We start from the raw sequence: 72089 nt of genomic DNA, 5'->3' as shown, positions 1-72089 counted from the left end.
AGTTAATACAACAAGACTGGTCTAAGTACCAGTTATGAATAGTAAAACGTCTATGCAAGCTAGGAGCTATGTGGGAAATAAGCTTAATTATGGAGAAATGAAACAAGAGTTTACTTTACATTAAGCTCAAGAAAAAGAACTGTTAAATTTATTGATTACAAAAATAAATTTAACGTTACATTTCAAATCAAATCAATGAGACCGCACTCACTCACTCACACACGAGCTAAATACTTACGCCTAGGAAAAACACCTTAATTAAACTCTTAAAACTAGGATTACAAAAAGGAAATACCGGTCGATGAATGCTGTGTATCACCCGGGGGGTGGGAGGACTGGATTAACTGTCTCAGTGGAGCTTGGGTGCCAGCTGACCTCTCACACTTCTGGAGCACAGGACCTTCCTCTGTCACAACAAACACGCGACTGAGTAAGTCGTGGGAACAAAAGGGAGCAGTAGGCCGCATTTTCTAACGGTCAGAGGCAAGCAGGGGCGAACAATAAAGAACAATAGTATCGCTCAGTATAGCACTTAGTGAAGTGCATTAAATCGGTCACTTTTGAAAACAGTGATGAATGTTTTGAAAAGTATACCCCGAAATGGAGAGAGAAACGGTTAACTGAGCGATACACAGTGAGTTTTCCACTAATAGTTCGTGGCTTCTCACAAAAGGGGAATGTCGCGAATTTGATTCGTGACATTACGCCCCTACAAAATTTAATTTTTTCCTTATGGGAAAAAATTTGTGGATATATATACATATATATATATATATATATATATATATATATAGGTACACATCCTAAGTCAGTCACACAAGATTCACACTGTGGTGTGTGTGCTATCCTGCTACAGGAGAAAGTCGCAGTCGCCAGTGAGCGAAAAAAAACCTCGTATTTACGTTAATAGAAGCAAGCTTGAGGGAAAAACTCCGTGACGACGGTGAAAATCCTGTACTCAGGTCAAACTGAGCGAAAAGTCGCTACATTTACACTGACAACTAATTGCTGTGTAGTGTGATGTATGTAATACACGGTGTAGGTGTGACAGTTGTAGTGTAACTGTACCTACATGTAAAATGACATAGTAAATAATAACATGGCGACGACAAGGCAGAGGAGAAGAGGCGGCAGCGTGCGGCAGACGATCAGCTGGCCCGCACAGCAAAACTGCTACACCCATTGCTGAACCTGCAAAACCAATTAAGGTGGAGCATCAAAAGTGTCAATGAGACAAAATTCTTATTATGTTACAATTACTCTCTCTGCCTAGCAATCAGTACATGCTACGAAAAGTACGCTCTAGCTGAAAAATACAAGTGACAGCCTAAGCTTCGTACATTCGAGGTCACCATTAATTATAGCACACGATTATGTCAGCAAGTTGAGAATCCCTGTGCAAACTCGGGTCTTCCATAGCCTCGAACCGCACACGGGTCCTCAACCTGTGCCTTAACCTACAGTACTTATATTAATATCGGGAAGCTGAGAATCCTTGTGCAAACTCGGGTCTTCCATAGCCTCAAGTCGCCTCTGCGTAATTCTCACTTCCCCCTTAACCTACAGTACTTATATTAGTATCGGGGAGCTGAGAATCCTTGTGCAAACTCGGGTCTTGCATAGCCTCGAGTCGCCTCTCAACTTCCCCCTTAACCTATGGTACATATATTAGTACCGGGAAGCTGAGAATCCTTGTGCAAACTTGGGTCTTCCATAGCCTCAAGTCGCCTCCGCGGAGTTCTCTCTCGAACTTCCCCCTTAACCTACAGTACTTATATTAGTATCGGGGAGCTGAGAATCCTTGTGCAAACTCGGGTCTTCCATAGCCTCAAGTCGCCTCTGCGGAATTCTCACTTCCCCCTTAACCTACAGCACTTATATTAGTATCGGGGAGCTGAGAATCCTTGTGCAAACTTGGGTCTTCCATAGCCTCAAGTCGCCTCTGCGGAGTTCTCTCTCGAACTTCCCCCTTAACCTACAGTACTTCTATTAGTACCGGGAAGCTGAGAATCCTTATGCAAACTTGGGTCTTCCATAGCCTCAAGTCGCCTCTCAACTTCCCCCTTAACTTATGGTACATAATATGTATGTACAGGCCCTGGACATAATGTGTCCTGTGGGGCCAATGGGCGAGACGTCAGGTCTGCACCCACTTCACCACTACCCTGTCTCTCAACTGTCTCAGAGATTACGGGTGTGGTTACAAATGGCACAGGAAGGGCATGTCCCTGATTAGTGGTGATACTTTGGCACACACTGCAGGAACGGACAAAACTATCTATGTCTCGTCCCATCCCTGGCCAGAAAAAGTCAGCTCAGATACGGCCCTGGGTCTTCCTTTTGCCCATGTGACCTCCTGAGGCTGAACAATGACCCCATTGTAACACTGCTAGGCGGTACTTGGCGGGAACGACAAACTGCAGTCGAACCTCGCCCTCGGGTGTTCGTGACTCATGGTAGAGCAGTCCTTGTTTGCGAAGGAACTTGGCTCGACCTCCCCGTGAATACTTAATCACTCGACCCTTTTGTTTGTTCCGCACGGCAGCAAGTGTCGGGTCAGAATGTTGTTTTTGTACAACAAGTTGACTACACATCAGATCTTGCGGCGATTCAATGATCACTGGGGTGACACAGTCTGGAGCCTCAGCCATGGCTCGTGTTACCGCAGCAGCCGAAGTCTGAGTAGCATCATCATCGGAGCAACTATCCTTGACTCCTTGAATGTTGCCGATGATGAGTTCAAATAAAGGTTCTGGCATGACAACTGCAAGTGTCGTACCAGTATAAAATGGAGATGCCACCTGGATACATGCCTCAGGGAACAATCTCACTGATCCATCAATAAGGTTTGCATGGATCTGTCGACCTGTATACTGCTCAGGCCGAACTAGACTCTGCTTGACAGAGCAACCTGAGGAACCATTGTCTCTCAGGACCTTCACAGGAATGCCTCCCACAAACCCTGGCTGAACAAGGAAGGTACTGTCACTTGTGGGAGGGCCTGTGGAGGAAGCAGCTAGCCACACATGAGGCTGCTGAATTGATGCGGCAAACATTGTGCCTTGTGAATTATAAGGAGATGGAACATTGGCCATCTGTGGAGGGGGGTTCACTGTCACTGTGGGACTAGTGAACTGTGGGGAAGTACCCATACTGGTAGGGACGTGACCACCGTGCTGCTGCTGAGGAATGAAGGCTGCATTCGCTTCCTGTCTCTTTTGAGCTGGTGGTGAAAAAGTTTGTCCCGACGGTCGGTTGCGTGGCTGATACTGCTGCTGGTTAGGGTACTTGTTGTACCTCTTCCACTCAGGTTTCTGAGTGTTTTGCCCATGGTCCTTCCACTGCGGTTTTGGACCTTGGCCATTATTCTGAGAATGGCCTTGTTGCTGGGGTTCAGTCTGAGACGACTTCCCAGACTTGGCAGTATCTTTTCTGCTCCAGGTGTTTTGCTTACGAGTTTGATACCTGTATGCAGTAAAGAATGCGTCAGCCTTCTCTGCCATTTGGCTGGCATCTTTCACCTGGCAGATCTTAAGCTGTGCTATGAGCTCAGCAGGCCACGACCTCTCTAGCTGTGTACGAAGAATAAGGTCAATTATCCCCTCACGCGTGGAAGGAGTTTCATCTTTCTCCATCCACTCATTTAAGTAAGCTGTGAGACGATCAAGGAACTGAACAGCTGTCTCCTTGTCTTGGAGACGAGCTCGCATGAACTGAACTTTGGCGTCGTCTACTGTGAGACCATACGCCTTAATGAGTGCAGCTTTCATCATCTCATATGTGAGATTGTCTCCACGAATTCTGTGGAGAATATCGAGGGCAGGGCCCTCAAATAAACTAAGAAATTGGATCCACTTAGCTGCCTCATCCAGTTGATACATGTCTGCCATGTCCTCAAAACGAGCTATGTACGGTTCGATTCGCTCGCTTTCCTTGTATGAAGGAAGCTTGATGCGTGGGGTCGCCAGGACATGTGCAGGGAGAACGCTCGTGGAGCTTGGACCAACTGCACCAGACGTGTCTGAAGCCAAGGAATCTCGCTTGAGCTTCAGCACTTCAAGTTCATGTTTTTCGCGTGCTTCTCGCTCGGCACGTTCGTGTTCTCGTTCTCTCTCTCGTTCCTCACGCTGTTCTCGCTCGTGTTCCAAGTCGAGTTCGCGCTGTTTTTGCTCGTGTTCACGCTGTTCTCGCTCGTGTTCGCGCTGTATTCTACGCTCTTCACGAGCATCTTTCTCACGTTCTTGCTCGTAATTGAACCGTGAGAGAACGTAACTCTGTATTTTCTCTGGGTCTGTGAGACCCATATCTTTGGCTTCCTGTACATAAGCACTGGCTGCCATGATGCTAGCTCAATTTACTAAGTAACTGAAACTGTGTACTGACTGCTTAGCGACGAATACTAATAAACACAAGTAAAGAATACAGACACAAGCTAGTGGTGACCAGTCTTATCTAGTTAACTGGCGAAAATTAAAGCAAAAATGCAAATGACTGGGAAGATTCAATAATAAACACAATGGGTACGCTGACTTCCCAGAAGCGAATAAAATCGTCTGGCGTTACCAAGAATAAACTAGAGTTAAGTACTCTATTGATTAATAAAGCAAAAATTCACTTGCTAAATCAACGGTAACCACCAGTAAACTTGTGCCTATAAACTTTAATGATAAATTCCTAAATATGAATGAGTGAGCACTATCTCGTGAATAGCTTTAGAGCTAGGAGTTAATATCCTGGCGAGGTCGCCAATTGTCACGGGGTTTTTAAAATATCACGGTGTTTTTATAAATAAATGCTTAGATATTATTTAATTGATAATAATATTCAATAATATTAAAGAGCAGGGACAATGATTGTCTTGCTAAATCGAGCAACGATTCTCTAAGAACGAGAATTTATAAACTTTCTCAACAGTACACAGCAGAGACTAATTACTCACAATTGCTGAATTACTGTACTGTTAGCCTCTGGAGAAAGTTACTTCACCCCTGACAATAAATAACTAATACTAACATCAATAATCAGGTCCTTGCTGATGCTTAACTCCTATGGCACAACGGATTTTAAGTTAATACAACAAGACTGGTCTAAGTACCAGTTATGAATAGTAAAACGTCTATGCAAGCTAGGAGCTATGTGGGAAATAAGCTTAATTATGGAGAAATGAAACAAGAGTTTACTTTACATTAAGCTCAAGAAAAAGAACTGTTAAATTTATTGATTACAAAAATAAATTTAACGTTACATTTCAAATCAAATCAATGAGACCGCACTCACTCACTCACACACGAGCTAAATACTTACGCCTAGGAAAAACACCTTAATTAAACTCTTAAAACTAAGATTACAAAAAGGAAATACCGGTCGATGAATGCTGTGTATCACCCGGGGGGTGGGAGGACTGGATTAACTGTCTTAGTGGAGCTTGGGTGCCAGCTGACCTCTCACACTTCTGGAGCACAGGACCTTCCTCCGTCACAACAAACACACGACTGAGTAAGTCGTGGGAACAAAAGGGAGCAGTAGGCCGCATTTTCTAACGGTCAGAGGCAAGCAGGGGCGAACAATAAAGAACAATAGTATCGCTCAGTATAGCACTTAGTGAAGTGCATTAAATCGGTCACTTTTGAAAACAGTGACGAATGTTTTGAAAAGTATACCCTGAAATGGAGAGAGAAACGGTTAACTGAGCGATACACAGTGAGTTTTCCACTAATAGTTCGTGGCTTCTCACAAAAGGGGAATGTCGCGAATTTGATTCGTGACAGGGACATACTCTTCTCTCCCCAGCACAGCTACCGTCAGTCACTGTTCCTGTAGGGGGGTATAGCAGCACCTGACAGGGAAGCGGCTACTGGCCATCTCCTGCCATGTGGCCCGGCTACAGGCCATGACCTTTTAAGGACACAGCTACTGGCTGTCGCCTGAGCCCGGCTACAGGCTGGGGCTCTTAGGGGGGGAGCGGCTACCGGCCGTCTCCTGAAGGGCAGAGCAGCTACAGACCATCTCTTGGAAGCCTTCCGAGCAGCTACCGGCTGTCTACTGAAGGGTGGCCCAGCTACAGGCCAAGGCCTTTTAAGGGTGCAGCTATCGGCCATTGCCTGAGCCTGGCTACAGGCCATGGCTCTTTGGGGGGAGCGGCAACCGGCCATCTCCTGAAGGGTAGAGCGGCTACAGGCCATCTCCTGGAAGCCTTCCGAGTGGCTACCGGCCGTCTCCTGAATGACTGAGCGGCTACTGGCCGTCTCACAAAGGGCGCGGCTGCTGGCCTTCGCTGGGATTCTGCTTGGAGCTAAGGAAGTAGCTCCACCCAGATCCTGTCGAGGGTCAGCTCACCAGCAAGGTAGTCTCCGTTTCCTGATATGGTGGCGGCTGGCGAATTCCGGGTCATAGGGGCGTGCAGCCTGGGCGGACTTACGCCCCTGTTGCCCTGAGTCGGGCCGCGCTCTGTCTGCTCCTGTGTAGGCTCCTCCTGGGGGTGTTGTGATGCCCTCTGTGACTAATCCCGGCACTTTTAACTCTAAATCTACCATGTGAACTTAAATTACGTAATTAACAAGCAATCACATAAATAAAACATTACTGGGAAAAAGAGCACAAAAATTAATGCATACCTTACGAAATAATTATGCTCACAAACAGGAGGCAAACTGGCAACTGACTCGTACCGGAACTATAGGTTATTTCACGGGAGAAATGAAATTGCCGTTCGCCAACTGTCTTCCAAACTGTCTGATTCGCGCATTCTTGTTGTGAGTAGCTAAATAATATACAGTGATGTAAAGGCAGCAGCCTTCATTGAAAAACATTGGAGTACAATATATTTAGCTTTTTTAAACACAAACATAAATGTAACATAAGTGTTAGCATTCAGCTGGTGAAATAAACAAAAGTTAAGCATAAACATTTAAATTTCATGGGGCGCCTGACAGTTTGTCATGCGCGTAATAAAGTTGTGCCGAACATCTGACTTATTAGTCTAAATAATGACAAAGACGTCTCCCAGTATCATGTTATTGCTTAATACATTAAGAGAAGGTAGACATAACCTTGTATAGTATTTTTTAATAATTACTGAGAACTAACGATGACATAGATGATAATAATTATGTTGGTGGTACGGAGTTGCTCAGATGACAGAGTGCAGCGGGAAATGCGAGTTAACCTGACTGACCCAACGATGCTCGCACATGATCATACCTTCAGTAGGCCTATGCTCCCTACAGCCTCGCAAACTGTAAGTAATGATGTTATACGCTTCACCCATGCTTACTGTAAGTTTGATATTTTACACAGCTCTTAAGTATATGCCGTGGGTAATTCTATTCAGGATCAGTGATTTCATAAGATGAGCATACTCAGGAAGCAAGCCTCTTTACTGCAGTAATACATTTATATTCTTTGATATTTCAAATAGTTCTTAGGTATAAAGAGTAAGCAGATCTAGTGATTTTATAAGGTGTGTACAGTAGGCTATACAAGAGTTAAGCTGTTTTGCAGTAATGCCTATTATTTCTGTAACGACCGTCAATTTTGTAAGATTCTGCGATTATCTCATTCGGAACTACACATAATTTTATAGGAAACATGCCGGTTACAAGCAAAAATAACGCCTTTAAATTGTAAAATAAATATACACAGATGTCAGTGGTGCTCAGCAAGAAAAGAACAGGGATAAAAGTAATAGAAGGTAAGATTTTGCTACAGTAAAAAGTATTTGCAACTAAGGAGTTATGTTAAGTTACTACATTACAGTTTTCTGTTGAAACTGTTTGTTGACAGGGATGCATAGGAGAGAGGTCTGACAGACAGCCTGGGAGCACAGCTGCGGGTGGGCCCTGGGAAGCTCTCAATGAGACTGACAGCATCCAGCTGCAGGAAGGAGCGGCCACTGGGAGTACAGTTCATACATCTATGGGTGGATTAGGACTCATGGTACCCCGAGCTCACAGTGAGGCTGACAGTGTCCACCAACCGAAAGGAGGTGGCAGTGTATGCATTGGGAGTGCAGTTATGGGTGGACCAGCACAACCAGGACACCAAGCTAACAATGAGGCTGACGGCATTAACCAGCTCAAAAGAACAGGCCCATATCGTATCTCAACAAGGAAATTTTCAAGGCGAAGCAGGAACATCATTATGAATGTCATCAGATTTTTTGGTAATGAAAGTTCCTGTAACACACTGACTGAAATGGTGCGCAAGACAGCAGCAGCAGCCGGGGTATCTCGCAGTACAGTTGAAAAGATCAAAAGTGAAGGTGTAAGATCATCTGATTGAGTGATATGTTCACCACCCCCAAGAGCACGACCATTCCCCATTACAGGACAGCTGGATGAGTTTGACCGAGGATGTATGAGGAGAGAAATTCTCTCATTTTATGAACATGGTGAACTCCCAACTATCTCAAGACTGTTGGAGAAGGTTAAGACACCCCTATTAATTTCAGTGGGTCACGGAGTTCACTTTATAGAATTGTTAAGCAGCTGGGATTTAAATACAAGGATTAAAGGCTGAGAGCGGGAGAAAGTATCTGATGGAGACGGAGGATATTGTAGCTGCAAGAAATAAATATCTCAGGGAAATAACGATTAACAGGAAGAGCTCTCATCCCCGGCCAGAGGTATATTTTGACGAGACCTGGATAAATCAAAACCTGAGTATAGAACGTTGCTGGACGGCTGAGGATGGATCTGTTGGACCCAAGCTTAAATCGGGAAGAGGAGCAAGATTCATTATAGTTCATGCTGGAGGAAGTGATGGGTTTATACCTGGGGCTCTTTTGATGCTTTAGTCAAAAAATGAGGCGAAAGGAGATTATCATGATGCAATGGACTATCCATGATTCAAGATCTGGTTTGAGGAACAGCTGTTGCCCAACATCCAAAAAGGTTCCCTTATTGTTGTGGACAATGCCTCTTACCATTCAATAATAGTAAATAAAACACCAACAACCAGCACCAGGAAAGTGGATATAATCAACTGGTTAGAAGCAAATAACATCCTGTATGATCATTTGGCCACTAAAATGGAATTACTGGTACTATGCAAGCAGAATAAGAACAAGCAGGAATACGAAATTGATAACAATGCAGCCTGCCATGGACATTAAGTGCTGAGACTTCCCCCATATCATTGTATGTTGAACCTTATTGAACTTATATGGGCACAGGTGAAGTCAGAAATGAAAAAAAATATTCTAATGCAGATCAGTCAATGAAAAGAGTAGAAGAGATTACCTTTGAGGCCATCAACCATGTAAATTCAGACCAGTGGCGTAAGTGCATCAGTTCCACAATTTAAACAGAAGAGGAATTTAGGGCCAAAGACAGCTCTAGAACATCTTTTTGAACATTTTGTTATAGATCTAATTTCAGATGAAAGTGGTGAGGAGGACTGCAGTGGCGGTGAAAATGTCAATGAGTGAGCGAGTGAGTCTGTCAGTATGAAAGACCTTCCAGTATCCTTGCCTCGTCCTGTATCAGTCTTTGTTTCTGTACTGATTATCAGAAATAATACATTTTCGTATTAATTCAAATCAATATTTCTTGCTCCTTAGTTTCACTGAACCTGTACTTATACTAGTAAGCTCTTGATCTTGTTTGTGCGAATTTTTTTTTCTTTTTTTTGTGATAGGTTTCGTTATTACTGTTCTGCATTTACCAGATGATAATGAGAGAAGGGGCGTTAAATTAAGGAGGAAAGGACAGTGGAGATTCACTTAATTAAACAGGATTCGAAAACCAATACTTGCACAATAAATAAATGGGCGACACGAAATTGTCACTCAGGCTATGGAAAAAATTAGACCTGACACGAAGTGGCTGTCAATAATGTAATGATAATAAAGATTATAAGGGATGTGGCAAGCCTCGATCAAGGCACGGTACTGTATATTCAAACATGTGTAAAAACCTCGCCAAACGCAGGATACGTATGAAAATTGGATGACACCTACAGTAAGCATCAACGCTTCATACCACCTCTCCCTCTCCTCCCTTCTCCTTCCCTCAACTTTATTTTCGTTTCTTCTCTACAATAATGTTCTTTAAACCTAATTTCTGGGTGCTCTTTGTTCACATGCGCCTTGTGCTTCAAACCAATGCACATGTGGCGCAGTAATAATGCTTTATATGGGAAATATAAGGTATATTACATAACACCCTCCCTTTCCTCCACCACCCCCACCTCTCTGCCTCGTGGTCTACGCGTTTCATTCTCGGAAATGATTTTATATATATATATATATATATATATATATATATATATATATATATATATATATATATATATATATATATATATATATATATTGTTACGGAACAGAGAAAGATAATGTACACTTTAAGTGAGAATACGAAGAGTCACTACTGTCCCGTAAAGTTCCAGGTTCAAAACAAAAGAGTTAGGTAAAATTACAAGTTAAAGTTTAATGCTTAAACTAACAACAAAACATTCAGGACTCATAAGGATAATGTAATGGCAAATAAACAGGTTAAATATATGGTTAACTGCAATAGCCTCTATTAACACGAAATTAGCAAGAGTAAATTTATCTAAGTCAGCCCTGTTAAAATAAGATACCAGATAATACTCAGTGAATGCCAGATAAATTATTACAGATACAAACTATTATCAAAAATGACTGACAAAGAACCCTACATGAATTACAAAAACTTCACTAGGCCTACAAATTAAACTTATGCTATACAGTACAAGAAAAAATGCAACAACAGTTATACTCAAATTACACACAGCTGCTAGATGGTTGGAGATTTCTTGAGCACTCACAATAATAATAATTGTACAGGGGAGGACAGAGATGTGAACAAAATGAGGAGCAGATCTAAGTGGCAATGATGCAGAGATTGAGCTCATTATATAGGGGCTAGCAGAGCTTGATACAACTTGTAATAAGGACGCGCTAATGAAGCGATGGGGACAAACGGTCGACAATCCCGCACTGAATAACAGAAAGGACGACTTACTCTACTATAACGGTAGAAGGGGGGGACTGAGGCAGAACACGCTCGTGATCAAACATGCAGCATACTGTGCGTTAAAATTACACAAAGGATGATGAAATCATAGGCTATGTAACACCTCCCCACAAAGAAAAAAGAAATTTACAAAGGAAATTTCTTATTACTCTAAAACAATCTGTACATGGCATTACAGGCCATCCAAAGGTCTTTCCTAATGTTACAAAAAATGAGATCTCCCTAGCACGTTCAGTCATAGGTACTTGCCAGTATCCCTTTAACAAATCAAACTTACTTATGTACCTAGCCTTTCCGATCTTGTCTATGCAATCTTCCACACGAGGGAGAGGGTAAGTGTCTGTTTTAGTTATCTGATTAACACGTCTGTAGTCGATGCAAAGCCTCTGTGACCCACCTGGCTTAGGGACCAGAGTGACAGGAGAACTCCACTCGCTCTGACAGGGCTCAATCATCTTGTGGTCCAACAGGTAGCCAAGCTCCTTCTGGATGAGAGGAACTTTCACTGGGTTCACACGGTAAGGAGGCAATTTAATTGGCTTTGCGTCTCCAACATCGACATCATGCATCAACACAGTGGTTCTTCCTGGAGTGGCACGGAACACTTGCGGGTACTCCTGCAGTAATGCCGAAAACTCCTGCCTTTCCTTAGGAGGTAGATGAGAAAGCTTAGTCTGGAGATCATTCATGATATCAGGATTCTTCCCCAAACTATCACTCAGGCTCATACTGCATGGGAGAGCTTCACTTGCAGACTCGGGTGGAACAGCTACAGTGCAGACTGGATTATTTTCGTCCCGCTTGTGATATAACTTTAGCATGTTGATGTGACATAGTTGCTTGCTCTTTCTACGATCTGGCGTGGCGATGACATAGTTGACATCACTGAGTTTCTTCTCCACGAAATAAGGGCCACTAAACTTGGCTTGAAGAGGTTGCCCATGAGCTGGTAGCAGAATCAAAACCTGATCTCCTGGCTGAAAGTGGCGTAACCTGGACTTCTTATCATACCAAGTCTTCATCTTCTCCTGAGCAGCTCCTAAATTCTCTCTCGCCAGCTGTAAAGCAGTGGACAGCCGTTCTTTGAACTTCATCACATACTCCAGCAGGTTGACGTCATCTTCCTCTGACAGCCAGCATTCCTTGAGTAACTTAAGGGGTCCTCTTACTTCATGGCCAAACAGTAGTTCAAAAGGTGAGAAGCCCAGAGATTCATTTGGAGATTCTCTTGCAGCAAACACAACGAATGGAAGACCTTTATCCCAGTCTTTCTGATGTTCCAAACAGTATTTCTTGAGCATCGATTTGAGTGTTTGATGATATCTCTCCAACGCTCCTTGGGTCTGGGGATGGTAAGCTGAAGACGTGATCTGGGTGATGCCCAACTCTTTCAGAGACTGCTTGAAAACGTTTGACATGAAATTACTTCCCCGGTCTGACTGTACCTCCTTAGGCAGACCAAACTTTGTGAAGAACCCCAGCATTTCCTTAACCACGTTCTTTGCTGAGATGTTTCTAAGTGGAATGGCTTCAGGATAACGAGTAGCCATATCAATTATGGTCAACACATAAGAAAATCCTGAAGAAGTCTTAGGAAGAGGGCCCACAATATCCACCAACACACGGGTGAAAGGCGCCTCAAAAGGAGGAATGGGAACTAGAGGTGCAACCTTTTCGGTCTGATTACACTTCCCCACAACTTGACAGGTGTGACAAGACTTACAATACCAGGAAACATCCCTGAAGATACCTGGCCAGTAGAAGTGTTTCAAAATGCGTGCCACAGTCTTCCTCACTCCAAGGTGTCCTGCCAAACTGGAATCATGAGCCACTCTAATGATATCCTGCCTACAAACACGAGGGATGACAACTTGATGTACAACCTCCCATTCACAGTCGGCTGATGCTGTTGGGGGTCTCCACTTCCTCATAAGTACTCCTGACTTTACATAATAACAAGTAGAAGCACCAGCTGACTCTTCCTCACTGCAAGCAGAGTTAGCTAGACCTTTCAACTCAGGGTCAGCAACCTGCAACTCAACCAACTCTTGACGAGACAAATTATCAACACTACGGGGTACTGCCTCATCTGGTGAGTGGTCCAAATTAGCAAGAAAAGTGTCAGCTAGGATAACATCATCATCATCATTATCCTCTAAATCACCAGTAACTTTAGACTTAGCCCTAGTGACAGCACATGCAGGGAACACATCAGGGACATCACAATCCTGGGACACAGCCACTGGCTCACTAGACAACTGAGGAGCTGGACACACTTGACTTCCACCAATATCATTTCCAAGTAAGAAAGTTACACCTGACATTGGGAGTGTCTCAACCAACCCAACCATAACAGACCCATTAACAAAACCAGACTCTAAATTCACTCTGCACAGAGGAACAGAGAAGTAATTATTCCCTACACCTTGTAAGATTACAGTTTCATCAGAGGAATTAACATTAGAGCCTAGAACACTGGTCAGCATAAGGGATTGGCAAGCACCTGTATCACGATATATTTTAACTGATTTCCTGTCATTACTGTCCAGAGGACTGACAAAACCATCAGACAGGAAATTAGCACATGAACTCTTGAGAGTGTCACCCACGTTACTGCTCAAAAGAGGAGCTCCATCATGAGAATTTAAGTTACCCCTCAAAGCAGGTTCAGTTAACTCAGTTAAAGAATTCTGGGAACTCTCAAGAGTGGACACTAGACCAATTGACTGAATATTTAAAGACTCCTTTTGTTCACATCACGCTGTCTCCTGAAACATCTCTCCGTAGTATGACCAAGCTTACTACAATAAGTACATTTACTTTTCTGAAATCTAGAGGTGAAGCTGGTATTTAATTCCTGAGAAACATCATCCTTATTCTCTTTCCTGTTACCTGTACTCTGAGTAGAGGCAACGTACTGACTCTCAGCTTTCCCTTTTTCTCTAGAATATCTCTTGTGAGTGAGAACATACTCATCAGCTAAAACTGCAGCATCAGACAAATTATCTATTCTTTTCTCATCAAGATATAGGCTTACATCTTTATAAATACACCTCTTGAAATCCTCCAGCAAAATCATCTGCTTAAATTTACCAAAATCAGAATCCACATTCTTAGAATTTAACCACTGCTCTAACAGATCTTCTTTGATTTTTGCATACTCAACATGGGATTGCTTATCTTGCTTGTAAGTTGTCCTAAATTTTACTCTATAGGCTTCAGGAACAAGCTCATAGGCCTTAAGAATCAAGCTCTTAACTACATCATAATTATCAGACTGATCCTGAGGCAAAGATGCATAAGTTACTTGAGCTTTACCGGTGAGAACAGTTTGAAGGAGTACTGGCCAATACTCCTTAGGCCAATTAAAACCTGTAGCTATCCTCTCAAACAACTGAAAATACTTTGTTAAATCAGATTCATTAAAAGGAGGGACAAGTTTAACATTTTTAGCCACATCAAAACCATCAGAGCTAGATGATCCAGTTCCACCTTGTTTCATGCGATACTCATGGTCTGCCTGAATCCTGGCAAGTTCAACTTGTGCCTGTATCTGTGCCTCCTGAATCCGTGCCTGAGATTCCGCCTCCTTAGCCTGAGACTCAGCCTGCTTAGCATTTGCCTGAAATTCAGCTTCCTTCACACGAGACTCCTGCAGAGCTAGCTGTAACTTAGCTAATTCAATCTGCGTTTGCTCATTTGGAGGAGTTACATTGAACAAGCTTTCATTAATCATGGCAACAATCTGATCTTTAGACTGATGAGAGCGAACAACAAATCCCAATTGTTGAGCAACAATCTTAAGTTCATTCTTTGTTCTGTTTTCTATATCACACACTGTTTGCACATTTGACAAAAAATCCCTGGCTTCATCAAGTGTAGAAATAGTAGCCATCATGAATATATCCCAGTCACAAAATATCAAACAATATCCTTATGATAATATCCTGAATATCCTGATATGAGGTCGCCAAATTTATGTTACGGAACAGAGAAAGATAATGTACACTTTAAGTGAGAATACGAAGAGTCACTACTGTCCCGTAAAGTTCCAGGTTCAAAACAAAAGAGTTAGGTAAAATTACAAGTTAAAGTTTAATGCTTAAACTAACAACAAAACATTCAGGACTCATAAGGATAATGTAATGGCAAATAAACAGGTTAAATATATGGTTAACTGCAATAGCCTCTATTAACACGAAATTAGCAAGAGTAAATTTATCTAAGTCAGCCCTGTTAAAATGAGATACCAGATAATACTCAGTGAATGCCAGATAAATTATTACAGATACAAACTATTATCAAAAATGACTGACAAAGAACCCTACATGAATTACAAAAACTTCACTAGGCCTACAAATTAAACTTATGCTATACAGTACAAGAAAAAATGCAACAACAGTTATACTCAAATTACACACAGCTGCTAGATGGTTGGAGATTTCTTGAGCACTCACAATAATAATAATTGTACAGGGGAGGACAGAGATGTGAACAAAATGAGGAGCAGATCTAAGTGGCAATGATGCAGAGATTGAGCTCATTATATAGGGGCTAGCAGAGCTTGATACAACTTGTAATAAGGACGCGCTAATGAAGCGATGGGGACAAACGGTCGACAATCCCGCACTGAATAACAGAAAGGACGACTTACTCTACTATAACGGTAGAAGGGGGGGACTGAGGCAGAACACGCTCGTGATCAAACATGCAGCATACTGTGCGTTAAAATTACACAAAGGATGATGAAATCATAGGCTATGTAACAATATATATATATATATATATATATATATATATATATATATATATATATATATATATATATATATATATATATATATATATTACACAATAACACGATACTAGGAGACGTCTGCATCATTATTTAATAAGTCAGATATTCGGCACAACTTTATTACTCGCACGACAACTGTCAGGCGCCCCATGAAATTTAAATGTGTATGTTTAGCTTTTGTTTTTTTCACCAGCTGACTGTTAACACTTATGTTATATTTATGTTTGTGTTTAAGAAAGCTAAATATATTGTATTCCATTGTTTTTTCAACGAAGGCTGCTGTCTTTAACATCGCTGTATATTATTTAGCTACTCACAACAAGAATGCACGAAATCGGACAGTTTGGATGAGAGTTGCCGAACGGCAATTTTTTTTCTCCCGTGAAACAGGCTATAGCTACCGTAAATATCAGGAAACGTCGAGAAAAATCTCGGCTACCTAACTGGCAAATCTCGCTTCTTAACAATAAGGTAGCACCTGCACTCCTCCGCTGACAATCATGAATGGACTTTGCAACATTCACTGCCGGCACAGTCGCATGATGGTGACCGGGAGGACCCTGTGCCGCCAGCCCTACCCTACCGGTGGTGGAAATCGGAGATGCCATCTCGTTTACTAGTAATAATGCGCGACCATTGCTAAAGGGAGTGGAAATAGGTGTGATATCTTACGTGCATGTAGTGTGGTGTAGACAATTGAAGGTAGAGTATTAAAAGAGTATGCTGGCCTACTCTCTCTGTAAATACCGAAGATGTTCAGAAAAGGGAGAGGGTCAGGATCAAGTCATGAGGGCTGGTGAAATTGAAGCTCCAGCTTTCCCTGTCACCAACTTGCCATCCACCTCGGGAGTACAGCCCCGTTCGACCGGTGCTACAGTCCACTCATCTGCAACGAGTGTGAAAAGGACACTGTGACTATATTAAGAACTAACTGATTCGGGGCTGAGAAATTCGGTTCTTACAGTCTGTAAAGAGTCTGCATGTTGACGTAAGAAGTATGATACTTATGTGAGTTCAGTTCTTGTGAATTATATCATCATACAAATTATACTGCTTGGCTATGTTTATTTAGGATTACTGTACTCGTGTTCATCAGAGAAGTTGTATGCGATCACTCAGTGCTGACGATTTCTGTATATATATTTTTTTCCTTTACAGTATTATTGATGACTATGATACTTTCAAAAATAGTTTCACACTGCATTTTTTCTTTAACCCTTCTGTGACCGCCGGCATCAAACGACATTTACCGCAGCGTGGCCACCAGCACTGATCCAATGCGACCTATAGAAAACTGCGAAAATTTGGGGGAAGGAAAAGGAGGTCTGAGAGATGTTGAGACACATATACTCAAATGCAGTATAATATCACTGAGGGCAACTCAACACCCCCAGAAGGAGCCCACCGAGGAGCATATACAGCGCGCCTGGACTCCGGGCGACAAGGACATAAGTCCTCCCAGACAGTGCGCCCCTATGACTCGGAGCTCGCCTGCCGCCACCATAGCAGGAATACGAGACTACCTTCCGGGCGAGCCGACCATCAACAACCACGGGGTGGAGCTGTTACTCCAGCTCCAGTCAGCATCCCTGAGATGGCCGGTAGCCGCTCAACCCTCCTACAGGAGACAGCCTGTAGCCGCTCCCACCTTCGTCAGGAGATGGCTAGAAGCCGTTCTGAAGGTGTCCCTAACAAGATGACCTGTAGCCGCTCAACCCTCCTACAGGAGACAGCCTGCAGCTGCTCCAGAGGTAACCAGGAGATGGCCGGTAGCTGCTCCTGCCTTCATCAGGAGACAGCCGGTAGCTGCTCTGAAGGTGCCCCTCGAGAGACGGCCTGTAGCCACTCGACCCTCCTACAGGAGACGGCCTGCAGCCGCTCCGGAGGTAACAGAGATGGCTGGTAGCCACTCCCGCATTTGTCAGGAGACAGCCGGTTGCTGCTTTAAAGGTGCCCTGAATGAGATGGCCTGTAGCTGCTCTAAAGGTGCCCTGAACGAGACGGCCTGTAGCCACTCGATCCTCCTACAGGAGACGGCCTGCGGCCGCCCCGGAGGTAACCAGGAGATGGCCAGTAGCTGCTCCGAAGGTGACCCTGAGGTGTCCTGTAGCTGCTCCCTCCCCCCAGGCCATGGCCAGTGGCCGGGCCTTGGCGATGGCTGGTAGCCGCGTCCCCGGAAGGCCACGGCCAGTGGCCAGGCCCTATGGTAGGAGACGGCCGGTAGCCGTTCCTCCATCAGGTGATGACTCCTGCCCACCAACTTACGACCCAGAAGGAGACCCCAGCCTGGAGGAGTACTGGAGAGGTGCTGTGACTACCACCGGGCTCTTCTTCCTGCAGCCGGATCCAGAAAGGATTCGCCTGACGGGCCTCGATGTAGGCTGACGCCGCAGCCCCCTCCTAACAGTGACCCCGAACACCAGGGACCGCAGCCCTTGGGACTTCCAGACCGCCCCTAGGACCCCCAGGCGGGACCTCCCTACACCCAGACGCCGTAGATCTTCGTCCTCCATCAGGCGCCTGAGCGAGTTCAGGCAGCTATTTGGCACCAGCCCCGAGGACCAGACTCCCGCCCCAAGTCCCCAAAGAGTGGGACCCTTCACCACAAGCAGCCCCAGACGAGAGAGGACGCCCCTAAGTGTGATCCCGTGGCCCCTGAACACAGAGGCCCCCGGCGGAACCCAGCCCCATCAGTAGTGAGGCTGAGTCACCTCCACCGCCCTTGTACCTGATCGCCACAACGCCCAGACCCAAAAGGAGTGACAGTGAAAGCACAGTGTCCGTGACATAGTGAAGTAAAGGCAGAACAGTGAATTAACAGTATAAAGGAAGTCAGTGAGAAAAGCATCAGTGACAATATACGAGAGTGGTGGAATAAGCAAGGTAACAGTGAAACAGTGAATACGGCAAGGCAGTGAAATACGGGTCTATCACAGTGAACACGGCAAGGCAGTGAAATACGGGTCTATCACAGTGAACACGGCAAGGCAGTGAAATACGGGTCTATCACAGTGAACACGGCAAGGCAGTGAAATACGGGTCTATCACAGTGAACACGGCAAGGCAGTGAAATACGGGTCTATCACAGTGAACACGGCAAGGCAGTGAAATACGGGTCTATCACAGTGAACACGGCAAGGCAGTGAAATACGGGTCTATCACAGTGAACACGGCAAGGCAGTGAAATACGGGTCTATCACAGTGAACACGGCAAGGCAGTGAAATACGGGTCTATCACAGTGAACACGGCAAGGCAGTGAAATACGGGTCTATCACAGTGAACACGCTACCAAATAGTAACGCCACACCACACGAAGATCATACGCAGGCCCCAGTGTTAAAGTAATAATTACCCACAGTGAAACAGTGCCACCAATTCCACCAATAAATAGAACTTGGACTTCCTGCAATAATAGTGCATAACCCCTCTGCCCTAAATTCTGTTCACCTTACCCAACCTTGACCTGAGTAGTATCCTGCACGATACTAACAACCCATGTCTAGGCCTAAGAATTATAATTGTCCATTATATCTGTATTTGTGACATCTACCCGTTCCACTGTAGAATTTAGTAATACACATGTATGCTTGTTGCCTTTGAGTTTTTGTGTCCTGCCTTTCTCCTATTTGTCTAAGCTCCGGTCTGGAAAGAGAACCCAGCTACACACTAAGCATTAGAGAGACGGGAAGCCGACTCTAAAACACGTAGCATTACACTGGTGGATAGCGGTGGTTCTTGACCCGGGCATACGAGAGAGGTAATCAGAAAATACCGGAAAAATGGCAACTAAACCGCATGTGCAATTACCTAAATTCGACACTGAACAGTATGATATTCACACATACCTGGCAATTATTAAACCTTTGCTAGATATTGGGTTTGAGGATGACAAGCAAAAAATTACAGTCACGCTTCCATTACTGGCCAAAGCGGCAGCGAATATAGCGCCCAAGATCATTCCGGGGCTCACCTGGCAGAATTTCACAAAACTCGTGATTCAAGCCATCACTCACATCACTAGGCAAAGTGGTGGTGCTATACCAATTGGATAGCCTAACCTTTGATGACAATCTGGATGATACCCTAATCCAGGCTAGACGCCTGGTCATTGCTGCCTACCCGGAGGCAGATAATGAAACCCGGGAGCAACACACCTTTAATACTCTCCTGAGAGTGTTCCCCAGCATGGTCAAGGAGCACTTTACAATCCATGATCCTATCAGAGACATGGATAAGGATATCCAACTGATACGCCACCTCCTGACCTCCTGCCCCGCACCCCACAAAATCAACATCGTAAAAAAGTTTCCCAAGAATATTCCGGCTCCCCCAGTCAAGCCACGTCCGCCTATGCCCCACACCAGCCCCACTCCAGCACCCAGCCTGCCTAGAGTGCACCCCACCCACCAGTGCCCCAGTCACAGAGAGAACCCCAGCCTCATTCCGGTGAAGCCCTGGGAGTTCTCTACTTGCAGCTCCAGGTGCCCACTGCATGATATCAGGGACCAATTAAAAGCTGCCAGACAGAAAACTACCACCCCAGGCCAACATAAAGTTTCTTCTCTAGAGAATGAGGAACCAGAGGACAAACCTGCACCCGCGGAGGAGACCAAACCCGGGGAACAGGAGCCGGAGGAAGAAGGAGGCCCCCGGCAGTTGGATTTTTAGGACCGCCCCTGCACCTTCCTGCAGTGGCAGGGACCACTCTCCCCAAATACTGCCCCTCAATTTAACACAAGATGAAGCTGAACGGGGTGAAAGCCAGACTTCTGGTCGACATGGGAGCAGCCAGATCCTGCCTGTATAGCCACTACTTCTCCCATCACAAGTCGACCTCTGGCCCACTATTCGCGATGGCTACCCACCTTGTGGATGTGGGTGATGGCCCCCTGCCGATCCTTGGGGAAACATGGTCCCTGCACATCGACACCCATCAGCCGGCGTCGACACAGCATAAGTTCATTGTACTCGACTCTTCCTGCTGCAGTTATGATGGCTATCTGGGGCTAGACCTGTTGCAGAAGTTAGGAGCCATCATTGATTGCTGCAACAGACAGCTTCAGTTCCGGAAATCACCCGATGCCCCCCCTCCCACTTGGGTCGCCTGCACTTGCACGCCACGGCCCATGCTGGAAGATTCCATGCCTCCCCCTTCTCCCCCCCTGACCTCCCTCTCCTCCCCCCTCCCCCTTCTTTTCCCGCCACCATTTCCTCCGCTGTCACCATTTCCCCCCACCATGAAGCCTGGGTGCCCCTCAACTGGCCCTCAGGTACCTCCGTCCTGTTCTCCCCACTCCTGCCGCCTGGAACCCTCTCAGCCTGCCTCCTACCCCCAACTTTACTTCCCCCTTATCACATGGCAGTCCGGATTGCCAACCTTGCCCCCTCGCCCCTCACTCTCCCTAAAGGCTTATAATTGGAGAGATGGAAGAGGCCGAGCCCTGTGTCCCCTCCCCTTCCAACTCCCCTGCCCCTCTGCCCCCATCCCCAACCATCTCTTCGTTCACCAATCAGACACCCTTCACCGCCTCCTCCTGGATTTCCAGGATCTGTTTGCGGCGGGACCCGCTGATGTTGGACACATTACCTACCTGGCTCACGAGATTCACACGACGGGCCCACTGATCTGACAGCCATCCCATTAGAAGAACCTTAAACAGTGGGAAGAGCAAGACCACCAGGTACAGGAGATGATCGAAGCCGGAGTTGTCTCCCCCTCCACCAGACCCTGGTCCTCCCCCATCGTCCTCGTGAAGAAAAAGGATGGCATGATGGGGTTCTGTGTTGATTACTGCCGGCTTAATTAAGTCACCACCAAGGATGCTACTCCACTCCTGCGCATAGACGATTTCCTAGATTCCCTATCCAGCGCCTCCTGGTTTTCCACCCTCTACCTCCAACCAGGGTATTGGCAGGTCCCGGTGCGACCGGAGGACAGAGGCAAAACCGCTTTCTCGACCAGCAACAGGAAACATTATGAATTTAATGTTTTACTCTTCGGCCTCTGTAATGCCTCACCACCTTCTCAAGACTAACGGAATTCGTCCTCAGCAACCTCACATGGGAGATCTGTCTCGCTTACTTGGATGATGTCATCGTCTTCAGCCAGACCTGGGTCGACCACTTGCAGCGCCTCTGCTGGGTTTTCACCAGAATCCAACAGGCAGGTCTCAAACTCCGGCCCTCCAAGTGCGTCCTGGCCGCCAGAACCGTCTCATTCCTGGGACATGTCATCTCCTAGGATGAAATATCTCCCAACCCAGACAAGCTCTGCACCGTCACGGACATACCCCCACCACAAGACGTTCACGGAATTCGAACCTTCCTCGGGCTGACGTCCTATTACCGCCGTTTTGTGAAGGGGTTTGCTCACATTGCCAAGCCACTCCACGACCTGACCCATAAGGGAGAACCGTTCATCTGGACGGATGAGAGATGAGCCACCTTCCAGCAACTTAAGGATAAGCTCGTTTCTGCCCCTGTCATGGCCTTTCCTGACTATGCCCTCCCATTCCAGCTCTGCATGGACGTTTCCCTAATTGTGATCGGTGCTGTGCTGGTGCAAGTACAAGAGGGCCGCAAGCACATCATCGCCTGTGCCAGCCGTACCCTCAATCAGGCAGAAAAGAATTATGCCGCCACCAAGAGGGAGTGCCTGGGCATGATCTGGGCACTTGAGCACTTCCGGGCATACCTATCGGTGACTTAAGTTAATATCATCACTGATCACCAGTCCCTCCAGTGGCTGCAGGAGTCTGACACCCACAATGTCCAGCTCGTCAGATGGTGCGAAACCCTGGAGGAGTTCAACTACGAAATCTCGTACCAACCTGACAAACTCCACACCAGTGCGGATGCTCTCTCCCGGCTCCCCATCAATGCCACCCAGCTGGAACCCGATCTCCCTAAGCAGTGGCATTGTAAGGAACGACTCCACTGGATTCCCCAGCACCTCCTGAAGAAACTATTGCTAGGGCGACCACCTGCTTACTCCAACCGGGCATATCATCCTAGCCCCTGACACCGCCCTCGATGCCCTCCAACACCTGCACACTCACAATGGCATTCACCTGGGCACAAAAAAACTCCTGCAGGTCTTTAATGACACCTACTGGGCGCCCAATGCCTCCACCCTCGCCAAGAAGATTATCCAATCTTGCCGAGCATGCACCCTCGATAAAGACACCACCCATGCTGCCGGCCCATCAGGTCATATTACCACCCACAAACCTTGACAGTTATTGGCAATCGACATAGCGGGGCCCTTACCCCCGAAATCAAGCTATAGGTAAGTGATAATGTGCATTGATACTCCAAATTCGTCGTAGCCTGCCCAGCGAAAGAACACCATGCTGTCGCAGTAGCTGATGCGCTGATTCGGCACATATTTCCATACTTCGGTATCCCACAAGCAATCCACTCTGATAATGCACCAGAGTTCACCAGTAAAATCTGGGAGGAGCTGGCCCACATATTTGGCTATAACATCTCACACTCATCCCCTTACTGGCCCCAAGGAAATGCCATATGTGAGTGAAGCCACGTACATTAATGAATCAACTCTGCACCCGGATAGAAACCACTAAAGACGACGACTGGGCTGCCCATGTAAAAATCATGCAATGGGGCATCAACTCCTACCCCTGAGAGGATGGAATTTCACCATATGAGTGAGTGTTTGGAGAAACACTTCTCCTCCTGCCCCTTCGGCAGCACTTACAACCCCCCACTTCTGCTCCCACATCTGACCCACTACACCATCTCAAACGACGGCTAACTCACCTTCAAAACAACCTGGACCTCCGCCCTGACACTGTCTCCAACCTGTGCAAGTCAGGCAACACTGTTATGATAGCACAGCTCCTCATCCCCCACAAGCTTGCGCTGCGCTTCACGGGGCCCCATACCGTCATCTGTGTCCCTAACCCCTACCAGGTGACAGTCGAATATCAAGGCACTTCCCACACTCTCAGAAACCGTCATGTACGCCCTTTTCACGCCCCTGCTTTCCCTGCCCCGGCCCCTTGCCCCGCCCCACCCACTACCCACATGTCACTTCCCTCTACCTCCTATGACTGCTACATCTCCCCCTCGCCATCTCTCTTTCCCCTTCCCCTGCCGCCTCCACCTCACCTCCCGCCACGCCGCCTCACACCTCACCTGACAACTCACCAATGCCACTAACTCCTTGCCTCTCCCCCACCTCCTCACCACCCACCACCCCGTCCCCCATGCCCAGCACTGCGTGCCCCACGCACGCCCCCGAGCTCCCTCAACCCACCTCACCCCCGCCCCAGCCATCGCCCACCACTGGCCCCAAATCTCCCTGCCCGCCGCCCACACACGCCCCCTCGACCCCGCCTACCCTGTCCCACACCCCTGATCCCACCTGTGCCATTCACGCTTCCACTACACCACCACCACACTAAGCCTACACTCCACTCCACGCGCCGTGCCGCCCAACTCCTACCACCCCACAGCCGCCCTCACACGCCCCGCGCACCTCACACACGCGCTGACACTGCACATCCACATCAATGCCCACACCCACCCTTAAAACAACCATCACAAGCTCTGGCCGCCTCTCCTGCCCACCCGCCTATTACACCCACTCTCCCACCTCACCCTCCTCGCCGCAAAATCACACTCCAACCCCTGCCCTAAATCATCTCACATTCATGCTACACCAGGCCCAAATCCCAGCCACCTACACTCCCCAGAGATAACGCGCCGCATTACCCCCACATAAAACCCCACACTCGCCGTCCATCTCCAGCATTCAGCACAGCCCTACACCGAAGACAACACCTACCACCATGAGGATTTGCCGAGCCATATGGGCACTGCCCCTCAGACAAAAACATCGAGTCCATGGACCCCGCCACCTCCTACAACTTCTTTGCTCCTCCACCGACCCATCCACCCTCTTCATCACCTGTGACAAGCAGCTAGATGAAAACCCTGCCACCACAGCCTGGCACGCCCTCCTCCAACACCTACAGCCAGTCTATCACACATACAACACCAAAGTTTACCACCTCCAGTCACAGGGACATGACTTTTTCCCAGCAGATGGTGGTCAAATGCAGTATAATGTCACTGAGGGCAACTCAACACCCCCAGAAGGAGCATATACAGCGTGCCTGGACTCCGGGTGACAGGGACATAAGTCTGCCTGGACCGCGTGCCCCTATGACCCAGAGCTCGCCCGCCGCCACCATAGCAGGAATACGAGACTACCTTCCGGGCGAGCCAACAACCAACAACCGCAGTGGGGAGCTGTTACTCCAGCTCCAGTCAGCACCCCTGTGATGGCCAGTAGCTACTCAACCCTCCTACAGGAGTCTGCAGCCGCTCTGGAGGCAAATAGGAGACGGCCTGTAGCCACTCCCACCTTCGTCAGGAGATGGCCAGAAGCCGCTCTAAAGGTGCCACTAATGAGACGGCCTGTAGCCGCTTGACTCTCCTACAGGAGATGGCCTGCAGCCCCTCCGGAGGAAACCAAGAGATGGCCAGCAGCCGCTCTGAAGGTGTCCCTCGAGAGACTGCCTGTAGCCGCTCGACCCTCCTATAGGAGACGGCCTGCAGCCACTCTGGATGTAACCAGGAGACAGCTGGTAACCGCTACCCAGCCGGTAGCCACTCTGAAGGTGCCCCTCAGGAGACAGGCTGTAGCCACTTGACCCTCCTATAAATGGCCTGCAGCCACTCCGGAGGTAACCAGGAGACAGCCGGTAGCTGCTCCCGCCTTCGTCAGGACATGGCCAGTAGCCACTCTGAAGGTGCCCCTGAGGCGGCCTGTAGATGCTCCCTCCCCCAGGCCACGGCCAGTAGCTGGGCCTTAGCGATGGCCGGTAGCCACACCCCTAGAAGGCCACAGCCAGTAGCCAGACCCTACGGTAGGAGACGGCTGGTAACCTCTCCTCCATCAGGTGCTGACTCCTGCCCATCAACCTATGACCCAGAGGGAGCCCTCAGCCTGGAGGAGTACTGGAGAGGCCCCACGACTACCACTGGGCTCTTCTTCCTGCAGCAGGGTCCGGAGAGGACTCGCTTGATGGGCCCCAACGTAGGTCGCCGCCGCAGCCCCCTCCTGACAGCGTCCCCAAACACTGGGGACCGCAGCCCTTGGGACCTCCAGACCCCTCCCCAGGACCCTCAGGCGGGACCTCCCTACACCCAGATGCTAGAGATCTTCGTCCTTCATCAGGCGCCTGAGTGAGAAGTTCAGGCAGCTATTTGGGCCCAGCCCTGAGGGCCAGACTCCCGCCCCAAAGCCCCAAAAGCGTGGGACCCTTCACCACCAGCAGCCCCAGACGAGAGAGGACGCCCCTATGTGTGACCACGTGGCCCCTGAAAACAGAGGCCCCCAGCGGAACCCAGCCCGGTCAGTAGTGAGGCTGAGTCACCTCCGCCCCCCTAGTACCTGACCGCCACGACGCCCAGACCAGAAAGGAGTGACACTGAAAGGATAATGTCTGTGACATAGTGAAGTAAAGGCAGAACAGTGAATTATCAGTATTCAGTGTGAAAAGCATCAGTGACAATATACAAGAGTGGTGGAATAAGCAATGTAACAGTGAAACAGTGAACATGGCAAGGCAGTGAAATACGGGTCAATCACAGTGAAACGCTACCAAATAGTAATGCCGCACCACACGAAGATCATACGCAGGCCCCGGTGTTAAAATAATAATTACCCACAGTGAAATAGTGCCACCAATTCACCAATAAATAGAACTTGGACTTTCCTGCAATAATAGTGCATAACCCCTCTGCCCCAGGTGCTATTCACCTTACCCGACCTTGACCTGAGTAGTATCCTGCACGATACTATAGATGCGGCGCATGACTCTGAGGTTCTCATTATCGTACCCTGGCAGCCTACCGTTCAAAAGTGCGTCCCATTTCGTTTATAATATGAGAAGCATGTGATTCGTGTATAACATGTTCGTGTAAAATAATATTCGTGTATAATATATTCATGCATAATAATATGATTCGTGTATAATATGATACGAAATTGGACGCACTTTTGAATGGTAGGTTGCCAGGGTACGATAATGACAACCTCAAAGTCATGCGCCACGACTATAACAACCCATATCTAGGCCTAAGAATTATAATTGTTCAGTATATCTGTATTTGTGACATCTGCTTGTTCTGCTGTAAAACTTAGTAATAAGCAGGTAAGGTTGTTGCCTTGAGTTTTTGTGTCCTGCCTCTCTCCTATTTGTCTAAGCTCCAGTCTAGAAAGAAAACCCAGCTGCACACTAGGCGTTAGAGGGACGGGAAGCCGACTCTAAAACACCTAGCATTTCACCTACTCTAGTCTCTAAACCACTCAGTCAGTATCATGTGAATCAATCATGAGTGGATATAGTCTTTTGCTCCCCTCAAGTGTTAGTGTAAGTAAGAATAAGAAAGTCAAGAAAAGAAAAGGGTTCCCACATGTCCTGGAAAGTCCTTGAAATACTGGAAAAATAGTCATCCTGGAAAACTCCTTGAAAGGTGTAATTTTTTTAACCCGAGGTGTCCCGTCGACGTATGGATACGTTGCAACATTTTGCATTTCCCAGTCCCGACGAAGTACTGGTACGTCACGCAATTGCAAGGTGTATAATTTGCACAATTTTCAAATTTTGCGCTTGATTTTCGGTATGTATGGTCGCTCGACCTTCCCCTACCTGCCACCAGGCGGGGACACTCGGCGACCTCGCGCGACCTGCGCTCACCCACAGCTCGCTCACTCATCTGTTAGCAACGGTCCTGCTCAGACATGACCCATAGAGGTCTCTCTGAGGAGGAAATCCAAGTCGCCCTGGACTCCTTTACAGGCGATAGCGATTCCCCAATGGACGACAAGGTTGTTGACAATGATTATGTCCAGCCAGAGGAGGAGGAAACCACCAGCAGTGATGAGGAGGTCCCGTCCCCCAGGAAGCGGCAGTACGTGACTTATCGTGCTGCTAGAGAGGGGCAGCAGACACAAAAACAACGTGCAACATCCTCTAGCCAGCCCCAACGTGATGTGGAGCCCGATTTTGATGACGAGGACGAGGACGGAGCCGTGGGACGTGCTGCCACGTGATACGGCCGAGAAGTTATCACTCATCATGGCCCCGAGCACATACCACGTCGTACGAGCAGGTATGGGCATAGTCTTTTGTTTGGCTAGGTAGGAAGTGCCGTGGAGGGAGTGGGGAGTGAAAGGGAAAGTCCAGGGGGGAGTACTGAAAGTGAGAGTGGCGGGAGTGAGTCATCGCTCTCCCGTGGTGGTGTGAGGCGGCGGGGTGTATCTCGTGGGCTAGTGAGGGTGAATTCTGAATCACGTGGGGTTGTGATGGAGGGGGAAGGTGGGGAGGAACCACTCCCCAGCAAGTCTTATGCTCCCCAATATTCCCTAACACGTGGGCGAATGAGGGTGTGTGATGAATCACGTGGTGTTGTGATGTATGGGGAAGGTGGGGAGGAACCACTCCCCAGTACATCGTATGCTCCCCAATATTCCCAGACTTCATCCCCACAGCCCCCTAAAGTTCCACAAGGCTGTAAGGGTAAGAGAAAGGGAAAGGGTAAAGAAGAAGAGTGCGAGTGGGGAAGCCCTCCGCACTCCTCCTCCCCAACCTCCCCCACCAGCATCTCCTCCCCACCCAGATGAAGGCGACGATGGGGACGATGGGGACGAAGGATTTGTTTCATGGAATTGGGAGGATGGGAGTGATTTTTCTCCCATCATTCAACCCTTCACTGAGTAGGAGCGCGTTGGCTGCATTGCTCCCGGAATTCACCCTAATTCCACCAGGCTGGATTTTTTTCACCTTTTTTTTCAGTGAGGGTTTTGTGGAGCAGATAGGTGACCAAACAAACCATTTTGCTAGCAGCCAGCGCCGTGAGAGTGAAAGATTGGGCACAAGGAGCAGGCATTCTATCATATATGATTACCCTGTCTCCCTTTCAGAAATGTTTTTATTTTTTGCCCTGGTCCTTTTGATGGGTATTATAAGAAAGAACAGAATTCCGGCATACTGGACAAGGGACCCTGTTATGCTGACACCAATATTTGGCCAAATCATGAGCCGTAATCGCTTTCAGCAAATTCTAAGTCACCTTCACTTTTACGATGCTGATGATCTTGCAAATGCGAATGACACAGATAAGATGAGGCGAATTAGGTTGGTCTTTGATCACCTGAGGTAAACATTTCGTTCATCATTTTATGCCTATAGAGACCTCGTCATAGACGAGAGTCTCGTGTTGTGGAGAGGCAATATTTCATTTCGGCAGTACATACCCAGCAAAAGGCACCGTTTTGGGTTCAAGATCTTTGTTATGTGTGACTGTAGGACTGGTTATGTGCAAGACATAGTCTTGTACACCGGTGCACAGACATACATATTAGAAGATCGGAGTATTGGACTGTCGGGAGCAGTGGTAAAGACAATGATAGAAGACTACGTTCATCGTGGTCACTTCCTTTACCTGGACAAGTGGTACACTAGCCATCTTCTCGCTCGTTATCTACACAGGCATGGCACGGGAATCTGTGGTACCGTCAAGGTGAACCGGCATCACATGGTCAAGGTGGGGCGGAAACTTGACAGAAATGAGGTTGTCTTCTTCCAGGCAAACAACATACTTGCAGCTGTGTGGAATCATAATAGAGAAGTCAGCCTCTTCTCCACGGTTCACCCCCCCCCCTTGATGCACCGTACTGATTCCGTGGATTACTGGAGCAAGAACAGGCGTGGAATCATAATAGAGAAGTCAGCCTCTTGTTCACGGTTCACCGCCCCTTGATGCACTGTACTGATTCCGTGGATTACCGGAACGAGAACAGGCGCCACATATGGAATCCTGAGTGTGTCCTAGATTATAACATCAATATGCGCCTGGTGGACCAGTCAGACTCCATGATATCCACGGTCGAGTGTGCCAGGACCACGATGAAGTGGTATAAGAAGCTATTCTTTCACTTGCTAGATATAACTGCTCTGAATTGCCACTACCTGCACGCCATGACAAGAGGAGTTCAGGAAACCTTTGAAGGGTTTGTGAGGGGGCTATCAAGAGAGATTTTTTCCCGTTATGCGGTTGAAAGGCCCCAACACAGCACCCGCACTGCCCCTGTCGCCCAAACGCCTCTGAGAATATCTGCCCGCCATTTCCCAACTCCTATCCCCCCCCAGCCAAATAGACCTAGGCCCCAACGCAGGTGTCACGTGTGTAGCAATTCCCAGGTGAGACCCGCCACTCAGAGGAAAGACACCCGCTATGAGTGCGTGGAGTGTGACGTGGGTCTCTGTATTCACCCATGTTTCAGTGAGTATCACACCTTGATGCACTTTTGATATAGTGTGAATGCGATAGGACGCTGATACTCAGAAATAAATGCGACTAACGGACGCTCAGTGTAATTATAAGGCCCGTAGATCTGTAAATAGTTGTATAAAGTGGAAATGGGTGTAATATAAGTGGAAAATTAGTACTGTATGTAAGTTTATAAATATGATCTAAGTGGAAACATAGGCTACCTAGCGAGGGTATTTTGATGCGATATTCTAACGCTCAGTGGAATAAATAAGGCCCGTAAATATGTAAATATTTGTATGGAAAATGCAAACGGGTGTAATATAAGTTGAAAGTTTTGTAAGTGCTGCAATTTATTATGTCAAAATATTCCTAGCAGTGTATATAGATGCGATTTCCTGACGCTCAGTGGAATAAATAAGGCCCGTAAATATGTAAATAGGAGTCTACAAGTGGAAACGGGTGTAACATATGTGAAAAATTAGTATATAAGTGTGTGAGTATTATCTTAGTCGAAACATTCATCGCGAGGGTATTTTGGAGCGATATTCTGACGCTCAGTTGAATAAATAATGCCAGTAAATATGTACAGTGCAGTATAGGGTGTAAACGGGTGTAATGTAAGTGGGAAAGTATATTGAGTGTGAAAAAATAAAGTAGAAGTTGAAACGCGAGTCGTAGAGATTGTGCTTACTACGTGAATATGGGCTAGCATTTCGCTAAATGCCCTCGTAATGAATGTAAATAGTTGAAAAGATTTATAGTGATGGAGGAAAGGTTCTATGTAAAGAAAACAATACTATGAAAGTGATAAAACAATATGGTATGTTGAGATACGAGTCATAGCGAGTATGCTGAGTAAGCAGATGTGCGCTATAGTTATGTTACATGTCATCGTAATGAATGAAAACAGCATTGAAAACCAATATATTGTTATTGTTATTGTTTATTAGTTCAAATTCAATAAATGTAGAGGTGTTCTTCGTGGTTTCTCCCAAAATTACCTACCATAGAAAACGTGAGCCCTCATACGTCAGTGACAGAATACGATACCTGGCGAGGAGGACTTCACCTGTTCTGACCGCTTATGGACCACTGTAAGCCCTTTCTTACTGATTTTCCTTTTTTTTTTCTCAGCAAAAGCGGAAGTTTTAGCCAAAAAAAAAAAAAAAAATCCAAAATAGCTCGGGATTAGGGGGTGTCGGAGGTGCGAAATAGCTCGAGACGTGACGGGTTAAAATGTCCTGGAAATGTGAAATTCAAGGCTAAAGATGCGTAGAAAAAAAAGCCCATGAACAAATATAATCAGTTTCAAAATCCCATCAGAAAAACCTAAGTTTCGTGGGAAAAAGCAGTATGGGCAGAAAACCGATATTTACCTAGTTTACATTGTAGTATTTTGACTCAGTCTATCATTCAAATTCAACTCTTATCATTTTCTGTAGAGTATGGCAGCTTGGCTGCTTCCACGCTTACCACACTCTGGGACTTCCTCCACCAGCTCGCCACCCTGTCCGATCAGTATCTCCTGTGCCCCCGTGGAGGGACCTGTCCTCACCTGTGTCCGTAGACCTCCCAGAGCCCTTTTGTAAATCACAGGATGGCCACCTGGCCCCTCGCATTTTCCTGCAGATGGCTGGCTCCACCTATCTAGGGTTCATGGCTATCTTTACCGACGGCTCCCGCTCCTCCACCCCTGCAGCAACTGCAGCTGCCATCTTCGTAGAGGACTACTCCATCTGCCAGACATGGCGCTTAGGGGATGCCCATGATGTAGTCACTGCTGAACTCTTCGCAGTCTTGAGGGCCCTGCGTTTTTTGATGTCTCATTCCTCTCCTCGGCCGGTGGTCATCTACACTGACTGCAGAGCGGCCCTTCATCTCATCGCTTCTCCTAAACCCTGCTCCATACGTCATCTGGTTTATGAAATCCAGGATGACCTTGCTCAACTGCTGCAGGGAGGCTGGAAGGTACGTCTGCAATGGATTCCCTCCCATGTGGGCATCAGGGGCAATGATGTGGTGGATGCAGCAGCTCGGATGGCCTTGACTTTTCCTGATGTGGAGCCCTACCCCTTGCCAGCCATTACTCACCGTCGCCTCTTAGCCACGAGGTGTAGTCAGGCATGGAATGCTGATCTCTACGCCTCCTCCCCACAACAGCACTGGGCTTATATCGCTCCGACTCATCGGACCAACCTTGGGTACGCTCTGTCTCCCGGATCCTGGACGTCGCTATCACCCGCCTGCGTATTGGACATGTTGGACTGGCATCACATCTGCATCGGCTGCGACTGCACCCAGATCCCTACTGCCAGTGGTGTGTGAATCAAGAGGAAACTGTAGCCCACTTTCTGCTGCATTGCCCACGCTTCTACTCCATCCGCACCGCCCTGAGGGAGCGCCTTGCAACCCTCGGTATCCTGGACTTCACCCTCCCCATCCTTCTTGGTGGGGTGGGCCTAGATCGGCACCTACGCCACTCAGTTATACGCCATGTCTGTGTCTTCCTTCGCAGATCGGGGCAACTTCGCCGCCTATGATTAAAGAGTTCTGCTACACCTGAACCACCGTTAGGGCTACATCTGACTACACGTCGGGTCCAGCCCTTCAATCAACACCAAGACCAAGACCAAGCTTGGCTGCTCATCAGTCATCAGCTGATCAGACTCACAGAGTGTTTACAAAGTGCAGCTAATGAGAAACTCCACATTCATATTCCTTAGTACTGTTACCCTTAGCCTAGGTAAGTTATATCATTACAGATATGCAGTAATGCAATGGGTATTTATCATGAACAAAATATTGTGGTAGCTTACAAAAATACGGTGAAATATGGTTACACGCTATTTATTCTCTTGACCTAGGTTACACGGACGCCTTTATGTAGACACAACGAAGCACGAGTTTATGAGGGGGGTTCTTGGCACTAACTTAGGAGTACGTTGCCTACAGGCACATACGTAAGCACGCCTGCATAGTGCATACACGCACTCTTGTCAGCTGGGGACCTCATAGGCCTACATACAGACGCACAAACTCGACTTCCACGGATGATTTCAGACATTCACAGAAAAGTCGGGAAGTTTTATTACCTTCAGATATCACAACCCCGTTAAAATTCGTCATACTAATGTATACATCTAAATGATACTGTACATTTTGCAGGGCCTTTCAAACAGGTTTGGTCTGTAAGTAGGGCGTAGTTCAGTCTGCAAGCATCTGCATGTGTGGAAACTTTGTCACATAGCAAGGGGTAGGTAACCAATAGGTACTCAAAAATTCATGGTTATTTTCCTTCTCAAGATTGTACCCGTCCCACAAATAATATGGACAGTGTCATATATGGTCAATATATGAAGAAATAGGGTAAATTTTTAGAAGTAACCAACGTTTTCTTTTATTATTATTTTTGTTTTCCAATGCAAAATACTGTTTTAATTAGTTTTGACCTTCATTTTGGGGGGAAAATCCCCCTTTTGGAATTTTGAGTAAGATTTCCAAAAGTGGGTTTATCCCCCAAAATCAAGATCAAAATTAATTAAAAACGCACTATTTTGCATTAAACGAACCCAAACTAACAACCTAACCTAACCTAGGTCCTGACATAAGACTGAGTGCACATGCCTGCACCAGCCAATATGGCGCGACATTCATCAGCTACTGAGCAATAGCCTAACCTAAGTTACTATGTGACTATCCCTACAAAATTTGTTCCCCCAACTCAAACTAGGCTTAAAAGGTAAGTCTTAGTTAGAATAGTTCAGGGACGTAATATAATGAAAATTAGTAACGTTGGTTACTTCTAAAGTTATACCAGAAATAGTTGTAGTTTCATGTGATGTAAAGAGATTTTTAAATACCGGTATCTCAATACACTGCTGAGAAAATGACCTGTAAACTTGGTGCATATGGTACCTCTTATGATGGGTTGTTCAGTACGTACACACCCTTTTCCAATAGTTACTCATTCACTTATAACTCTGAAGATATTAAAGCTAGATGAGTCTCCTTTGGATATGTTATACATCAGTCATTACTTACTCATCTGTGTCTCAATGAGAGTTGACAGCCTTAGCATAATTTCTAGTGGACATTTAAGGGAAAAGATATTAAAAAAAAATAATGAGGTTATTGTTATATGTACTTCATTAAAAACTTTCATGCCACATTGAGTACACCGCTTCCCGTCCGATCAGCGAAGTTAAGCAACGTTGGGTCTGGTTAGTACTTGGATGGGTGACCGCCAGGGAACGCCAGATGCTGTTGGCATCCCTACGTGTCAAGTGGGGTTGGTGGAGGATTGGTGCCCCTCCCTGTAAAACAATTAACTCTAAGCCCTTGACCACCCTATTTGGGATACATGGCGTCTGGCAATGGAAAAACTTTCTGGCATGAGTAAAGTAAAGAAATAATGATAACAGTTGTACTGAATAACATAGCTGTTGGTAGACACGTTTACATTTTAAAAAATGAATATTGTATAGAAACATAGTGTTTTAAGACGAGAAAATTTTCAACGAAACATGGTCTTTGGTTCAGTATTATGGCTGCCTATCCTTTGGATTAAGACCACTAAAGTATTTACACAACAGGCACATGAGATTAACCCTTCTCACAAACAAAAAGAACACTTTAAGGAAATTTAACAAACTATTTTCCTTGTTAATGTGGCATAGGCCCCAAGAGTAACACCAGACTGAAAACGAACACTGCCTGGAGCTGAACTGACTAGCCTTGATAAGTACGCTAGAACTGAGTAGGAAAGTACTGGTACAGTAGACTATATCAGTTGTATGTTCCTCCTCTGAGGACTTCCCTGGGAGTCATACTGGTATAATAACCCTTCCTAAAAAAAATATATGGTAGTAAAAAAATAGTATTTGAATGACTATAAAATTCTTTTAATAGTTTTAAAATAAACTTGGAGATTCTTTGTTTGGGTGATAACCACTAGGCCCTGTTTGCACTTAGACTTTGTGAAGTGGGAGGTAGCGTAAGTATTGATTTGATAGTTGGGAATGAAAACCCATATACGCAATTCCCGCACTCATGATTTGGGCTTTCTGGGACAACTATCTCATCTTGGCGATGTGGATATGACATTTCTTAAAAAATCTGGCATCACGTAGAAGCCATCACACTTTTCTTTCAGAAATGACACTTCGTACCCTAATTGATCGACCTTCATGACTCTGGCAATATACACCTCGTGTGGGGTTATTCTTTGGCAATATACCGGTACACCTCATATATGAGGAACACACTGAGGTGGTTTGGCCATGTGGAGAGGATGGAGGGTGAAAGACTGACAAAGAGAGTGTATGTGAGTGAGGTGGAGAGGGGAAGAGGGAGGGGGAGGCCGAGGATGAGATGGAGGGATGGGGTGGAGAGATATATGAGAGAGGAGGGTGTGAGTTGGGAGCAGGGCAGTGAAATGGCGGGGGACAGGGCGACTTGGAGGCAATTTGTTTGTGGCCACCCCAAACGGGATTGATGCATCTGGCAATAGATAGATAGACCTCATTTGGGGTTATTCTTCTACCTTTGCTGGATGACATTGCTTTTTATACTTTTACCCCAACCCAAATATCTACTTTGGGTTCCTCCAGGGTAATGCCAAATGCAACATTGTTTATTTCACAGTTTAAGGTCTCATCTGAACTGTTGTGCAAACTAATGAGTTTCTCATCTGATGACACACTTACTTTGCTAATACTTGAAGGGCCTGCCACTGCTTCATTAACTCCTGGTGGTTCTTTGTCTTCAGATATATCCTCAGGAACAACAACCTTTTCATCACTTGGGATCTGCTTCTACTCGTTTCTTCTTTCTTTGTGTTGCTGGACCTTTCTTGCCAGTTTCTGTTCATTTCCTCTTTAATTGCTCTTTCTTGTCTGTCTTCCTTAAGTTTAATTCTTCAACCATTTTCAGTGATGATATGAAGTAAACCATGTCCATCACATTTCTTATCTTCGTTGGCCCTTTGCCTGGCCGCTTGTCTGGGTAGAATTTATGGGTCATCATTGCTGGACTTATTGTGGATGGTCTGTGATCAGACCCTGAAGGGGAAGAATCTGTTTGGCTGGAAGCTTGATTTTGGTGTTCTAACTGCTCTTTTTGAAACTCTTTTGGAAGACAGATGCTTGTAAAGGGCACACTCAGGTACTGGTACAGCTGCAATATATGTACTGTATATACCGGTAGCCTTTGTAATGTAGTACTAAATTACACAGAGAACCCTTTAGCTTGTACATGTGCTCCCTCTCTTCGCTTGTTGCCATGCATGTCACTGGGGTTGTCTGGCATGCTTGACTTGCTGTAAGTGGAGGTTGAGCCTGACATGAGGCCTCCTTGTAACCTTCCTGGTCAACCCCTTCAAAGATGGTTGAAATATGTTCTCTTTGTGATGCAGCAGCTTCCAGCTTTGTATAGTCAGGGGCCCTCTGGATCGAAGAACACCAGGCCACAGTTCTTAAAACCTGCCTTTATATTTGCTGGTGTAACGCATCTGTTATACACAAGCAAAAAGACTTTAGCAAAGTTAAATAGGGTAATTACTTCATCATTATGTGCGACATCCCATTCTTTACATTCTTTGCTCCATCCTTTCTTCAGTCAACCGAAGACGGCCACATCCAACAGTTGCATGAAGTGCATTGTATTGAGTGGTAATCTGTAAAGGGTGATTCCTTGCTCATTCGGTGTTTTAGCTGAGTGATAATTATCTGTACTTTCATGCCAATTCGTCCAAAGAATTACATGTCTGTTCACTTGATTGGCAGTTAGCCAATCATTAAACCCATTGCACAAGTATTCATACAGTGTTTCAAATGTAATATATCCATTTTCACTCTTCCCAGCAACAAACTCTATATTCTTCGGAAACTGCTCTGCAGTTGATGGACTGATTCTTTTCCTTGGATATATATATGATCATGCATGGGGGTACTTTTCCATCTGCATACACCGAGCCTTCAACAGTAATGTTTGTTTTCTGAAATATGGATGCTGCTTCAAATACCGTACTACTTTTTCTCCCTTCCCTGCAATCACTTTTCCCTGCTTTGGAGACAGAGAGAATCCACTTTTGTCGACGTTAAAGTTTCTTGCAGGATCCATCAGAGTATCAATTGCATCAATTTCCTTAAAATAATCAAACATATCCTGGAACCACTGATGATTGACTGCTATAGATATGTTCTTTCTTGCAGTAGATAGTGTCGCTGGTGTTCTGTATGTAAGTTGTGGATGTTTTTTCTTAAACAGCCTCCACCATTTATCCTTCGGGGTGTCCCAGAATGAAAGAGGCAGTTGTCTTTGTATACCAGAATCTACTTCTGCAGTTAGAATATCAATCACTACTGACATGACATTTCTCCTTGTTGCAGGGTGTGCTTGTTTGCAGGAGTTGGTGATGTAATTCATTATTACTTCCTCCTCAGCTTCTAGTCTAGTACAGTTTCCTAAAATTGTGCTTGAATGAGGCATTTTGGGGAAAAGTAAACAACTTACAGGTCTCCCTCATTTTACGATTGGTATGCGTTCCTAGAAAGGCAATTGTAAACCGAAATATCGTAAAGCGAAATTAAGGTTTAATGGGAAAAATAGGGATGCATTCCTGGACTCTTGTATAAGGAACCGAAGACCCATACAAGAGATCTAATATGCAATTGATGATGTTTTATGTATTGTAGTGCATCTGAATCACATATGTATGTACATTAGCAAACATAAAGACATGAAATAGCAAAAACATTAAATACAGCTGTACTGTGCTGTACTGTTATGTACCCTCCTACTTTGCTGTAGCTCCGTCCACCTTAGTCGGTCCCCCCCGAGGCTGGAAGACGTAATGCCTTAATGTCTCCTCCAAGGCTAGGAGACATCCTGGGCCAAAGCCCATCTCTCATCAACACAAGAGGTGGAGAGGGAGGAAGCAGGGGTGGTGGAGGTTTGGATGGCAGGGGTGGATGACTCAGGAGAATGAGAGGTGATGGAGGTTTGGGTGGCAGGGCTGGATGACTCAGTGGTAGCAGAGGCAGATGGACTAGCAGTGGGTTTGAAGAAGCTGGAAATTGTTGTTTGCTTTGCCAGCCTCCTCCTGGCCTTGTGGGATTTCCACATGCCCAATCGTAAATGCAAGGGACCTCAATCGTAAAATGAACACTTGGTACTAAAGAAGAAGGATCGTAAATGCAAAATATCGTAAAACGATACTGGTACAGCATAAAATGAGGGAGACCTGTACTTTTTCTTACGGATTTTGGGGTGGTGAAGACGACTAGGGGTGTTGCTAAGCAATATTTTGCCATTTAAGTGGTCAAAATTGAGGTCAAAGGTTATTTGTTGCATTGTGGTTTTCCTCATTTTTAGGATTTGGCTCTGCAAAAATTAATATAACTCCCTCAGTATTGCAGGTAGAGAACTCAGCTGTGGCTCATATTGTAGCTTAGGATCTTCTCTATGAGACGCCCTGACCACTTGTTGATTTCATTCCATAACATGAGTACTTGGGGTGAAAAAATTGGTGACACCCAGGAACCTTATATTTGGTCACTTTTTTCAGACTCCCAATAAATAAATAACCTGATGAGATGCTGCCTTCGTCTTAGACTCATTTGAAAGATTAACATTATGGGAAGTTTTTGGAAAAAAAAAAAAAAAAAAACACGGACTGATGATATCCCATATAGGGACTGAGGTACAGAAGGTCAAACTTGGGCCCTTTTCCAGACTTTCATAAAATAGACTGAAAACTGCTTCTGATAATGACTTTTTCCACTGGTAACATGGAGGGCTTGGAGCAAACAGGGAGGTTTTCTAAATGGGTGTGGGATCCAAGAAGCCAGTAACGGAGCAAATAATTATATCATTATAAAGGGCCATATTTGAGGTCAAAGGTCATTTAGTTTTACTAAACATCAAGAGACGTAACTAGTCAGTTCCTTCAGATCTGTAACGTACAGGTTAATTTACATATAAATTAATGTACGTCAGAAATTCAGGAATTGCTCATAACTCTCCTCAGGTCTGTGTTGCATTGAAGGTAAGCTTGTGTCTCACAGACCCATAACTATAAAAATTTGGGAAAAATGTTTATGTTTCGTTATTCCAATACTGAAAACAGAGTAACATATATAATGTTTCCGCAACACAAACATGTAAAAAAAAATGATCTGTTCTTTTCTTTTTATATTTTTAACAACTTTTTGAAAAAAAACAACTGTTGAAAAAACATTAAAAAAAAAAAAAAAAATCTGAATGGTTGCTTGAGTGGTTCCATAGCATGGTATGGAATGGTGCTTCGTGGTGTGAAGAGGGGATGCCAAACACTGCAATTTTATCTGCAATCAGGGAGAATAAAACCCCCACACACCTAAGGTAGACACAGGTCTCACAGACCCGTAACATGTGAAACCACCCTTATACTGGGGAAACGGAGAGAGAGCTTGAAGTAACTCCTTCACCCCTTGCATGGATACACAAAGTTAGGAAGCTACCGTACTGAGAAGAACAGGGTTCCCTGGTATTTAGAAGTTAGTGAACTAGACAATGGGATGGAGGGGGGGGTCTCGCAGACCCACCTCCACCTGTGCAGGGTTAAAGGCAGAGGATCTGGGACAGGCACTGTTAAATGACTTTGTTAAGAAACGACTTATCGACAAGGATGTGAGCTTGAGAGATAAAATGCATAAAACAAAGGTAATAACTTTTGCTTGATTGTACGATGTCAGAGCGGATAGAGGAAAGGGGAAGACAACTGTGATCAAAGCAGATAGGCAGATTTCCAGCAGCTAATAACGACGTACAAGGCAGGGAGACCACTTGATCTGGAAGATGTACTGAACTGTGAACTGATGGTAGTTCCCATCAGTACTGCTGAAGCTGATGGTTCACTGTGGTCCAGGACAGTCAGTATATGTGGATGTCCTTACCAAGGATGTGAAATGCCCAGCTAATCTTGAACTACTGGATGGTGAGAGCACATGTCTTGTCATAGACGGCCAGGCCACCGTTGTATCCTTTGGTAAACCAAGCGGGGCAAAGACACTTGTAGAATATGCTGATAGGTTTGTTGACCACATTCTAAAAATCAGCAAACGATTCGACGGCACTTGTGTTACATTTGACCAATACAGGGACACTGGCACGTCAGTCAGAGAGGGAACTAGAGAAAGACGAAAGAAAACCTCACGTCCCATTCGGCGTCTGATAGAAAACCTAGAGGTTCCATTGCCATCCAAGTGGACTGATTTCCTGGCATTGTCAAACAACAAGAAGGATCTGTCTGCCTTTCTGTCCGATGAGCTGATTTTATTAGTTCCACCAGAGAAAGTCATGGTTGTTGCTGGTGGATTGGGGTTAGAGGTTAAGACAGATGACCCTCAGAAGGTTACCGAAAAGTTGAGGTCTGACCATGAGGAGGCAGATATGTGTGTAATTCTGCACTGCATCAGTACCCTTGCAAGGCATATCGTTGTGTCTGCACTTGACACTGATGTTGTTCTTCTGTTGGTAATTAATCACAGAATGAAGTGCGAAACCCTCTGGTTGAAAGCTGGAACTTCAAAAAATCCCAAGCACATCCCCATTCACGAAGTTCATAAATCACTAGCATTTGAGCAACAAACACTTGAGGAACTTCTTGTCTACCATGCAATAACTGGGTATGACACTGTGTCCTACTTCAGGTGTCATTCTAAGAGGTCAGCTTGGACTGTGTTCTTGGAGAACCAGAACCTGCTGCAGGAACTGGGGAATACTCTGGCACCATCTCAGATGAATGGCTTTGTAAGGCAGAGCAGTTCACCTGTAAAGTTCCAGATGACACCTGTGATAAGGGTCGTGTGTACCAGTTCTCCAAGCTGAAACCGACAGAGTTGCTACGTCCTACTAGTGATGCTGCAATGTTTCACATTCAGAGGGCCAATATTCAGTGCTTCATATGGCGACAAACACATGTTCCCACCCCAACACTGTCATTGCCAAGTACCTGTGGCTGGGAGAATATTGTTGGAAAACTGAGGCCAGTCCTGACTACATTATCTTCCATTCTGAAAGCATGCAAAAACATCGTGTTTTGTGGATGCACCAAGGGCTGCAACATTCATAATTGTTCATGCAAAAGGGCAAACCTTCCTTGCACAGCTGCTTGCAGATGTAATGAGGGTGAGATACACTGCAGACATTACTTACATTTGCTGTTAATATGTAACAAATTATTGGAAAGGTAGCCTGTTTTCAGTTGATGAAAATAAAGAAATTAAACTTTTGTAAGAACAGCACTGTGTACGTGGAAATTTAATAATTCCCATCACAGTCTCTGGCCAGGGATCAGGACTGCTTGGGGATTGCTGAACATCAGTTGTTATTTGTGTTTTCCTATGTATATGTTACTTTTCACAGAGTATATACGTTATTATGTATTCCATGTCAACGCCTGGCTGTTCTCATTCTTCGGACATACAATCCCCGTGCCAATCGACAAGGTTCATTTGCTTGGCCTGCGCACTATCTAGTTGTATGCGATCGTTTTGTTCAATAAATGTTGAAAAAAAAAAAAAAAACTGTCATGGGACCAAAATAAATAAATATAAATAAGTAGATTATGGATATAAATAAATAAATATTAATAAATAAATAAACAGATATATAGAATATGCTACCAGTTGGAGTACTTACTTTACTAGAAGCATTTGCTGGTCGATTTCTGGGAAGTTTGGAAAAGGCCCCAAGTTTGACCGTCTGTATCTCAGTCTCTATATGGGATATCATCAGTCCCCCCTTTTTTTTTTTTTTTTTTTTTCAAAAACTACCCACAACATTAATTTTTCAAATAAGTCTAGGACGAAGGCAGCATCTCATCAGGTTATTAATTTATTGGGAGTCAATTGAAAAAGGGACCAAATTTAGGGTTCCAGGGGAAGGATGGAGAGGATGGGGGATGATAATTGGGTGAGGAAGGTGAGAAGTGTTAATATTGGGGGTGGGGTTACGAGGGGTAGACCGAGAAAGACATGGGACGAGGTCATTAAGTGTGACCTCAGGGTTAAGGGACTGAACAGGGAGGCCGCAATGGATCGTGCAGCATGGAGAGCTGCCATTAGGTGACCAAGGCCGACGCATGCAAGCGTGTTGGAGCCTTTAAAAACAAAATGAAACGAGGGGGTTACGAGACTTTTTCACCCCAAGCACCCATGTTATGGAATAAAATCAATAAGTGGTCATGGTATCTCATAGAGAAGATCCTAAGCTACAATATGAGCCACAGTTGAGTTCTCTACTTGCATTATTGAGGGAGTTATGTCAATTTTTGCAGTGCCAAATCCTAAAAATGAGGAAAACCACAATGCACCAAATAACCTTTGGCCTCAATTTTGACCACTTAAATGGCAAAATATCTCTTAGCAACACCCCTAGTCGTATTCCATCCATCCATCCATCCATTGCCAGATGCCTTAATCCCGTACGGGGTGGCCACAAACAAATTGCCTCCACGTCACCCTGTCCCCCGCCGTTTCACTGCCCTGCTCCCAACTCACACCCCCCTCTCTCATATACCTCTCCACCCCATTCCTCCATCTCATCCTCAGCCTCCTCCTCCCTCTCCCCCTCTCCACCTCTTTCACGTACACTCTCCTCATCAGGCTCTCACCCTCCATCCTCTCTACATGGCCAAACCACCTCAGTGTGTTCCTCCTAACGCTTCCTATCACATCCACATCCTCACTACAACTCTCCTTTATATACTCATTTGTCAGCCTGTCTCTCCATGTGACTCCACAGGCTCCTCTTAAATAACTCACTTCCACTGCTCTCACTCTTGACTTGTGTCCTTCCAACTACGTCCAAGCTTCACTTCCATACGTTAGAGTTGGTATCACAATACTGTCATGTAGTAACTTTCATTTCCATGCTCACTTCCCTGTTTCTTATCACTGCTTTCAAGGAACCAGCAGTCTTTCTTCCTTGTTGTACCCTTTCAAGCACTTCACCCTCCAGACTTCCATCCTTACTCATCACACTACCCAAGTACTTAAATGTACTCACATTTTCCATACTACCCAAGTACTTAAATGTACTCACATTTTCCATTTCCCCACCATCCAACCTCACTGTGCAATCATTGACTTCACCTCTCTCAAAGACCATCACTTTACTATTCCCTACATTCACCTTTAGATTCCGTTTCTTACACACTCTCCCAAACTCATCCACCAAGCCTTGCAGCTCTCCTTCATCTTCTCTCAACAACACAGTATCATCTGCAAACAATAGTACAGGGAGTTTCCAAACACTACCCTCTCTCACCAGGGCCACTCCAACATCCACTGCCCTACCTTGTACCTCTTTTATTACCCCATCCCTGTACAGATTGAACAGCCATGGAGACATGACACATCCCTGTTTCAACCCAACCTTCAAAGAGAAAAATTCACTTATTTCACCCTCCACACGCACTGCAGCCTTAGCACCATCATACATACTCTTCACAGCATTCAGCACCTTCCCATCTACTCCTTATATTCTTAATACTTTCCACAATTCTTTTCTCTCCACCCTATCATATGCTTTCTCCAGATCCATGAAAGCTACTTACAACTTCTTTCCCATCTCTAGAAACTTTTGCACTAAAGATCTAAGAATGAATATCTGATCTACACAACCTCTTCCCTTCCTAAAGCCTCCCTGTTCTTCTCCGACTAATTCCTCTGTTCTTTCCCTGGCTCTGTCAATAAGTATCCTACCATACACTTTTCCTATTACACTAAAAAGACAAATGCCCCTGTGATTACCACACACTTCTTTTTCCTCTTCCCCTTTGTACAAGGGAATAATTATACCTGGCTTCCAATCCTCCGGGACTCTACCTTCCTCCCAGGCCAATCTGCACATCTTCCACATCCATTCTACCACTATCTCTCCCCCATGCTTCAGCATTTCACCACACACTCCATCAATTCCTGGGGCTTTCCCCAATTTGACTTTCTTCACTGCTTCCACAACTTCTGTCCTACTGATTTCTTCCTGTCTTCTCATTTCCCTCCTCCCAGCCATTCCCCAACTACTTGTACTCGCATTACTTCCATTCTCTATGTTCAACAATTCCTTAAAGTGTTCTCTCCACCTGCTCACTTTTTCTCCCTTCTCCACTAGTAATGTACGATTTTTATCTTTCACTCTCCTGCTAACGTCACTTCCACCCTGTCTTACTCTTTTCACCTCTTTCCAGAACATTTTCTTACAGTCCCTCCACTTTACACTCATCCCTCGGCTATCACGCCCAATTGGTCCTGCTAGAGCTGCGCTATAGCCGATAGCGTGATAGCCGTACTGAAGAACTTACGGTAATAATTCTAACTGGTGCCATTACCTCAATATTTATCCCTAAAATGCCCTTTTTGTATCACATATTAACATATAATAGTCTAAAAATGAGGATGCAAATTAGAAACAAACCAAAGTTAATAAAAAACAGAGCTTAATATCCCTATTTATTCACCTTTTGGGGGATGTTGAGTGGCTTGGGTGGGATAGAGGGGTTACAAGGCTCGGTTGGAGTCTACTGACCACCTCTTCGACGTTCTATTTCATCAAGGAAATTCTCAGCAAACCCATGAAATTCCTCCTCCTCCTCATCATCATCAAAGTCCAGGAGGGCAAGTGCTGGCTGACGGTCCTGGTTTGAAGGTCCTGGTTGTGGGTCTGGTTGTGCCTGTGTCCGACGGCGTAGGAAGTCGGTTATTTGCCGTTGCTGTAGAGAGTTGATGTGAGCATGGTATTGCTCTTCGTATCCTGCCAGTGCCTGAGTAATTAAGGAACACCTGGCCTCACTGTTAATGGTGGAATCTTGTTCAAGCAGGTGTCGTAGCTGGCCACCCAAGTCAATGACCCTTTTTATATCGTTTATGCACAGTCTCTCGGTATGCTGCACATCACCGCCACCTTTCTCCTCCTCCTCCTCTCCTGCACTGTCCTCATCTCGTGTCATTTCCTCATCCACGATATCAGCAGCAGAAACTGGGGCTGGTCGTATCATTTCACGAATATCTTCGTCAGTTGTATCCCCAAAACCAGCTCCAGGAATCTGCCGTGCCTCCTCAGCAGCTGCCTCAACCTCTGCCTGAACCGACTGAGGCTCACCAGGTGCAGACCCGCGACGGTGCTTAGGTAAACCCTCCAAAAGATTCCGCCAAGCGTGACGAATTGTTGCCTGGGTTACGTTATCCCAACACTGAACCATCAGATTAACAGCCTGCTTGACACTGAACCGCTTCCAATAGTTTATAACCCTGTGCTCAGCATCAGTGTCTCCTTGCAATTGATCATCCTCATTTTCATCCTCACTGTTGTTGACCAGTTGCTGGATTAACTGTGTGTCCTCAGTTGCTTCCCTCATCATTCTGAACTGATGCCTGGAGTATGCAGCCTTCAGGACTGAAATAACTTCTTGGTCGAGGGGCTGGATCAGTGAGGTGGTATTGGGTGGGAGGAATTCCACTTTAACATTGGGGTGTGCGGTCCTCAGAAGGGGTGAGTGTCCAGGGGCATTATCCATCACCAGCAGAATGTTAAACCTGATGTTATTTTTCTTGCAATGCTCCTCAACTTGCGGGATAAATGCCTCCTTCAGCCAATCCAGGGACAGTTTGGCAGACATGTACCCCTTCTTTGAAGTCATCCATGTCATGTTGAGCTTCTTCCTGTTATAACCTTTATAGGCCCTGGGTCTTTTCGCTTTGTGCAGAACCGTCGGCTTCAGGCGACACATCCCAGAGGCGTTCATGGCCAGTACCAAGGTGAATCGTTCCTTGAGTACTTTCCTCCCGTGTATTTTCGCTGACTTGGTGGTGATGAACGTCCTCCGTGGCAAAGTTTTCCAATAGAAATTGGTTTCATCCATGTTATAAATTTGTTCTGGTGTATACTGGCCCTCCTCAATTATGTTCTTAATAGTTTCTGGGTATTCACGTGCATCTGCATTGTCTGCACTTGCCGCTTCACCAGATATTTTCACACTTTTAATTTTGTGCCTTGCCATAAACTTGTCCACCCAACCTTTTGCAACCATAAAAACTGGAGGTTGTCTCATGTCTAACTTCTTAGCGAGGTCCACATAAATTTCCTTGGCAGTGTTCATGATTTCACGTGTGTCCACAGCAATATTTCTCCTTGCCTGTCGATCCATATATCTCCCAAGCAATTGCTCGGTCTTGAGGAGCAACTGATTTCTGCTACGTAGGGCATGGGAAGCAGCTTGTGATGGTGCAGGACTCATATGTTTTATGATGTGATCATGATTCTTATAAATACCCCTCACAGTTGATTCATTGATGTTATATTTCTTCCCCACACTTCGCTTGGTCTCACCATTATCGAGAAGTTTCACTATTTCCAGTTTATCTGCATAGCTTAGGTTCTTCCTCTTCTTTATTTCCCTGCCAGGTGCAGCAGCATTACGTTGGGCGATGGTAGGGGGACGGGGAGGGGGAACGTTGGCCATGGCTATCACAAAAAAGGTTATTGTTCTCGCTATCACTGCTCGCGGTCTGAGGGCAAATCCTTGAATGGTTTGGCGGGTGGGAGACTCGGTCGGGCGGCCAATCAGCGCTCGGCTGGCGCTGACGTCACACGACCAATCACAGCGTGAATCACGCTGGCTGGGCGGAGCATCAGAGCCCGGTCTTTTTGAAATTTTCGAACAGTTCTGGTGCGCGATAGCAGGCATTTAGTGCATGATATAGGTATTTGGGTGGTTTTTTATATAGACATGATAGCGAGATACGCTATAGCAGAACCCGTGATAGCAGAGGGTTGAGCGTACACTCAAGTTCCTTCCAAATTCCTCATCCGCTCTCTTCTTGCTCTCTCTTATTAATTTTTTCACCTCTCTCTTTCTTTCTACATATAACTCTCTCTTCCGCCTCTCAACTTCTTCCACGCCCTTATTTCTTATCCATTCATTGTATATATGCTTTCTTCTTTTGTGCCACAGCCTGTCTCATCTCTTCATTCCACCACGCTGTTCCTTGCACACCCCTCCGTCTTCTCTTCATCCCACACACCACATCACATGCTGCACATATTTCGTTCGTTTTCGTTCGTTCGTTTTTTTAAAGGCTCTAACATGCTTGCATGTGTCGGCCCTGGTCACCTAATGGCGGCTCTCCACACTGCACGATCCATTGCAGCCTCCCAGTTCAATTCCTTAACCCTAAGGTCACACTTAATGACCTCGTCCCATGTCTTTCTCGGTCTACCCCTCATAACCCCACCCCCAATATTAACACTTCTCACCTTCCTCACCCAATTATCATCCCCCATCCTCTCCACATGTCCAAACCACCTCAATCTACCTCTCCTCATCACAACACCAATACACTCCAGTCCCATCCTACCTCTCAACTCTTCCATTGTAAACCCAGCCCCTCCAGGCCTTGGACGCAGGGACGCACTGCACATCCACCTGATCATTGTCATTTCTGTACGTCTGAGCCGGCGAATTTCTTCCTTCCTCACTGCCCAGATCTCACTGCCATACAGCATTACACTCCTAACACATGCTGCATACAAAGACCCCTTAGCACGTAGGGAGAGCCCTCTCAATGTCAGGAGAGGCAAGAGCTCCCTGAACTTCTTCCAACCACTTCTCACCCTAGCCACAGAGCTAGCTCCAGCCCCACCTCCAGCACACAGCATGTCTCCCAAATAACAAAACTCTTCCACACACTCAAGAGATTCACCTGCAAGTTCAATCCTTTCACGTCTGACAATCTCCACCTGCTCACCCCGGCACGCCGTACACATAAAATCAGCATTATCTCGCAGTCTACCTCTGATACCACTACATCTCTTATGCACCCATTTATCACACACACTGCACAAGATGGAATTACTTCCCACGCCCTTGTAGCAAACTGCACATGGCCACTCTCCCTCATCTTTGACAGTACCGCCACCAACCCTAGATATCATCACTTTTGTTTTATCTGCATTTACCCTTAAACCCTTTTGCCCCATACCATCTCTCCACTTCCTAAACCTTTCCTCCGCATCCCTTTCATTCTCTGCAATCAACACCAAATCATCAGCATACAACAACTCCCACGGGAGTCCGTTTCTAAAGTCATGTGAAAGGGCTTCAAGTACCATGATAAACAACATGGGACTCAAGACTGACCCCTGATGCACACCAACATTCACGGAAAACTCATCACTCAAATCTCCATTCACTCTCACCAGGGTGTGAGCAGGTGAGAGTGAATGGAGATTTGTGTGAATATCCTGCACACAACTTCCACGTCCCCCATCTGCTCCAATTCATATTTGCCCAGTCGTTCCTTCCCTACTCTCTTATATTCTGCCTTTTTCTCATCCTCGTGTAACCTTTCCACTCCCCTTACAAACACTCCTTCTTCCCGTCCTTCCCTTCTTGTATTTCTCCATTTTTTTTTTATCTTGATTCTGGCCACCACCAAGTAGTGGTCAGAAAGTCCACTCCCCCAACCTCTATAAGCTCCTGCATCCATTACACATTTTCGCATCCTTTCATCCACACAGACATAATCAATCATTGCCATCCTTTCATTCAGTTCACCACCCACCCATCTCATCACTCGCCATGTATACCTGTGGATCCTTTTGTGCCCGAAGAGGGTATTGGCTATCACCAACCCCCTCCCAGGACAAATGTCCACTAACGCACTGCCATTCTTATCTGTCTCAGCAGGCACACCCCACTCACCAACTATTCCATCCACCTTTACATTCCCAACTTTACCATTCATATCACCGATAAAAAACACTCTCTCATTCCTTCCAAACTTTTCCACGCACACTTCCACATTTGTCCAGAACTCTTCTCTCACTCTGCTTGCACAATCTTGGGTTGGCGCATACACACACACACAATCGCCCACATTTGTATTCCAACTTTCAATCTTACCCACACAATCCTTGACCCAACTGATCCATACTCTTTTATGCTCTTCTTCCATCTTTTACTCACAATTATACATACTCCTTCTTTTGCCCTCTCATTCTCACCTACTCCTGCACATATACCCCATCCATACTCCCATTCTCTCACACTCTCACCTCTCCATTTAGTTTCAGTTATTCCGCATACATCAACTTTCGCACCCTCAAGCACCTGGACAATCTCTCTCTCTCTTTCACCTCATCATTCGCTCCCCTTACATTCCATGTTCCAATTACCATGTCCTTTGTCCGGTCCTTGGTTGTCATCTTTTGGTCAGTCCTTGTCCGAGGCTTATTGTTTGTCTTTTTAGTTAGTTGTTTTCCGGGGAGGGGCATTACCCATAAATAAATGTTGCGTGTTAAATAAGTTTTCCCGTTGCTTTTAGCTGTACAGCTGTGACAGCTCTTGTATTTTGATTCCTCAGCATAATGGTGGAAGGGACTGTCCTAAGTGTTTAACTAAACCTAACCTAATCGAGTATAACTGTACCTAATAATTTAACCAAACCTAACCTAACCTAAAATCGGAAAAATACATAAAATAAACTGGAGGAATATGAATTGATAAGGTCTCTGATGAAAGTTAAACGTACCTATAGCGCTCATTCTTTTGTTCGTTTTTGTGTTTACATGTGAAAGAGAGAGTATTGATGCAACCTCTGGCATTGAACAACCCTTTACAATACTGATGTCAGTGATGTCAAGTTAGTGTGAGCTATAAAAAAAAGCTGAACAGTTATGGGAAGGGAACGAAGGTCACTGGTATATTTACACGACTCTGTGCTAAGATTCCAAGCAGTCAGGTGGTCGATTAATCTCAGATGTTTTCGCCCATTTGGTAAATGCACCGTAACTTTATCGATTCTTCCGTGACCCATAGCGAATCATAGCATGGGTTTAGGAAGCTAAATAACACATTGCTAGGTGCACCAGATGATGACCTTCACATCTTTAACCCCTTAACCCTGGGGATAATTGCGTTCTGACTGACTTTTTAAAAATATTTGCCAAAAATCAGTTATTAGTCCTAGAATATTTTAATTACATATGCATATGGCACATACCTTCAGCTTTCTCCTGGGATGTTTGTTGAGCCTTTGTTGACTACCGTAGGACTTGTGCAGACTTCTGAAGTTGGGTAACGAAGTCTCCACTTTACACTTCCCGATACCCTGTAATATGGTTACCGCTGCCTGATATTATCACTACAAACACTATTCTATGAATTTCAAGTAGTTTGGAATCCATACTCCTAAGAAAAACACTGTGAAAGCAATGTAAATTACGAGCACGTACCACGAGCTTTCCATCCGCGCTTGTTCCCCTCTGGTATCCTGAGGCGGAGCTGTCATTTATTATTGATAAACAAACTCACACTTTATATTCCTAGCACTTTATTACACTTATTTATATATATATATAGTATTTATCCATAAGTTTCCTTCACGACTAGTAGTTTATTTTCACTCCAGGCATTCACTTTCTCGTTCAGCAAACTAGCGTAGAGGGCGAAGCTTTCACTTTCACTGTCATTACTCCACGTATTTATACTCATATTCTTATATTAGTAATTATTTACATTTCTATTTACATTTTCTATTTTATTTACATTATTTACATTTCTATTTTATTTACACTATGTTATGCACTGTCACTTGCAATAACTAAGGGCTCCTTTCCCTTGGAGCCAGGACGAACTTGGGACACTGAAGCACTCGTACCGGGAGTTTCTGTCACCATTTCCTCCACTGGCTCATCACACAATTCACCAGAAAGATTGTAGTAACTGTCCATCATTATCATGGATAAATTAGCCAGTTCACATTCCACAGCAGAGTCACTTAGTCCTTTACCCCTTCCCACAAGAGGTTTAGTAGGGGTAGATGTCACAGGGCCCTTTGCAGTGGGCCCAGAAGCGGCGGAAATGGAGGGGCGCGAATCCGACATGGTTTCACCTCGAAAGATGACAGTAAACTGCATGATGTGGCGTATTATGGGCAGGGAAGAGTTGACAGCGTCAGTGTGGTGACAGCTGCTAATTTATATGCCGTGAAATGATTGGCAGGAAATCTAGACAAGACATAATAAATTAGGTAGTTCCAGGTGAAAGTAAATATCAGTAGGATAGAAGTTGTGGAAGCAATTAAGAAAGTTTAATTGGGGAAAGCCCTGGGAATTGATGGAGTGTGTGGTGAAATGCTGAAGCATGGGGGAGAGATAGTTGTAGAATGGATGTGGAAGATGTGCAGATTGGCCTGGGAGGAAGGTAGAGTCCCAGAGAATTGGAAGTCAGGTATAATTATTCCCTTGTACAAAGGAAAAGGGGAAAAAGAAATGTGTGGTAATCATAGGGGCATTTGTCTTCTTAGTATAATAGGAAAAGTGTATGGTTGGATACTTATTGACAGAGTTAGAAAAAGGACAGAGGAATTAGTAGGAGAAGAACAGGGAGGCTTTAGGAAGGGAAGAGGTTGTGTAGATCAGATATTTATTCTTAGATCTTTAGTGGAAAAGTTTCTATAGAAGGGAAAGAAGTTGTATGCGGCTTTCATGGATTTGGAGATAGCATATGACAGGGTGGATAGACAAGGATTGTGGAAAGTATTAAGAATATATGGAGTAGATGGAAATTTGTTGAATGCTGTGAAGAGTATGTATGATGGTGCTAAGGCTGCAGTGCGTTTGGAGGGTGAACTAAGTGAATTTTTCTCTTTGGAGGTTGGGTTGAAACAGGGATGTGTCATGTCTCCATGATTGTTCAGTCTGTTTATGGATGGGGTAATAAAAGAGGTACAAGGTAGGGTAGTGGATGTTGGAGTGGCCCAGGTGAGAGAGGCTAGTGGTTGGAAACTCCCTGTACTGTTGTTTGCAGATGATACTGTGTTGTTGAGTGAAGACGAAAGGGAGCTGCAAGGCTTGGTGGATGAGTTTGGGAGAGTGTGTAAGAAATGGAATCTAAAGGTGAATGTAGGGAAGAGTAAAGTTATGGTCTTTGAGAGAGGTAAAGTCAGTGACTGTACAGCGAGTTTGGATGGTGAGGAATTGGAAAATGTGAGTACATTTAAGTACTTGGGTAGTGTGATGAGTAAGGATGGAGGTGTGGAGGGTGAAGTGCTTGAAAGGGTACAGCAGGGAAGAAAGGTTGCTGGTTCTTTGAAAGCAGTGATAAGAAACGGAGAAGTGAGCATGGAAGTGAAAAAGTTACTACATGAGAGTATTGTGATACCAACTTTTACATATGGAAGTGAAGCTTGGACGTAGTTGGAAAGACACATGTCAAGAGTGAGAGCAGTGGAAATGAGTTATTTAAGAGGAGCCTGTGGAGTCACATGGAGAGACAGGCTGACGAATGAGAATATAAAGGAGCGTTGTGGTGTGGATGTGGATGTGACAGGAAGTGTTATGAGGAACACACTGAGGTGGTTTGGCCATGTGGAGAGGATGGAGGGTGAAAGACTGACGAAGAGAGTGTATGTGAGCGAGGTGGAGGGGGGAAGAGGGAGGGGGAGGCCGATGATGAGATGAAGGGATGGGGTGGAGAGGTATATGAGAGAGGGGGGTGTGAGTTGGGAGCAGGGCAGTGAAATGGTGGGGGACAGGGCGACGTGGAGGCGATTTGTTTGTGGCCACCCCAAACGGGATTGAGGCGTCTGGCAATAGAGAGATAGGTCATACGGCATATTTCAAGGGGAAATAAACAGGGAAAATTAGCAAACAAATGCACATGGGGTGTTGCCAGGTGATAATTAGCCCATTCCAGGTGTATGGCAGTATCAATTACCTTTTCTCTTTTTTTTTTATATATTATTTTGTATAAGAATAGGGCATAGGGCACATTTCAATGGATGAAATGAGTGGAAAAATCCGGGCAGGATTTGTGTAGCGCGGCGCAGCTGGGCAGGCGGGAGTAGAGGGTAATGGAGGGGAGGTAAGGAGGGGAGTCAAGGACAGGGGAAATATGGCAAAATTGTCAACAATGGATGGGAGTACAGATGACATTAGCAATGCTGACTATAGCTGGACACTGGCAGTACTGACAGATGATACAAGCCACCACTTGAAAGCCTGGGCGAATTCAAAATAACACAGAATCACAAAAGTGACTTCCCTTGCGCCCGAGCATCACGAAAGTGATGCCCCACGGTTAAGGGGTTAAGAAAAATAAATTGATTTCAGAAGAATGGAAGAAACTTACTTTACGTACACAGAGAGGGATTAAATGTCTTCCATTTTCTTAAAAATGTGAAGATAATCGTCTGGCGCACCTAGCAATGTGTTATTTAGCTTCCTAAACCCATGCTGTGATTCGCTATGATTCGTGAGAGAATTGATAAAGTTACAGTGCATTTACCAAATGGCTGAAAACATCTGAGATTAAGCGACCACCCGACTGCTTGGAATCGTAGCGTAGAGTCATGTAAACATACCAGCGACCTTCGTTCCCTTCCCATAGTTATTCACAGTTTTTCATAGCTCACACTAACTCGACATCACTGACATCGGTACTGTAAGGGGTTGTTCAGTGCCAGAGGTTATTATGGGGTTAATGGAATACATTACTGTTTGCATCAGTACTCTCTCTTCACTATCTATCTATCTATTGCCAGATGCCTCACTCCCGTTCGGGGTGGCCACAAACAAATCGCCTCCACGTCGCCCTGTCCCCCGCCATTTCACTGCCCTGCTCCCAACTCACACCCCTCTCTTTCATATACCTCTCCACCCCATCCCTCCATCTCATCCTTGGCCTCCCCCTCCCTCTTCCCCCCTCCACCTCACTCACATACAATCTCTTTGTCAGTCTTTCACCCTCCATCCTCTCCACATGGCCAAACCATCTCGATGTATTCCTCCTAACAGTTCCCATCACATCCACATCCACACCACAATGCTTCTTTACATTCTCATTTGTCAGCCTGTCTCTCCATGTGACTCCACAGGCTCCTCTTAAATAACTCATTTCCACTGCTCTCACTCTTGACTTGTGTCCTTCCAGCAACGTCCAAGCTTCACTTCCATACGTTAGAGTTGGTATCACAATACTATCATGTAGTAACTTTTTCACTTCCATTGCTCACTTCCCTGCTTCTTATCACTGCTTTCTAGGAACCAGCAGTCTTTCTTCCCTGCTGTACCCTTTCAAGCACTTCACCCTCCAAACCTCCATCCTTACTCATCACACATGTAAACAAAACAACGAACAAAAGAATGAGCGCTAAATGTACGTTTAACTTTCATCAGAAGGACCTTACCAATTCATATTCCTCCACTTTATGTAATTTTCTGACTTTTATTTTGTGTTGGGATAAAGAACTGTATACAGGACTCACTCCAAACACATTTATAATAATGTAAGTAGTGATGACAGTGTTCACCAATACAAATGATGTACCGTACTGAGTTGGTAGGTAATATTCCGTATAATTTCAGCCACACTGGAAGTGTTATCTGACTTGTAGGCCTACTGTGTCATTACACTTGTAATGTTCACTAATTTATATATATATTTCAGATTCAGGTATAGTACTGTATTGATTGAAGTATTGTACAGTATACAGTACTATCTCCAAACACAGTTGTAATACCATAAGTGGTGTTGACAGTGTTCACCAATATATATAAGGTACTGAGTGGGTAGGTTTTTTAATTATTCAGCAAATCCAGAGTCTCGGCATTGGCCCGGTCCCATAGATGCTGAATAATGGGACTTTTACTGTATGTAATGTGTAAAATAACCAAACTATAAAAACAAACACTGGCAACCTTTAGCTTTTTGCAAGGAAGTGTTTTTTTTTTTCACCTTTCCTTCTTCTCTTTTGGTCATCTGTTCACTAAAGAGGAACAGAACTGTATATACCTTTTTATTTGGAAGAGTAATGGTTAAGGAACAGTATGAGACAAAGTTTGAAGTTTAAGGTGTTGTCATATTCTGTGGAGACATTTTTAAATGCCCAATGTGTATGTATTGGACTGGTGCGTACCTATTGTTAATCTTACCAGTGTACAGTAGCTATACATCAAAATGATACTTATTGCAGGGCTTTTCAAACAGGTTGGTTTTGTAAGCGTAGTACAGTCTGCAATCATCTGCATGTGTGGAAACTTTGTCGCATAAGCACATGTACCTAGATGCATGTAACTCTGTTTTTGCATGTGTAATAATAAGCATATTACACTCTAATACTGTTTCTGTTTTTACTATACTTTGTGTTGGTAGAACTTGAGGCTGTGAGGGAAGGAAACCATCCTCATTTGTCACAATAGGTTTACTTTCAGTGGAGGTAATTTGCTCTTCATTCAGGCAGATTACCAGAGTAGACATGATCCTTTGTCATCAGAAGGACGTAGAATAGTCATGGAATACGGGTTATATGTCCTGGAAAAGTTCTGGAAAACTCATAGAATTTCTTTCTCGGATTTGCGTGGGAACCCTGAAAGAAAGTGCTGCACCCATTATCTTTCTCCTTCCATTCCTTCTCTCTTTTCTAAACCACCCAAAAAAAGAAAAAAAAAAAAAAAAAAAAAAAAGACTAATAAGCATTATACACACACCAAAAAGGGAAGACATTCTTAACTTTGATATTTTTATTTATAAGTACATAATAGCTATGTACTGAATTTGTTCATCCATATATATATAAAAGAGCCACATTTGTTTGTTTGTTTGTTTGTTTATGTTTCTTTGTCCTTTAGTTATGCCAGAGACCCCCAGACCCATATATATTCTGAATCAGGGTGACCTATGGATGGTTTTAGACAGGTCAAAATTCAGACCTGGGTCATTTTAGGTCACCGGTAGAGCGTTCACCTTTTTGGCCCAGGCAATGCCAGGTACTCCTGCAACCCAGTTTTTGGCATGGAGACTCACCTGACCTCCAGTTTGGACATAGGCTACTGGTATGTGAGGTTGATCTCCGAGGTCATTTGATGTCACCGGTAATACACGTTTGAATGACCAGACCTAACAGCCCAATTTTTGGTATGGAGGCTCATATGACCTTCAGTTATGGAATAGGCCATGAGAGGTTGATCTCCGAGGTCATTTGAGGTCACCGGTCAGAGGTCATTTGTGGTCACCGGTAATAATAAACAAGTGCACACAAATACTGTGCGTTAGGCTGCAAAAGCTGAAATAGAATTTTCTAGGGCCTCTTATTATTTGTCTTCAAAAGCATGAGTTGGGTCTGGTTAGTACTTGGATGAGTGACCGCCTGGGAACACCAGATGCTGTTGGCATCCCTACGTGTCAAGTGGGGTTGGTGGAGGATTAGTGCCCCTCCCTGTAAAACAATTAACTCTAAGCCGTTGGCCACCCCGTTTGGGATACGTGACGTCTGGCAATGAATGAATGAAAAAAGCATGAGAGGTACGTTGTCTTTCTGGAGTTGAAAGAAGGATTGAACTAGAACAAATAGGATTAAAGTGTTTGCCTTAAAAGCCCAGCAATGCCTGCTAGTTTTACATATTTCTTGTTTTGCACAAACATTTCAGCAAGATATGAATTGCTCTTCATGATGAATATATGAATGAAAAACCTTCCCTTCCCTACACACTAATTCCCTCATTTGAGATGCAAATCTCGGTTCGTATCAAATCTTGAAACAGACCTGAAAATAGCATCCTCATTATCTTTCTACATGAATTAGGCCACCGATAGTAAAATAAACAACTCCATACAGAAATAAATGATATAACCATAAAAAAAGAGGGAAAACATTCATGATTATGATACAGTAATCCCTCATTTATCCAGACGTGTTCATTATCCGGATACTGGACCTTGGCTTTACTAAACCATTATCTAATTTTACTTGCCATTGTCTGCACGTAAAAGTCCCTGAGAACTCTCCCTACATGCTAAGGAGTCTGTATGCAGTATGTGTTAGGAGTGTAATGCTGTATGGTAGTGAGACCTGGGCAGTAAAGGAGGAGGATATTCGCAGGCTCAGACGTACAGAAATGACAATGATTAGGTGGATGTGCAGTGCGTCCCATTTGCAAGGTCTGGGGGGGCTGGGTTTACGATGGAAGAGTTGAGAGGTAGGATGGGACTGGAGTGTATTGGTGTTGTGATGAGGAGAGGTAGATTGAGATGGTTTGAGCATGTGGAGAGGATGGGGGATGATAATTGGGTGCAGAAGGTGAGAAGTGTTAATATTGGTGGTGGGATTATGAGGGGTAGACCAAGAAAGACATGGGACGAGGTCGTTAAGTGTGACCTCAGGGTTAAGGGACTGAACAGGGAAGATGCAATAGACCGTGCAGCATGGAGAGCTGCCATTAGGTGACAAGGGCAGACACATGCAAGCATGTTGGAGCCTTCAAAAATGAAAACGAACTTTGGCCAGCCAGCCCACATGTTCAAACAATTGGTATCATGGTCACTGGGCTCTAGCCGTGCACGGGAAATAGACCGTAACCCACAACCTGAGCTAAAATGTCCGTCCACCCCTGTACTGAATGGTCAAAGTTGTGCGATGGCCTGATCACTCCCTGTGAACTTCCAGCACCTGAGTAATACCGACCGTAACCCACAAGCGATGTCAAAACACCCATGTGCATCCCCACTGAATGTCGAATGTCACGCGGCCACTGGGATTAGTCTTTCCCAACAACCATCGCGCAAGTAACACAGACCGCAAGCCATGAGTACTGTACATGTACGTTGACAGCGCCCGTCCACCTCTACACTGAACGTCCAAAGCCGTCTGGTCACTGGGAGTTTTGTTTCTCAGAGGCCAGTGCACGTGTAAGACAGACCACAAGCCACGAGTAAATGTATGATTAAAGCACCCATTCGCCTCTACACTGAATGGCGGGAGTCCCCCAGCCTTCAGAATTAGCGCAAAATCCCCCACCATGCGCGCCTGTCCGCTTCCCTTCTAAATGGTCACAGTCGCCTGGCAGGCTGTATTAGTCATACACTGCCCAAGGCGATGATGCACTGGATGTTGTCACGTGGTAACCCTTGCCCGAGCAAACGGAAATGAACCTTGTATGTAGATGTCAGTTTGCCGCGATTTGCTTCGTCTGTGCTCGGAGGCAAGCATGGGGTGCGATATGGCAGCGTCATATTGCTTGCCGGCCTCCAAGCCCACACCTCAGCTCCTGCCTTTGTCTCCCTCGTGTGTGGTCATGCTTTAGCAAGCATGGCTGTGAATGTGGTCGTTTTTGTGGTGGTCCCCTTCCTTCTTCAGGTTGTGGCCTTCCTCTGCTGCATTCTCATTTGTGTGGTGATGGCCCCACCACCACCTGAGAGGCAGAAGAGGAAGGCTTTGACTCTGGAGAAGAAGCATGAGATGTTGAATAAGGCTGACGTCGGCTGGACCACGGGACACATACTGCGGGAATATGGTCTAGCCCTTTTGACATTGTTTGATATCGAGAATGCATGGGACAAGCTTATGCAGTACGGACAGGACTTTGGTGAAAGCACACATGTGGCGACAGGAAGGTCATGGCCTAGGCCTGGCACGTCGTTATCAACCAGTCGATACTGCTGTGGTTTCGGCAGCAACGTGCTGCCAGTGTGCTTGTGCATAGGATCGAGTTGTCGTTTCGCCAGCAGCGTGCTGCCGGTGTGCTTGTGCATAGATTTGAGTTGAAGGCTGCAGCCAAGAAATTTGCACGCCTGCACACTGCACAACTTCAAGGCTTCCAAAGGTTATCTCTCTCGCTTCAAGCTTCACCCTGGACTTACAACCTGTAAGGCAAATGGGGAGGCTTTGGACGCGGTAGTGGAGGATGTAGATCTGTTTTGCCAGAAAGTGCAGCGACAGATCGAGCACTAGGGCCTTGCCCTTGGTCAAGTCTATAATATGGACAAAACTGGTCTATTCCACCTCTCATTGCCCACCAACACCCTGGCAGAGAAGAAGACTGCTCCCGGTTCCAAGTTGTCCAAACAACGTGTCTGTTTTGTGCTGTGCTAATGCTAATGGGATGCACTGCCTCAAACCCGTTATTGTTGGACACCCAAAACGATCATATTGTCTCCATGGGTTGATGGATAGCCAGCCTGTTGTGTGGCACCATTCTGTGAAGGCCTGGTTTACCGCTAAGATCTTCAGAGACTGTTTCCACAGACACTTCATCAAGGAGGTTATCTGTTATCAAATGGAGGTCCTAGCTCTCTCACGTGACAAGGTGAAGACACTTCTGCTCCTGGACAGTGCACCCCCCCCACATCCATCTGAGAAGGATTTGTTTGCTGATGACAGGCACATTAGGTGCATGTTTCTGCCACCTAATACGACTGCACTGATTCAACCAGTGGACCAGGGTGTTATTGTGGCTGCCAAGAGACTGTACCAGTGGAGGTTCCTCAGCGAGGTGATTGTGAAGCTGGAGGACGAGGACAGGGCTGAGGACACACAGGGGGAGCAGACCTTGCATACTCTTCAGCATTACAACCTAAAGTCTGCAGTGGTCAACTGGGCAAATGTGTGGAAGGAAGTCTCTGTGAAAACCCTCAGAAGCAGTTGGTCTCGTCTCCTCCAGGGAAGCAAAGTCAAGCACAACTCTGAGGAGTTTGACGTGGATGATTTCCACCTTCGTCTTTGCACGGCAATAGAACAGATGGACATCAGCAACATGAAGAATTGCCTGGATGACGACAGCAGCGATCCTGGTTATCAGATGATGTCTGATGAGGAGATCACCACTGGTGCCTTTACAGGCACAAAAGAGGACAGCAACACCGACGAGGATGAAGATTAAGCCCCTGACTAGCAGCCCCCTGCAAGTCCTCTCCATGCCCTATGTGCCTGTCTTGAGGAGGTGCTGGAGTACACCGAGCACCCGCACTGTGACAAGGAGTTGGTACCACTCAGTCTGGTGATGGAGCTGCAGGCAGTCAGAGACGCTGTCATCCTCCGGCAGAATTGTTGGTCCTGTCGTCAGACCAGGATTGACTCCTTCAAGCCTGCCACCCCCATGGTGTCAGCCCACTCTCATCACCCCACCACCACCACTTCATTTCCGTCCTTCACCATCGGACCTGTAACCGAGCACATTGACAACCGTTGAGTCTCCATTGGTTGTAAGTTTGTGGCTGTCAGTCTCGTGAGGTGGGTAGGCCACCATAACCGTGCCACCCGTCCCCACTCATCGCTCAGCTCCCGCGGGTAGAGGAGGAGGAGTTCTTTGACCTTTGCTAAATGCAAAGGTTAGCCACTAGACCACATGGGACAGCTGTACACCTGCTGGAGGTGTGTGGGTTACAAAGCCTGTATGCCGTGCACTGGGTGGTAAGTATCCCAATCAAACGTTTTTTTGGCAGGGAACTTTAGGTTTTTTCATACCTAGTTTTCTTGTTTTTTTTTAATCAGTTTGGATATTTCCATGTTTGTTTTGATGTCAGTATATGGCAGATTGACCTGAAAACAGTGCCAAAAGTAGGAGGGGTACTGTACATACAGTAATGGATAGGTAAGTTGTTTTTTGTTTTTTTATTTTTTTTTCATGGTTTTCTAGGTGTTTAAATTTATTTTGGATTTTCCTATATGTGTTTTGATGTCTGAATGTGGCAGAATGACCTGAGAACAGTGCCAAAATTAGGAGGGGTACTGTGCATACAGTAGTGTATAAGTAGGATTTTTTGTTTTTTTCCATGTTTTTCTGCTTAAAATTATTTTGGATTTTCCTGTGTGTGTTTTAATATCTAAATATGGCAGAATGACCTGAAAACAGTGCCAAAATTAGGAGGGGCACTGTACATAAAGTAGTGTATAGGTAGGGTGTTTTTTGGTTGAAAGACTGACGAAGAGAGTGTATGTGAGTGAGGTGGAGGGGGAAAGAGGGAGGGGGAGGCCGAGGATGAGATGGAGGGATGGAGTGGAGAGGTATATGAGAGAGGGGGGTATGAGTTGGGAGCAGGGGAGTGAAATGGCGGGGGACAGGGCGACTTGGAGGCGATTTGTTTGTGGTCACCCCAAACTGGACTGAGGCGTCTGGCAATAGATAGATAGATAGATATTTTTTTTTTTTTTTTTCATTGTTTTCTTGGTTTAAAATTATTTTGGATATTCCTGTGTTTTGATGTCAAAATATGGCAGAGTATGGATGGGGTATATGTGCAGGAGTAGGTGAGAATAAGAGGGCAAAAGGAGGAGTGTGTATAGTTGTGAGTAAAAGATGGAAGAAGAACATACAGTAAGAGAGTATGGATCAGTTGGGTCAAGGATTGTGTGGGTAAGATTGAAAGTTGGAATACAAATGTGGGCGATTGTGTGTGTGTATGTGCCAACCCAAGATTGTGCAAGCAGAGTGAGAGAAGAGTTCTGGACAAATGCAGAAGTGTGCATGGAAAAGTTTGGAAGGAATGAGAGAGTGTTTTTGATCGGTGATAAGAATGGTAAAGTAGGGAATGTGAAGGTGGATGGAATAGTTGGTGAGTGGGGTGTGCCTGCTGAGATAGATGAGAATGGCAGTGTGTTAGTGGACATTTGTCCTGGGAGGGGGTTGGTGATAGCCACTACCCTCTTCGGGCACAAAAGGATCCACAGGTATACATGGCGAGTGATGAGAAGGGTGGGTGGTGAACTGAATGAAAGGATGGCAATGATTGATTATGTCTGTGTGGATGAAAGGATGTGATGTGTAATGGATGCAAGAGCTTATAGAGGTTGGGGGAGTGGACTCTCTGACCACTACTTGGTTGTGGCCAGAATCAAGATCCAAAAAAGATGGAGAAATAGAAGAAGGGAAAGACGGGAAGAAGGAGTATTTGCAAGGAGAGTGGAAAGGTTACAAGAGGATGAGAAAAAGGCAGAATATAAGATAGAAGTGGAGGAACAATTGGGCAAATATGAATTGGAGCAGATGGGGGACGTGGAAGATGTGTGCAGGATATTCACAGAAGAAATATGTGCAGCATGTGATGTGATGTGTGGGATGAAGAGAAGACGGAGGGGGGTGCAAGGAACAGCGTGGTGGAATGAAGAGGTGAGACAGGCTGTGGCACAAAAGAAGAAAGCATACAATGAACGGATGAGAAATAGGGGCGTTGAAGAAGTTGAGAGACGGTGTCACGGGGTTTTTCATTGTATGCAATATTAAAGGATAATAGTCAGTAATACTTAAGCAGGGACAATGAATTGTCTTGTTAAAATCAAGCAATGATTACTTTATTCTGGCTTGCTTCTCCGATTCTCTAAGGACGAGAATTTATAAACTTTCTCAACAGTACGCAGCAGAGACTAATTCCTCACAGTTGCTGTTTGTTAGTACTGTTAGCCTCTGGAGAAAGTGACTTCACCCCTGACAATCAATAACTGATGCTATTAATGATAACAGACTCTTGCTGATGCATTAACTCCTAGATGGCACAACGGATTTTAAGCTTAATACAAAAAGACTGGCCTAAGAACCAGTTATGAATAGCAAAGCATTTATGCAAGCTAGGAGCTGCAACTAGAATAAGCTTAATATGGAAAAAAACACGAGTTTACATTACATAAAGCTCAAGAAAAAGAACTTAAATTTATTGATTACAAAGAAATAAATTTATGTTACATTTCAAAATGAATTCAAAATAAGATCGCACTCACTCGCTCACTCAAAAGCTAACTTTTAAGCCTAGGAAAACAAAAAGAAATACTGGTCAAAGAGTGGACTAAGCGGATGACTGGGCGTCGTTGAGGAAGGACACTGCACTCGCTAAGTCTCTCGCCAGTCACACTAGGCGGAAATTCAGGAACTGAACAACAGCAGCACTGCTACGCTCTGGGCCCAACCTGCTTTCGTGGCGTACAAACCTTGACTGACTTTAAATCGTGGGAAAGAGGCGAGCGTCCAATCGCATTACTAACGGCTAGAATGAGCGAAACACGCCCGTAATAAATTGCTCAGCGGAAGTGCTAATGTCTCGCACAAAGACGATCATTTATGACAGTGAAAAATTGTTCTGAAAACACTCCCAACCGGGTATATGCGCAGTGATTAAACTGAATGATAAACACTGGGATTCCACTAGAGTTCGCGGTTTCCCACTAAATTTAATGTCACAAGCCGACTCGTGACATTACGCCCCATCAAAAGTTGAAATTTTTTTCCAGGAAAAAAATTTCAATATACATACATATAAATCCTACTCAATCACACAAGATTCACACTGTGGTGTGTGTGTGCTATCCTGCTACAGGAGAAAGTCACAGTTGCCAGTGAGCGAAAAAACCTCGTATTTACGTTAATAGAAGCAAGCTTGAGGGAAAAACTCCGTGACGACGGTGAAAAATCCTGTACTCAGGTCAAACTGAGCGAAAAGTTCGCTACATTTACATTAACAACTAATTGTTATGTAGCGTAATGTATGTAATACACGGTGTAGGTGTGACAGTTGTGGTGTGACTGTACGTACATGTAAAATCATGTAATACAAATTTATAGTAAATAATGACGATGAGGCAGAAGAGAAGGGGCAGCAGCATGCGATAGGGACGACCAGCTGATCTGCACGGCAATGCTGCACCCACCAGCTGCACCTGCGAAAGGAATTAAGGTGGAGCATCAAATGTGTCATTTCTCTCTCTCTGCCAAGCAATCAGTACTTATGCCATTATTAACCAGGAAATGTAATTCTTGAATTCACAAATTGCTTAGAACTCTTATAGTTTACTGGTTAACGCTTATTAACTAGGAAACGTGCCAGTTCTTGAATTGCTCAAATCTCTTCGAACGGGCAGTTTACTAGTTAACCTAACATTATTAACCAGGAAACGTACCAGTTCTTGAATTGCTCATATCTCTTAGAACGGGCAGTTTACTGGTTAACCTAACACTACACTTATGACTAATAACAGGAAGCTGAGAATCGCTATGCAGTCTTGGGCAGGTCACGTTTTAACACCCACCGTGGGTGTGAACACTCGTGTGGATATTGTGCATTCTCTGGGAATCCTCAGAGAGGCCCACAGCTCGAGATGTTCCACAAGGTAATTCATACACAGCCTCGGACTGTCTCTGCAGGGTTCTCAAACTTCCCCCCTTAACCTACGGTATATAAGTATGTACAGGCCCTGGACATACTGTGTCCTGTAGGGCCAACGGGCGAGATGTCAGGTCTTACCGGTACACTTTTAACTGGGAACCAGGCTGGTCCTTGGATTACTCAAATCTCTGAGGCCGCCTATCTTAAGGAACCCAGCATACAACAGTTGCCCGTATTAGTTATCAGTTAGTAGGTGAGACATCAGGTCTGCACCTACTTCACCACTGCCCTGTCTCTCAACTGACTCAGAGATTACGGGTGTGGTTTCAAACGGCGCAGGAAGGACATGTCCCTGATTAGTGGTACGTGGACACACATTGCAGGAATGCACAAAACTATCTATGTCTCGTCCCATCCCTGACCAGAAAAAGTCAGCTCGGATACGGCCCTGGGTCTTCCTTTTGCCCATGTGACCTCCTGAAACTGAATAATGACCCCATTCTAACACTGCTTGACGGTACTTTGCGGGAACGACAAACTGTAGTCGAACCTTGCCCTCGGGTGTTCGTGACTCACGGTAGAGCCATCCTTGTTTATGAAGGAACTTGGCTTGACCTCCCCGTGAATACTTTATCACTCTACCCTTTTGTTTCTTTCGTACGGCAGCAAGTGTTGGGTCAGAATGTTGTTCTTAAGCAACAACTTGGCTACACATCAGATCTTGCAGCGATTCAATGGTCACATGGGTGACACAGTTTGGACCCGCAACCATGGCTCGAGTTACTACAGTCGAAGTCTGAGTAGCATCATCTTCGGTGCAACTATCCTTGGCACCGGGAGTATTGCCTATGATAAGGTCAAATAAAGGTTCTGGCATGACAACTGCGACTGTCGTACCAGTGTAAAAAGGAGATGCCACCTGGATACATGCCTCAGGGAACAATCTCACTGATCCATCAATAAGGTTAGCTTGGATCTGTCGACCTGTGTACTGCTCAGGCCGAACTAGACTCTGCCTGACAGAGCAACCTGAGGAATCATTGTCTCTCAGGACCTTCACAGGAATGGCTCCCACAGACCCTGGCTGAACAAGGAAGGCACTGTCACCTGTGGGAGGGCCTGTGGAGGAAGCAGCTAGCCACTGATGAGGCTGCTGAATTAATGATGTGGCGAACATGGTGCCCTGTGAACCAGATACTTGAGGGGTTGTACTCACTGCCTGTGGAGATGGAGCATTGGCCATCTGCGGAGGGGGGTTCATTGTCGCTGTGGGACTAGTGAACTGTGGGGGAGTACCCGTACTGGTAGGGACGTGACCACCGTGCTGCTGCTGAGGAATGAAGGCTGCGTTCGCCTCCTGCCTCCTATTCACTTGAGCTGGTGCTGAAAAGGACGGTCCCGATGGTCGGTTGCGTGACTGATACTGCTGTGGGTTAGAGTACCTGTTGTACCTCTTCCACTCAGGCTTCTGAGTGTTTTGCCCCTGGTCCTTCTTCTGCGGTTTTGGAACTTGGCCATTATTCTGAGAATGGCCTTGTTGCTTGGGTTCAGTCTGAGACGGCTTCCCAGATTTATCAGGTTTCCTGTTCCAGGTATGCTGCTTGCGAGTTTGATACCCGTATGCAGTAAAGAATGCGTGAGCCTTCTTCGCCATTTGGCTGGCATCTCTTACCTGGCAGATCTTAAGTTGAGCCATAAGTTCAGTAGGCCACGACTTTTCTAGCTGCGTGCGCAGCATAAGGTCAATTATCCCCTCATGCGTGGAAGGAGTTTCATATTTCTCTATCCACTCATCTAAGTAAGCAGTAAACCGGTCAGGAAACTGAACGGCAGTCTCTTTATCCTGTAAACGCGCCCTCATGAACTGACTCTTGGCGTCGTTGACTGTGAGACCGTACGCTTTGACGAGTGCGGCCTTCATCATCTCATACGTGAGATTGTCTCCACGAATTCTGTGGAGGATATCGAGGGCAAAGCCCTCAAACAGGCTAAGAAACTGAAGCCGCTTAGCTGCATCATCTAGCTGGTAAAGTTGAGCCATGTCTTCAAAACGAGCTATGTATGGCTCGATTCGCTCGCCTTCCTTGTATAGGGGAAGCTTGACGTGTGGGGTCGCCAGAACATGCGCAGGGAGAACGCTCGTGGAGCTTGGGCCAGCTGCACCAGATGTGTCTGAAGCCAAGGAATCTCTCTTGAGCTTCAGCATTTCAATTTCATGTTTTTCGCGTGCTTCTCGCTCGGCACGTTCGTGTTCTCGTTGTTCTCGCTCATGTTCTAACTCAAGTTCGCGTTGTTTTCTCTCGTGTTCTTGTTCTCTCTCGCGTTCCTCGCGCTCTTTTTCGCGTTCCTCATGCTGAATTCGACACTTCACGAACATCATTCTCGCGTTGCTGTTCGTAATTAAACCGAGAGAGGACAAAGTCCTTAATTTCAGTTGGGTCCGTAAGACCTATATCTTTGGCTTCCTGTACATAGACGCTGGTGGACATGATGCTAACTCACTCTAATAAACTAGCGACTCAGTACTGCCTGCGATTTTTTTCCAGAGAAAGATGTCAATAATTGAGAATAAAGAATATAGGCACAGGTTAGTGGTGACCAGTTTTATCCAATTAAATTGGTAAAGAAAGAAAATTAAACAAACAACTGACTGTGAAAACTATTATGTAAGTTAATAAAAATGAATCAATAGTCACCAGTAAGGTAGTGCCTATAGACTTTAATGATAAATACCTAAGTATGAACGAGTGAGTATTATCTCGTGAATAGCTTTAGAGCTAGGAGTTAATATCCTGGAATGAGGTCGCCAATTGTCATGGGGTTTTTCAGTGTATGCAGTATTAAAGGATAATATTCAATAATACTTTAGCAGGTTTTTTTTTCAAGAATACTCCCCCAGTATCCCTGCTTGTCGTAAAAGGCGACTAAAAGGGTTGGTGGAGGGTTAGTGCCCCTCCCCGGAAAACAACTAACTAAAAAAACAAACAATAAGCCTCGGACAAGGACTGACCAAACGATGATGACCCAGGACCGGACAAAGGACTTGTTAATGGGTACTTGGAATGTAAGAGGAGCGAATGATGAGGTGAAAGAGAGAGACATTGTCCAGGTGCTTGAGGGTGCGAAAGTGGATGTATGTGGAATAACTGAAACAAAATGGAGAGGAGAAAGTGTGAGAGAATGGGAGTATGGATGGGGTATATGTGCAGGAGTAGGTGAGAATGAGAGGGCGAAGGAAGGAGTATGTATAGTTGTGAGTAAAAGATGGAAGAAGAGCATAAGACAGTATGGATCAGTTGGGTCAAGGATTGTGTGGGTAAAGTTGAAAGTTGGAATACAAATGTGGGCGATTGTGTGTGTGTATGTGCCAATTCAAGATCGTGCTAGAAGAGTGAGAGAAGAGTTCTGGACAAATGTAGAAGTGTGCATGGAAAAGTTTGGAAGGAATGAGAGAGTGTTTTTGATTGGTGATATGAATGGTAAAGTTGGGAATGCGAAGGTGGATGGAATAGTTGGTGAGTGGGGTGTGCCTGCTGAGATAGAGGAGAATGGGAGTGCATTAGTGGACATTTGTGCTGGGAGGGGGTTGGTGGTAGCCAATACCCTCTTCAGGCATAAAATGATCCACAGGTATACATGGCGAGTGATGAGAAGGGTGGGTGGTGAACTGAATGAAAGGAAGGCAATGACTGATTATGTGTGTGTGGATGAAAAGATGCGAAGATGTGTAATGGATGCAAGAGTTTATAGAGGTTGGGGGAGTGGACTTTCTGACCACTACTTGGTGGTGGCCAGAATCAAGGTCCAATCAGAATGGAGGAATAGAAGAAGGGAAAGACGAAAGGAAGGAGTAGTTGCAAGGAGAGTGAAAAGGTTACAAGAGGATGAGAAAAAGACAGAGTATAAGAGAGAAGTGGAGGAACGATTGGGCAAATATGAATTGGAGCAGATGGGAGACGTGGAAGGTGTGTGTAGCATATTTGCAGAAGAAATATGTGCAGCATGTGATGTGGTGTGTGGAAGGAAGAGAAGATGGAGGGGGGTGCAAGGAACAGCGTGGTGGACTGAAGAGGTGAAACGGGCTGTGGCACAAAAGTAGAAAGCATACAAGGAATGGATGAGAAATAGGGGTGTGGAAGAAGTTGAGAGGCGGAAGAGAGAGTTATATGTAGAAAGAAAGAGAGAGGTGAAAAGATCAGTAAGAGAGAGTAAGAAGAGAGTGGATGAGGAATTTGGAAGGAATTTGAGTGTAAAGTGGAGGGACTGTAAGAAAATGTTCTGGAAAGAGGTGAAAAGAGTAAGACAGGGTGGAAGCGAAGTTAGCAGGGGAGTGAAAGATAAAAATGGTAGATTACTAGTGGAGAAGGGAGAAAAAGTGAGCAGATGGAGAGAACACTTTAAGGAATTGTTGAACGTAGAGGATGGAATTAATGCGAGTATAAGTGGCTGGGGAATGGCTGGGAGAAGGAGGGAGATGAGAAGACAGGAAGAAATCAGTAGGATAGAAGTTGTGGAAGCAATGAAGAAAGTCAAATCTGGGAAAGCCCCAGGAATTGATGGAGTGTGTGGTGAAATGCTGAAGCATGGGGGAGAGATAGTAGTAGAATGGATGTGGAAGATGTGCAGATTAGCCTGGGAGGAAGGTAGAGTCCCGGAGGATTGGAAGTCAGGTATAATTATTCCCTTGTACAAAGGAAAAGGGGAAAAAGAAGTGTGTGGTGATCATTGGGGCATTTGTCTTCTTAGTATAATACGAAAAGTGTATGGTAGGATACTTATTGACAGAGTTAGAGAAAGAACAGAGAATTTAGTTGGAGAAGAACAGGGAGGCTTTAGGAAGGGAAAAGGTTGTGTAGATCAGATATTCATTCTTAGATCTTTAGTGGAAAAGTTTCTAGAGAAGGGAAAAAAGTTGTATGCGGCTTTCATGGATTTGGAGAAAGCATATGACAGGGTGGATAGACAAGGATTGTGGAAAATGTTATGAATATATGGAGTAGATGGGAAGTTGTTGAATGCTGTGAAGAGTATGTACGATGGTGCGATGGCTGCAGTGCGTGTGGATGGTGAACAAAGTGAATTTTTCTCTTTGAAAGTTGGGTTGAAACAGGGATGTGTCATGTCTCCATGGTTGTTCAATCTGTACATGGATGGGGTAATAAAAGAGGTATAAGGTAGGGTAGTGGATGTTGGAGTGGCCCTGGTGAGAGAGGATAGTGTTTGGAAACTCCTTGTACTGTTGTTTGCAGATGATACTGTGTTGTTGAGTGAAGACGAAGGGGAGCTGCAAGGCTTGGTGGATGAGTTTGGGAGAGTGTGTAAGAAACGGAATCTGAAGGTGAATGTAGGGAAGAGTAAAGTGATGGTCTTTGTGAGAGGTGAAGTCAGTGAATGTACAGCGAGGTTGGATGGTGAGGAATTGGAAGATGTGAATACGTTTAAGTACTTGGGTAGTGTGATCAGTAAGGATGGAGGTTTGGAGGGTGAAGTGCTTGAATGGGTACAGCAGGGAAGAAAGGTTGCTGGTTCTTTGAAAGCAGTGATAAGAAACAGAGAAGTGAGCATGGAAGTGAAAAAGTCACTACATGACAGTATTGTGATACCAGCTCTAACGTACGGAAGTGAAGCTTGGACGTTGTTGGAAGGACACAAGTCAAGAGTGAGAGCAGTGGAAATGAGTTATTTAACCCGCGCCGTCCCGAGGACGTACTTCCACGTCCTCACGTTTTGTCACAGCCAGTCCCGAGGACGTACTTCAACGTCCTGCAATTGCAAGGTTCATAATTTCCACAAATTTCAAAATTCGCGGGAGATTTTCGTTTCGCCCGGGTACCCAAGCCTCCCCTACCTGCCGCCAGGCGGGCAGCGTCCTAGACCCCGCGTGACCCGCGCTCGCCCTTGTCTCGGTCACTCACCTGCCAGCAGTGACCCAGGTCAGACATGGCGCGGAAAGGTCTCTCAGATGAGCAAATTGCATCCGTCCTGGAAGCCTTCACTGGAGACAGTGATTCTCCACTCGATGATGATGTGGTGGATCGCGATTACGTCCAGCCAGAGGAAGAAATAAGTAGCAGTGATGAGGAGGTCCCTTCGCCCCGAAAAACGCGGTATGTGACATACCGTAAGGCAAGGGAAGGCCAGGCTGCTCCCCAACCACGTGCACAGCTATCTCTCCATCACGATTCTGATCAGGACGAGGATGAGGACGATGAGGATGACGGAGGGCTAGGACGTGATATCGCCGAGTGGTTGGGAAAGGAAAAAAATATCACCACGTGGATCAGAAGGTGGGGCGAGACGACACCTAAGGTATGGTTCAAGTACTTTGTCTGGGGAAGTAGCAAGTGGTGTGGTGGGATTGCTGGGAGAAAGGGAAAGTGTTGTGGCGGCAGCGCGGGGTGAAAGTGAGAGTGGTGTGGGGGTAGTGCGGGATGAAGGGGCCATTGGTGGGAGGGAGGCAGCACGAGCACGTGGTGCTCGTAGGCCTAGGGGAGAGGAGGTTGAGTCACTCCCCAGCACTTCTTTCGCCCCTGAATATGCCCAAACTTCCTCCCCACAGCCCCAGGATGTGGGGAAAGGAAAGAAAGGGAAGGGAAAGGGTAAAGGAAAAGGGAGAGGAAAGAGAAGTGCGAGTGATGAGAGGCGCCGCTCTCCACCTCCCCAACCTCCCCCACCACCCTCACCTCCCCACCCTGACGAAGGGGACGATGGTGACGTGGCTGGAGACGGTGGTGTCACGTGGAACTGGGAGGATGGGAGTAATTTTACTCCCATCATTCACCAGTTCACTGAGGAGTGGCGGTCAGGTTGCACGGCTCCAGGTGTAAATGCTGGGTCGTCACGTTTAGATTTTTTCAATTTGTTTTTTGATGAGGCGTTTGTTGGGCGCATAGTAGAACAGACGAATATATTTTCACAATCCCAGCGCCTTGAAAGTGAACGCCTAGGAACCACAAGCAAGCATGCAGAACAGTATGACTTTCCCGTGACTATATCAGAGATGTTCCTATTTTGGCCCTGGTAATCTTGATGGGTGTGGTGAAGAAAATCAAATTCCTGCCTATTGGACAACGGACCCAATCATCCTAACACCTTTCTTTGGAAAGGTGATGGGTCGTAATAGATTTCAGTTTATTCCTCGGCCGCCTCCACTTTTTTGATGCAGATGATCCAGCCAATGCAAATAACACCGATAAAATGAGGAGAATTAGGCTGGTATTTGATCATTTACGGGAAATGTTCCGCTCCTCATTTTATCCCTACAGAGACCTCGTCATAGACGAGTCTTGTGTTGTGGAGAGGCAATATTTCCTTTAGGCAGTATATACCCAGCAAGAGACACCGTTTCGGGTTCAAGATCTTTGTTATGTGTGACTGTAAGACTGGTTATGTGCAAGACATAGTCTTGTACACGGCGCACAGACAGATATAATAGAAGATCGGAGTATAGGACTCTCTGGGGCCGTGGTGAAGACAATGATAGAAGAGTACCTTCATCGTGGTCATGTTTTGTACCTGGACAACTGGTACACTAGCCCTCTTCTCGCTAGGTTCCTCCACCAACACGACACCGGAGTCTGTGGTACAGTCAAGAGAAACCGTCGCCATATGGTCAAGATAGGGAGGAAACTTGACAAGAATGAGGTGGTTTTCTTCCAGGCCAATAACATCCTTGCAACCCTGTGGAACCACAACAGGGAAGTTTGCCTCCTATCAACTGTTCACAGCCCCCTGATGCACCGCACAGACTCCGTGGATCACCGTAGCGAGAGGAGGCGCAACGTATGGAAACCAGAGTCTGTACTTGCCTATAATCTGAACATGAGGCAAGTTGATCAGTCAGACTCGATGATTTCAAGTGCTGACTGTGCCAGGACAACGATGAAGTGGTACAAGAAACTCTTTTTCCACTTGCTCGACATCACGGTCCTGAACGCCCACTACCTGCACGCAATGACCACCGGAGTATCCGAGACCTTTGAGGGGTTTGTGAGGGAGCTGGCACGTGAAATAATCGCCAAGCATGCCCAGGAAAGACCCCCACACCGCCCCCGCGCCCCCCGTGCT

The 72089-nt window shown here is 45.6% G+C and overlaps 1 pseudogene; it reads left to right on the top strand.

Moving 5' to 3' along the window:
* Positions 1–34262: 34262 nt before the first annotated feature.
* On the top strand, positions 34263–34381 carry LOC145391791 (5S ribosomal RNA; annotated as a pseudogene).
* Positions 34382–72089: the final 37708 nt, after the last annotated feature.

This window comes from Coenobita brevimanus, chromosome 19 (assembly GCF_032717465.1).
Source record: "Coenobita brevimanus isolate Jiangsu-jjx chromosome 19, ASM3271746v2, whole genome shotgun sequence".
NCBI lineage: Eukaryota > Metazoa > Arthropoda > Malacostraca > Decapoda > Coenobitidae > Coenobita > Coenobita brevimanus.
This window is presented reverse-complemented; position numbering and strand designations above follow the sequence as displayed.